General features: G+C 36.2%; 4 protein-coding genes and 1 long non-coding RNA gene across 5 annotated transcripts; 1 reads left to right on the top strand and 4 right to left on the bottom strand.

Annotated features, from left to right (window-relative positions):
• Positions 1–1,010: 1,010 nt before the first annotated feature.
• Jhbp11 (Juvenile hormone binding protein 11) lies at positions 1,011–12,848 on the bottom strand. Its single transcript, XM_067763201.1, has 5 exons — positions 12,662–12,848; positions 2,009–2,101; positions 1,777–1,933; positions 1,581–1,714; positions 1,011–1,524 (listed from the first exon to the last, which is right to left on the bottom strand). The coding sequence occupies exons 1-5, from the start codon at positions 12,762–12,764 to the stop codon at positions 1,178–1,180; spliced, it is 834 nt and encodes a 277-aa protein (XP_067619302.1). The 5' UTR covers positions 12,765–12,848; the 3' UTR covers positions 1,011–1,177.
• Positions 12,849–17,947: 5,099 nt separating this feature from the next.
• Positions 17,948–35,321, top strand: LOC137238336 (uncharacterized). Its single transcript, XR_010949171.1, has 2 exons — positions 17,948–18,252; positions 33,241–35,321. It is a non-coding gene; the product is annotated as an uncharacterized lncRNA (long non-coding RNA).
• LOC137238335 (protein takeout-like) lies at positions 25,426–35,329 on the bottom strand. Its single transcript, XM_067763200.1, has 5 exons — positions 35,116–35,329; positions 33,084–33,182; positions 32,869–33,025; positions 26,213–26,346; positions 25,426–26,148 (listed from the first exon to the last, which is right to left on the bottom strand). The coding sequence occupies exons 1-5, from the start codon at positions 35,228–35,230 to the stop codon at positions 25,799–25,801; spliced, it is 855 nt and encodes a 284-aa protein (XP_067619301.1). The 5' UTR covers positions 35,231–35,329; the 3' UTR covers positions 25,426–25,798.
• A 10,394-nt stretch (positions 35,330–45,723) lies between these two features.
• On the bottom strand, positions 45,724–49,188 carry LOC137245256 (circadian clock-controlled protein daywake-like). Its single transcript, XM_067775616.1, has 5 exons — positions 48,995–49,188; positions 48,739–48,831; positions 46,588–46,741; positions 46,252–46,385; positions 45,724–46,136 (listed from the first exon to the last, which is right to left on the bottom strand). Exons 1-5 carry the CDS (start codon positions 49,080–49,082, stop codon positions 45,805–45,807), a joined length of 801 nt encoding a protein of 266 aa, XP_067631717.1. The 5' UTR covers positions 49,083–49,188; the 3' UTR covers positions 45,724–45,804.
• Positions 49,189–56,128: 6,940 nt separating this feature from the next.
• On the bottom strand, positions 56,129–58,942 carry LOC137245252 (circadian clock-controlled protein daywake-like). Its single transcript, XM_067775600.1, has 5 exons — positions 58,747–58,942; positions 58,530–58,622; positions 56,898–57,051; positions 56,628–56,761; positions 56,129–56,547 (listed from the first exon to the last, which is right to left on the bottom strand). The coding sequence occupies exons 1-5, from the start codon at positions 58,832–58,834 to the stop codon at positions 56,216–56,218; spliced, it is 801 nt and encodes a 266-aa protein (XP_067631701.1). The 5' UTR covers positions 58,835–58,942; the 3' UTR covers positions 56,129–56,215.
• Between the last annotated feature and the right edge of the window lie 2,006 nt (positions 58,943–60,948).

The following is a 60,948-nucleotide window of genomic DNA, read 5'->3' as shown; positions in this document are numbered from 1 at the left end:
AAGATAAAGTGACTTCAGATAAGTACGTGAACTAAGTTTAGTTAAGATATATCGTTTTTTGCGCAAGTTATCGTGCTAACGGCCGAGCGGAAGGACAGACGGTCGACTGTGTATAGAAACTGGGCGTGGCTTCAACCGATTTCGTCCATTTTCAAAGAAAATAGTTATCGTCATAGAATCTATGTCCGTACCAAATTTCACAAGGATTGGTAAGTTTTTGTTCGACTTATGGCATTAAAAGTATTCTAGACGAATTAAATCAAAAAGGACGGAGTTACGCCCATTTTGAAATTTTCTTTTATCTGTATTTTGTTGCACCATATCATTACTGGAGTCGAATGTTGACATAATTTACTTTTATACTGTAAACATATTAAATTTTTTGTTAAAATTTGACTGACGTGTTCGTCATCCGATTTCGCTAATTTTTATTTAGCACACATACAAAAATAGGAGTAACGTGCCTACCAAATTTCATCATGATATCTTCAACGAATGCCAAATTAAAGCTTGCAAAACTTTTAAATTACCTTCTTTTAAAAGTGGGCGGTGCCACGCCCATTGTCCAAAATTTTTTTAATTTTCTATTTTGCGTCATAAGGTCAACGCACCTACCAAGTTTCATCGCTTTAACCGCCTTTGGTTCCACTGGTTGGCACTTTTTCGGTTTTTCGAAATTTTCGATATCGAAAAAGTGGGCGTGGTTGTAGTCCGCTTTCGTTCATTTTAAATAATGATTTGAGATGAGCGCTCAGGAACCTACATACCAAATTTCATCAAGATACCTCAAAATTTACTCAAGTTATCGTGCTTACAGGCATGGCTAAATGAATTTCTTTTTTCACCCAGATCATTTTGATATATAGAAGTCTATATCTATCTCGATTGGTTTATGCCGTTACGGATTACCGTTATGCGAACAAAGTTAATATACTCTGTGAGCTCTGCTCAGCTGAGTATAAAAACTAAACTACTACTAAACAAAATCAGTAAAAATAACGCTGTCCATATTCGTCTCCAACATTCTTACTTCCGGTTTTTATTATCTTTTACTTGCTTTTTTTCTTCATGGTTCTGAGCGAAAAATTTTCGAACATATGGGTACTTTGTTAAAATAATACGTTTTATATTTCTATGTTAATTTCTTACAACCTAAACACTGCAAACGCCACAGACTTTACTGTTCCTTCTTTTTTCCATACAATTGCTCCGATGTTGGTATGTCTTCCACAAAAAAGTTGGCTGGTATCAAATTGAATAACTTTTGCAAAATATCCAGTAGAGTTGTCTCAACAGTTTTTGTGACAAGCGGTCGTAATGCCTCAAAGAAATCACGCCAGTTTTCATTGAAGAAGAGATTTGTGCTGCGTTCCACTTCTTTACTATTGCCATTGAAAATATTCTCAAAATTTGTTTTAACACCACCCGGATTCAGATCGATGCGTATTTTTGTGACGTTATAGAAAGTGAAACCACCTTTTTCGTAGAGACGTGTTTTAGTGCGCATCAAAATATTCAATTTATCTAAGGAATGAAATAATTTAGCAAATTTTGCATTAGATTTCTCATATCTTATTTACCGATTTCAATAAACATACGACCAGCACCATTCAATGGAATTAATAGAATCTTTCCTGCCATTTTGTAATGTCCATCTAAACGCAGCTTAGGTATATAAATTTTCGTTTCCCAACTGTAGTCCTTCTTGCTTACCCTAAATAAAAATTAAAATATATAATAAATATAATAAACGTGTATAATTTTCTTCAAACTCACCTACTTTCTTTTATAACCAATTTCGATAGTCCCGTTGCTATCATATTGGTTAAATTGGCACGCAATTGGACTGCACCTTGATTATCCTGTGCGAACTGTATTTCCTTAGTTTTTAAAGGATCAAAAGGACCAATTACTTCCGTTATCTCGGGAATGCCTTAAAAAATTATATTTTTGTTTTATAATAACTGCGTTATATTAAACAAAATTTTATTTTAAATAAAAAGCTCACCTATGCTCAACTGATCCATTAACTTTTGTATGCTGGCTGTGGAACATTTTACGAATTCTGGATCATTGATTCTACATGTTTGTAAATAAGAAGCTGAAATTAATAAAACACATACAAAGATTATTAAATATTTTTTCAAAAACAATACAAAGAACAACAAGTAAGGAAGGTTAAGTTCGGGTGTAACCGAACATTACATACTCAGTTGAGAGCTATGGTGACAACATAAGGGAAAATAACCATGTAGGAAAATGAACCGAGGGAAACCCTGGAATGCGTTTGTATGACATGTGTATCAAATGAAAGGCATTAAAGAGTATTTTATGAGGGAGTCGGCCATAGTTCTATAGGTGGACGCCATTTAGGGATATAGCCATAAAGGTGGATCAGGGTTGACTCTAGAATGCGTTTGTACGATACGGGTATCAAATGAAAGGTGTTAATGAGTATTTTAAAAGGGAGTAATCCTTAGTTCCATAGGTGGACGACGTTTCGAGATATCGCCATGAAGGTGGACCAGGGGTGACCCTAGAATTTGTTTGTACAATATGGCTATCATAAGAAAGGTGTTAATGAGTATTTTAAAAGGGAGTGATGCTTAGTTCCACAGGTGGACGCTGTTTCGAGATATCGCCATAAAGGGGGACCAGGTGTGACCCTAGAATTTGTTTGTACGATATGGGTATCAAATTAAAGGTATTAATGAGGGTTTTAAAAGGGAGTGGTGGTTGTTGTATAGGTGGTCGCCTTTTCGAGATATCGCCACAAAGGTGGACCAGGGGTGACCCTAGAATTTGTTTGTACAATATGGGCATCAAATGAAAGGTGTTAATGAGTATTTTAAAAGGGAGTGGGCCTTAGTTCTATAGGTGGACGCCGTTTCGAAATATCGCCATAAAGGTGGACCAGGGGTGACTCTAGAATGCGTTTGTATGATATGGGTATCAAATTAAAGGTATTAATTAGGGTTTTAAAAGGGAGTGGTGGTTGTTGTATAGGTGGTCGCATTTTCGAGATATCTCCATAAAGGTGGACCAGGGGTGACCCTAGAATTTGTTTGTACAATATGGGTATCAAAAGAAAGGTGTTAATGAGTATTTTAAAAGGGAGTAATGCTTAATTCCATAGGTGGACGACGTTTCGAGATATCGCCATAAAGGTGGAGCAGGGGTGACCCTAGAATTTGTTTGTACAATATGGGCATCAAATGAAAGGTGTTAATGAGTATTTTAAAAGGGAGTGGGCCTTAGTTCTATAGGTGGACGCCGTTTCGAAATATCGCCATAAAGGTGGACCATGGGTGACTCTAGAATGTGTTTGTATGATATGGGTATCAAATGAAAGGTGTTAATGAGTATTTTAAAAGCGAGTAATCCTTAGTTCCATAGGTGGACGCCTTTTCGAGATATCGCCATAAAGGTGGACCAGGGGTGACCCTAGAATTTGTTTGTACAATATGGGCATCAAATGAAAGGTGTTAATAAGTATTTTAAAAGGGAGTGGGCCTTAGTTCTATAGGTGGACGCCGTTTCGAAATATCGCCATAAAGGTGGACCAGGGGTGACTCTAGAATGTGTTTGTATGATATGGGTATCAAATTAAAGGTATTAATTAGGGTTTTAAAAGGGAGTGGTGGTTGTTGTATAGGTGGTCGCATTTTCGAGATATCTCCATAAAGGTGGACCAGGGGTGACCCTAGAATTTGTTTGTACAATATGGGTATCAAAAGAAAGGTGTTAATGAGTATTTTAAAAGGGAGTAATGCTTAATTCCATAGGTGGACGACGTTTCGAGATATCGCCATAAAGGTGGAGCAGGGGTGACCCTAGAATTTGTTTGTACAATATGGGTATCAAAAGAAAGGTGTTAATGAGTATTTTAAAAGGGAGTAATGCTTAGTTCCATAGGTGGACGCCGTTTCGAGATACCGCCATAAAGGTGGACCAGGGGTGACTCTAGAATTCGTTTGTGCAATATGGGTATCAAACGAATGGTGTTAATGAGTATTTTAAAAGGGAGTGGGCCTTAGTTCTATAGGTGGACGCCGTTTCGAAATATCGCCATAAAGGTGGACCAGGGGTGACTCTAGAATTTGTTTGTACAATATGGGTATCAAAAGAAAGGTGTTAATGAGTATTTTAAAAGGGAGTAATGCTTAGTTCCATAGGTGGACGCCTTTTCGAGGTATCGCAATAAAGGTAGACCAGGGGTGACTCTAGACTTTGTTTGTACGATATGGGTATCAAATGAAAGGTGTTAATGAGAGTTTTAAAAGGGAGTGGTGGTAGTTGTATATGTGAAGGCGTTTTCCAGATATCGACCAAAATGTGGACCAGGGTGACCCAGAACATCATCTGTTGGATACCGCTAATTTATTTATATATTATTTCGCCCTGCAGAACTTTTTCATTTTCTTCTACTTAATAAGGTAGGTGTCACAACCATTTTATAAAGTTTTTTCTAAAGTTATATTTCGCGTCAATAAACCAATCCAATTACCTCACCATGTTTCATCCCTTTTTTCGTATTTGGTATAGATTTATGGCATTTTTTCATTTTTCGTAATTTTCGATATCGAAAAAGTGGGAGTGGCCATTGTCGGATTTCGTTCATTTTTCATACCAAGATAAAGTGAGTTCAAGTAAGTACGTGAACTAAGTTCATTAAAGATATGTCGATTTTTGCTCAAGTTATCGTGTTAACGGCCATGCGGAAGGACAGACGAACGTCTGTGTATAAAAACTGTGCGTGGCATCAACCGATTTCGCCCGTTTGCACAGAAAACAGTTAAAATCATAAAATCTATGCCCCCACCAAATATCAAAAGGATTGGTCAATTTTTGTTCGACTTATGGCGTTAAAAGTATCCTAGACAAATTAAATGAAAAAGGGCGGAGCCACGCCCATTTTGAAATTTTCTTTTATTTTTGTATTTGTTGCACCATATCATTACTGGAGTTGAATGTTGACATAATTTACTTATATACTGTAAAAATATTAAATTTTTTGTTAAAATTTTACTTAAAAATTTTTTTTTTTTAAAAGTGGGCGTGGTCCTTCTCCGATTTTGCTAATTTTTATTAGGCATACATATAGTAATAGGAGTAACGTCCCTGCCAAATTTCATCATGATATCTTCGACGACTGACAAATTACAACTTGCAAAATTTTAAATTACCTTCTTTTAAAAGTGGGCGGTGCCACGCCCATTGTCCAAAATTTTACTAATTTTCTATTCTGCGTCATAAATTCAACTCATCTACCAAGTTTCGTCGCTTTATCTGTCTTTGATAATGAATTATCGCACTTTTTCGGTTTTTCGAAATTTTCGATATCGAAAAAGTGGGCGTGGTTATAGTCCGATATCGTTCATTTTAAATAGCGATCTGAGGTGAAAATTTACTCAAGTTATCGTGTTAACGGACGGACGGACGGACATGGCTCAATCAACTTTCGATCCTGATTATTTTGATATATGGAAGTCTCGATTCCTTTATATATGTACAACCAACCGTTATCCAATCAAACTTAATATACTCTGTGAGTTCTGCTCAACTGAGTATAAAAACTTCAAATGTTAACAATATTTGAGCTTTAATTTGAAGCAATTCAAGGCCAATTTTGATTCTATATATTGGCTGCTGATAATTATCTGCAATTTTGGGATTGATGCCGTTTCAAAACGCCCCATCTTTAGCAATCTTTTGAAAAGTGCTCTACAGCAGTAAACAGAAGAACAACAGTGGCCACCATGTATGGTGGTTGCGTGCCCTGTCTACGCACCGAAGATCCTCGGTTGAATTCCCAGACAAAGCAATATCAAAAATTTAGAAACAAGTGTTTTGAATTAGAGAAAAGATTTTCTTGGCGAGGTCGTCCCTCGGCAGTTATTTGGCAAACACTCGGAGTGTATTTCTGCCATGAAAAGCTTCTGAGTGAAAACTCATCTGCCTTGCAGATGCCGCTAGGAGTAGGCGTAAAACATGTAGCTCCCGTACCATAACTTTGTTGGAAAAATTAAAAAGATAACGGCGTAAATCGGAAAAGAAACTCGGCCAAAAACCTTTTCGGAGGTTATCGCGCCTTGTATTTATTCATTTAGTCACTTTCGATAAATTTCGAAAATTGGGGGAATTTTTACGAGAATTTCTATATTTTTTTATGGAATTCTCTGAATTCATAAATTTTTAATCTGATAAAGTACAAGTCACTCAAAAATCGCATTGATTGACAATCTTTTTGCTGAAGAATGTTTTAGATTTTCCTACATACAAAATGTGAAAGATATTTTTCAAACGGAAGAAGATCTGAAACACCTTTAAACTAAAAAAAATCAGAAAAATCCAAATAAAAAATTCGAAATTTCGTTTTCCAAATTACTTTGCATAGTTTTAGCAACAAAATTCATGGATGTTTTTTCTTGAAATATCAAAAATGAAAAAATGACTTTGATTGAGGGAATTTAAAAAAAAAACGAAATTTTCTGTGCTATTTTTCTGCTCGCTGCTGTATATTATGATTTATTTGCAGACCGATCTATTTCATGAACTTTTTCAAAAATGGGGTACGTACAATACGTGCTCAACTTAGATATGTAAAACTTATAAGGTTGGGATGCTTCCTGAGATAGGTCGTTTTTTGATCTAATTCCGAATTTTTAAAGAGTTTTTCCATACAATAACTAATATATTATAATTCATAAATAAATTTGTTTTTATTAGTATTGAAGGAATTTTTTTAACTTACAGATTGTCTATATACACATATTAAGATACATACATATGAGTCATTCCACAGTAACAGAAGGCAACATTTTAACTAATTTCTGCTTAGTTATTTCAATATGCTTTCAGATTTTTGATTCTCGAAAATAAATTTAGAATTTATTTATTAAGGCCGGTACGAGTTCGCCTAAATTTGAGGTACCTGAACTAATATTCCACTGGAACTTTCCAGTATTGCAGCAATTTAAGAAAAAACTGTCAAATCTCGGCGAGTTGATTTGAAAAACTAAATTGTTTGTTCGCGAGGAAAATTATTTCCAAAATATGCATTTGAGACTTGTATGTGTAGGCATGCCCCAGCAGGACAGGGGTTAATGGAGAGTAAGTAGCATATACTGATTTTTATACACAGACTGTGAGTGGCTAGATACTTTAAAAAATCTAGAAAAGCAAACGAAACAGGAAATAGAAAAGAACATGTATACGCCCTGTCAAACAGATGCCTTATGAAAGCACTGAGGGCACATATTGTCTGTACAATTTTTACTGTATCGACACCGAAATTTGCGATTGTTGCTGTTGTATTAACAGTGCTTCGCCCCATTCAATGGGCACGACCACCCACAAATTATCATCAAAGTCTTCTAACGGGTGTCCAAGGAAACTTGTTGTTTCAACAGGGGCGGACCATAGGGAGAGTAGTATGTAAATACCAGTTCTAACTCAAATGGTGCAAGGAAAAATGTGCAAGGAAAAGTATATATACACCGACACACATATATACGTTTTTTCGGTTTGTGTTCTGGCTGATCTTCCGCTAGGTGGCGCATCCATGTGTGTGTGTGTGTGTGTGTGTGTATGTGAACTTTGTCAACCCAGCAAAAAATCGACCGAATGATACTGATCAGGTACTGATCTGATCAGTATCAATTCAGTATCTGATCAGTATCAGACCAGTATCTGCTCAGTCTGATCAGATACGGATCTGATACTGTTCAGTCGCTCGATTTTTTGCTGGGTTCACAAAGTTCACACACACACACACACACACATGGATGCGCCACCTAGCGGAAGATCAGCCAGAACACAAACCAAAAAACGTATGCGCCACCTAGCGGAATTGTTTTGCTGTATATATGTGTGTCGGTGTGTATATACTTTTCCTTGCACATTTTTCCTTGCACCATTTGAGTTAGAACTGGTATTTACATACTAATAGGGAGATAGGTGTTAGAGGCTTAGGTTCCACATTACAATTGAAATTTTCGATTCGATTTATATGTATATCGTAAACGACGTACTAAAAATTGTTAACTCCGCTTCTCACTCAACGCGACTTTTTGGTATTTACGGCATGAGAAACGAAGGTAAAAGGAGAGTGTGCTCTCAATGTCCAGAATAGCTTGCTTTTTTCTATTAAACAAGCAATGGCCATCAAACTTTGTCCTGTATTATTTTCCTTGAATAATGTAGAGCCGGTGAGTTACGAATTTTCAATAAAAACAGTCTCTGCAAAGCTCGCAAGATTTTTCTTAGGCATGCCAATTCACCACTGACTTTCTAGGTATATTCAAACATTTTTTCGGGACTCTTGAAATGTTCACACACCTTTTGTTGCCTTAATGTTTCATTTTGCCACTGATACAAATAATCTAAAGCACCAAGCCGCGGGGTATTTGGTGATTGCCTGTTTTGGGTGTAATATTGACGCCGTTGTTTCGAACCATGGCTCAATTATATGGTTGGCTCGTCTCATCAGCTCATTTTATTTTTATCATTGCATGGTCGATGGGATTGTCAAAAGGAGATGGCAAACTCAAAATGAAACCAACACATTGACAACATTTTCTTACCACACACAAAAACTGCTATGTTTTGTGTTTTCATTTCATTCCATTCGCCTAATACCAATACACACATTTTGACAATTTGAACAGACATAATTTGTTGCTGTACAGATGAGCCAACCATATAGTTGAACCATGTTTCGAACCATTCTACTTAATAATTTCGGTAATGAAATTTAAAGAGTTCAGTGGAGTAAAACTTAGAAACAGTAAGTGTAGACGTCTTCTTTTACGTATGACTCAATTTTCATAATGCAGCACTAAAATTGTGTCGAACAAATTTGCCTAACTTTCGGTGGAGGATATAAGCTTCACGTTCGTGCTCTGAACTTCTGCCCGTCATATTTTGCACTTTAGTATTTTTTCATTACTACTTGTGTTACCTTAATGAATATGGCTTGAGGAGCGAAAACATTTAGAAGCCATCTTAAATACTCACAAGTTTAAGTTCTTCTTAAATTGAGATGTCGCTTTGATGGTCAGCGCAGTATGGGCTTTGTTTTTTTGTTGAAACTTTTCAAACAATTAGCTAGCATAATTCTTTTTCTTTTTGACAAACATTTTTGAATCAAAACTTTAAATCACCATTTGGTTGCTGCTCGGTTCAGATTACATAAAGATTTTTCCTGTAAATTGTACAGAACTTTTTTGAAGACTCTAGTTCATTTGATTAGTCTTCGTCTCCTAGTTCCTCCGGACCTATCTTCCTTTCCTTTCATCTCCCTTTTTACTTATTTTCTCCTCTTTGTTTCCACTTCAATCGGTGATTACATTGAAACAGTTTTATTGCTGGATGCCCTCATAAACCTATGAAATAGTGTTACTGACGAATTATATCATAATAATTGGTGGAGCTGGCGAGTACGACAACAGCGCCGAGAAAAATGAATTATTCTAGCCTGTTCCACTAACTGGCCTTTAATCAAGGAAATATCTCGATTACGAATGCCCGCGCGCTGAAATACAGAGGGTCATCGGTGGATGTAGACTATATCGAACGTCTTTAACTATTAGTGCCGTATATTCTACTGATCCTTCTTAACGCACTGTTCAGTAAGTGTGAGTTTAGAAATGTACATTTCTCTTTCATACAAATTATATGAAAAAAGTGTGCATATAAAACAGACACTTAATGAATCTACCCTCTGTATTGCGTATTTTATATGAATGACTCAATACGGCAGCATGAACACTAGGGTAAAGTGATACCCTATGGATTTTTTTTTTTGTAATGGCCTAACAATGAAAAGTTGCCTTTATAAGACTTAACCAAAACCGCCAAATATTATTTTCGTAGAATGGCGTTTTGAGGTGCCCCCAGCCCTAAGAAGTTGAGCAAAATAATCGCGATTTTACAAAACTCATAATAGTATGTTTCTAATCAAGTGTATAAGTAAAAGTTTTACTGGCACATACTAGGCCATTAAAATCAGTTGGATTTGAAATCAATGAGCACAATAACAACAAGCGAAAGTAAATCAATCCTAAAAAAAACAACAAAAAAAATTTTTTGTACCTACCGTCTTTTTCAAAGTTTAGTTGCGTTAGGGCACCTCTAAATACACGATGAGTGAAATAAAAAAATTCTACCTTATTTCTGGTCTAGAAAGGTAACTTTTTGGAGGTCAGCCAAAAGCGATTTCGAAAAAAAATAAATTCACTCCACCCTAATGAACACACCTCGGGTTAGTTCGAGTGGTGCCAGGGCAAATCATCCTGTGAGAGGAACATACTACATAAAACACTAAAATTAAAGATATTTGCTATATCATTCAAGTGGAATATTTTTTAGAAAGCGACTATGTGTCCGTAATTTTTAATTCTTTTTGTTAAATGAAGTAAAACAGCAGAAAAAAATAGAAATTTACGTACTGATTTTCTGGCAAAAGCGGATAGCACTTTTTATATTCAGTTGAGCAGAGCTCCCAGAGTGTATTAACTTTGTTCGCATAACGGTACTCCGTAATGGCATAAACTAATCGAGATAGATATAGACTTCTATATATAAAAATGATCTGGGCGAAAAAAGAAATTTATTTAGCCATGTCCGTCCGTCCGTCCGTAAACACGATAACTTGAGAAAATTTTGAGGTATCTTGATGAAATTTGGTACGCAGGTTTCTGGGTACTCATCTCAGACTATTTAAAATGAATGAAATCGGACTATAACCACGCCCACTTTTTCGATGTGGAAAATTTTGAAAAATACAAAAAGTGCGATAATTCATACCAAAGACGGATAAAGCGATGAAACATGGTATGTGGGTTGACCTCGTTACGTAGAATAGAAAAATAGTAAAATTTTGGACATTGAGCGTGGCACCGCCCACTTTTGAAAGAAGGTAATTTGAAAGTTTTGCAAGCCGTAATTTGGCAATTGTTGGAGATATCATGATGAAATTTGGCAAGAGCCGTTACTCTTATTCCTGTATGTATGCTAAATAAAAATTAGCAAAATCGGAGAACGAACACGCCCACTTAAAAAAAAAATTTTTAAGTCAAATTATAACAAAAAATTGAATATCTTTACAGTATATAAGTAAATTATGTCAACATTCAACTCCAGTAATGATAAGGAGCAACAAAATACAAAAATAAAAGATAATCTCAAAATGGGCGCGGCTCCGCCCTTTTTCATTTAATTTGTCTAGAATACTTTTATTGCCATAAGTCGAACAAAAATTAACCAATAGTTGTGAAATTTGGTAGGAGCATAGATTCTATGACGGTAACTGTTTTCTGTGAAAATGGGCTAAATTGGTTGAAGCCACGCCCAGTTTTGATACACAGTCGACCGTATGTCCTTCCGCTCGGCCCTTGACATAATAACTTGAGCAAAAATCGATATATCTTTACTAAACTTAGTTCACGTACTTATCTGAACTCACTTTATCTTGGTATAAAATATGGCCGAAATCCGGCTGTGACTACGCCCACTTTTTCGATATCGAAAATTACGAAAAATGAAAAAAAAAATGCCATAATTCTATACCAAATATGAAAAAAGGAATGAAACATGGTAATTGGATTGGGTTATTGACGCAAAATATAACTTTAGAAGAAACTTTGTAAAATGGGTGTGATACCTTCCATATTAAGTAGAATAAAATGAAAAAGTTCTGCAGGGCGAAATCAAAAGCCTTTGGAATCTTGGCAGGAACACTGTTCGTTGTATTACATATATAAATAAATTAGCGGTACCCGACAAATGATGTTTTGGGTCACCCTGGTCCACATTTTAGTCGATATCTCGAAAACGCCTTCACATATAAAACTAAGGGCCACTCCCTTTTAAAACCCTCATTAATACCTTTAATTTGATACCCATATCGTACAAACACATTCTAGAATCACCCCTGGTCCACCTTTATGGCGATATCTCGAAAAGGCGTCCCCCTACAGAACTAAGGCACACTTCCATTTAAAATACTCATCAACACCTTTCGTTTGATACCCGTATCGTACAAACACATTCTAGAGTCACCCCCGGTCCACCTTTACGGCGATATCTCGAAAAGGCTCTACCTATAGAACTAAGGCCCACTCCCTTTAAAAATACTCATTAACACCTTTCATTTAACACCCTTATCGTACAAACACCCCTGGTCCACCTTTATGGCGATATCTCGAAATGGCGTCCACCTATAAAACTATGGCCTACTCCCTTTTAAAATACTCTTTAATACCTTCCATTTGATACCCATGTCATACAAACACATTCCAGGGTTACCCTATGTTCATTTTCCTACATGGTGACTTTCCCTTATTTAGTCTCCAAAGCTCTCAGCTGAGTATGTAATGTTCGGTTACACCCGAACTTAGCCTTCCTTACTTGTTTAATTTTAAGAAATTTATTTTGATATTTATATTTAATTTTCTATTTTATCTTTTCTTGTTTTGGTTTCTTAATTATTTTCGGAACTTTCGCTTTTACTTAAATTTTTTTTCTAATTGTTTATTTATTTTTGCATTATTTTGCAAGTTAACGCCACACAATACAACAACCACAAACTACTTCGCAGTTTCCAATTTGCTTCCCATATTAATTAATGGGCTACTCCTTTTCATACACTTCCACTTACGTTTTTCTGCATAATAATCCAAGCTGCATACACCCGTCACACATGCAAGCACAACTATCAAAAGTCCTTTAAGCACAGGCGATCTGCCCGCAAAGACAGACATTGTTATTATTTTTCCAAGTAGAAAATAAATCGAAAATTAAATCAGCGTTTTAGTAACGAGAAGATAAACGCGACTGTGGTCAACCTTAAAACGGTAGAGCAGTTTTATAAATTCGATATTAATAAAAATGCATTACTTGACTCACTTTCAGGGATCGTAAGAGTTAAAAGTTGTATATATTGCATGTATATATATGTACATACGCTAAACAATAATGTTATCGATATTCATATAAAATCCGCTACCACAAAAATATTTGCATATAGAAATAAATTTATCTGAACAAATACAAAAAAAAAAATAAATTTTCTTTTAAATATATACATATAAATTTTCGATGGAATTGTAAACTCAACAAACATTAAAAAGTTAAAATATTTATCGTTAAAAAAATATAAATCAATTCATTTGTCGATAATCTGTGTAATAACTAACGTATTGATGTATTTCTTTTGTAGGTGGCATTAACCCCTCAGTATGATTTTTTTTAAATATAAATTTTTATTAGCAACTGTTATTTGCAATCCCTGCATACATCGCTGTTTTTATTGGTACTTACATGCCTGCTAATATAAAATAGATACCTTGTTATAGAGCTGGATTTCGTTTCGATTCTTAATCGATTTAATCGATCTTTTTTTAGAAATGTAGAATCGATTTTTTTTTTAAATCGTTCGATTCTTTAGGCATCGAAGTTTGCATCACTATCTACTTTACGAATGCTTCAGGAAATACATATTCTGTAATTTTTGTTTTTATAAATTTAGCTTTATTGTATTGGTGGCTTCAAGGGAAAGGAGAAAGTTGAAGAAATTTCTTCGCACTTCTGCTAAGGAATATATCGAACATGTGTTTATCTATTTTGCGGAATGATATTGTGTTCAGTACGAAATTAATACCACAGTTTTAGATTCTAGTAAGCCAATTGAAAGTGACTGAATAGGAATTCGATCTTATAAGTAATCCAAAGATTCGTAGATCTGTTGTCTGGAAGTATTTTAGTCAAGTGCAGGGCGATTCTGCGAAATGCAAATCGTACGAAAAAAAAAATGCAAAATAGGTGGAAATACAACCAATTTGTTGTGAAGGTTTCACATCCAACGTTGATGGAAATGTCTTCATCAACAGCTGTTATAGAATCCTTATATAGAATCGTACGAAAAAAAAAATGCAAAATAGGTGGAAATACAACCAATTTGTTGTGAAGGTTTCACATCCAACGTTGATGGAAATGTCTTCATCAACAGCTGTTATAGAATCCTTTTTTGAACCTAATAACAACAACATAAGGAAGTATCAGTCTGTAGATGAGCGAAAAAAACAACTGGATTGTGCTTTGATTAGAATGATTGCTACAGATATGCAACCCTTTAAGATTTTCGAAGATAACGGATTCAGATCTTTTACACAATGCTTGGATCGTCGGTACGTTTTGCCTTAACGAGTAACATTAAGAAACACACTTTTAACAAATATATAAAATCAATACTTTTTATGATATAGACAGCAGCAAACACGAAAACAGAAGTGGCAATTTTTATGAAATTTCGTCAATTAAATTCCTTATTTTTGTTTTTATCGGCCTATTGATAAATCATTCAAGGTTCGAATCGAGCTCAAGGCCAGAACAATAATTTTTTTCAAATGATAATTATTGTTATTTTTTAATTTTTCTAAATTTTCAAATTTTCAAATTTAGAAAAATTAAAAAATAACAATAATTATCATTTGAAAAAAATTATTGTTCTGGCCTTGAGCTCGATTCGAACCTTGAATGATTTATCAATAGGCCGATAAAAACAAAAACAATTGTTAATAAACCATGAGCACTTGGGAATGTCAAACAAAGTAATTGACAATAAACAAAAATCCAGCATTATCAGTGCTTTGCACCAGATGGCGCAACACTGAATAAATATAGTTGGTAAAAAGGAATAGAAGTAGCAAATTTGCCAGTCAAACAAACCACCGCTGTATAGCTAAATGGTTAGCGCAGCATGCCTAAAGCGTACTGATGATGAAGGCTTAGCACCCTTCGAAATGGATCTATCTGCGCAGCTATGGCAGGTTGTCTGAAAAATTTTCTACTTACTATTCCAAAAACAAAATTCAATTTTTCAAATTTAGAAAAATTAAAAAATAACAATAATTATCATTTGAAAAAAATTATTGTTCTGGCCTTGAGCTCGATTCGAACCTTGAATAAATTCCTTATTCTTTTTTATTTTTTCCAATAAGCTAAGAAAATACTTCCATAAAATTTTTAACAGAAACTACGCAAACCATGACACAAATTGCTGTATGTTGTCAAGTGAAAGTTCCGTATACCTCATTGGTTAAAAAGCTGCAAACGTATACTGAGAACATGTTACCTTACGTATGTAAGCCTTTAAGAAATATAAAAGGAGCAGGAGTGAATCTGATCGTCTCACCTTTGTCAGGCTTAAATCGAATTTTAACTGTCTCAATAAGTTCTTGTTTAGACAATATATGAATAATCTGGAATCAAAACTGAAGACGAATCCATCTAGTTTCTGGTCGGTGATTAATTCCAAGAGGCAGACTAACGGATTTCCGACGTGCATGGAGTATGACGGTGTATCGTCCAGTAATACGGTAGATATTTGTAACTTATTTGCCAAATTATTTCAGAAGGTATACTCAGATCCTACCTCTTCACCTAGTCCGACATTCTACTCTGGTTCTCTGCGTCAAATTTCTTCTTTTGATATTACAGCCGAAGATGTATTTCTGTCAATTTCAAACTTGAATAATAGTCCGAAATCAGATAGCGAGGGATTTTCTCCGTTATTCTTCAAACTATGTTCAAATACAATTTCTGAACCCCTGGCAATTCTTTTCCAAGGATGCTTGAACCATGGGATATTTTTAGACTCTTGGAAGTTATGCTCCATAAATCCGGTATTTAAGTCTGGTGACCGCAATGATATTCGCAACTACAGACCTATTGTTAAGCAGAGTACTCTGGCAAAACTATTCGATAGTATCCTTCATAGCAAATTGTTTCACTACATAGTCAAGGCTACTGTTGAGTGTCAGCATGGGTTTTTTCCTGGCAGGTCTACTTCTACCAATCTGGCTTTAGTCACTAGCCAAATTGTAGATGCCTTTGAGAACCATGCGCAACTAGAGGTCATCTATACTGACTTCTCGAAAGCATTTGACAAGGTCGACCACTCTATACTCTTGCAAAAACTGGGGATGTACGGAGTGACCGGAAGTTTGCTGAAGTTCTTCTCAAGTTTCTTATCGAATAGAAAGCTTTTTGTGTCAATCGGAGCCAACCAGTCTACTGCGCTTATTAACGCTTGGTCTGGAATCCCACAGGGAACCCACTGTGGCCCTCTGTTGTTCCTAATTTTTATTAATGATCTACCTCAAAAATTCAAATTTGCTAAATGTTTAATGTTTGCAGATGACGTCAAACTCTTTCTAACCGTACGGGATACTTCTGACTGCATTAACTTGCAAAATGATCTCGATTCTTTTAATGAATGGTGTTCAAGTAATAACCTACTTTTAAATACTAACAAATGCTGCGTGGTTTCCTATTCTAAAAGGGTCACGACCACCTTTTTCAACTACAAATTAAATGTTGGATCTTTATACCGTTGTCGAGAGATAAAAGATCTGGGTGTAATGTTTGACAACCAACTTTCTTTTTCTGGTCACATCGACTTTATTATTTCCAAATCTTTTGCAATGGTTGGGTTTATTAGACGTAATTCCAGGGACTTCAAGGATCCGATGACTTTGAAGGCACTTTTTACGGCATTGGTAAGAAGTCGTCTGGAATATTGCTCGATTATATGGAGTCCATTCTATGAAAGTAGCTCACATAAAATTGAGAGAGTTCAAAGAATTTTCACCAAAATTGCTTTGCGTATGCTTCACTGGCCCGATGGCCTCCCATCATATATCAGCAGGCGTAAATTGCTCGGACTCCAGGCTTTGTATGACCGTAGAACTTGTATCTCACTCATGCTTGCCTATAACGTTATCAACGGTAATATAAACTGCCCTGATTTATCTAATTTATTCGTTTCATATATTCCACCACGTGATCTAAGGCACACCAGACTATTTGTTGAAGTAACTCATCGAACGAATTACGCGTTGAATGAACCCATATCCAAGGCTTTACACCTAGCAAATCGATATAGTGGTCTTCTTAACTTTAATAATAGCATTTATAAATTTAAGCTTGAACTTTTCTCTATTTTTAACTAGTCTGTAAGGAAGTTTGTACTTTTTAGACCGAAATATAAGTATAAATATAAATATAAATAAATACTGCTTTTTTATATAACGCTGAACATAGATCGATTCTAATGTCGTAAACGAAACGAGAACATTATACATATTGCAATAAAAGGTTTTAAAAAAGAACGTGTATTAGTTAATGTTCCCAAGGTTGGTTTCTCTACATTTTGAAAAAGTATGACATTTCGGTAAAGACTATACGAATTATCTCACTCCGATGAAAGGATCAAGTAAAGCCCCATGCGGCATTCCTTGATGCTTCCAATTTTGTCGGCAGACAACGAAACGAGAGAGAGGCTGTCCAGCTTTATTTGTCGGGAAAAATCGTGTAAATGGTTAAGTACGTAAGCAAGTACACTGTTACAAAGAATAAGCAAAATTTAAATAAACTTTGTTCGGTTCGATTTAATCGATTAAATCGATTTTTTTCTAGAATCGAATCGAAAAAATCGATTCTTAAAAAAATCGAATCGAATTCAGCTCTACCTTGTTACAGCTTAATGCATATCTACTATTTGACAAGTCACTCACACTGAACTTACTAACAAAGAGAGTTAGCCGGCCGGCTGTGCGGGAATTCAAACGTGCAAAGGTTAAAAGTAGTATTTTGTTAGTATTTATGTACATTTTTTTCATCGTACACTTGTACCTGTACTACTTAGTACAATACAACATAGTACACATATAAATAATTGCATCGCGTATATAAATAAATAATTAAATAATCTGGTTTTTTGTTTTTATTTTTATGCTCAATCAATTGGAATAAATTTAGTTTATTGCCTGTTTCACTTGAGGAAAAATCTGAGAAATACCTACGATTAGTGTGTCTACCTTAACGTATTCACTAAGCTGAAAACAAATTGACATGTATGCATGCATTTTGTAGCGGAAATTTTTAAAAGGTTAATTATGTAAGTTGTAGGCAGCTTCTGTTAACTGTTTTATTCTAACTTCTTTATGTGTAATGCCACTTCAAGCAGTGAGGCTGTTAAGGTTGTTATACTCAACGCATTTTATACATCATATAGTAAACGTAACGGGAAAAGCCCCATAGTAGAATATCGCAACTTCGCAAAATATAATTTTTTAACATTGCTATTAGAATAAATTTATTCAATTGTTGGAAAAAGTTTCAAGTTGGCATGGTGTCGACCTTGTTTGAAGTAGATTCTCACTTGAGCTTTGTGTTTATTGTTTTGTGGTTTGTATTCTGTGTTTTATGTTTTATATTTTGTGTTGTATGTTATTTTTTTTGTGGTTTCAGTTTTGTGTTTTGTGATGATGAGTTTGGGTGTTTTGTGATTTGTATTTTAAGTGTGGTCTTTAGTGCTTTTTGTTTTGTATTTGTGGTTTGTGTTTTGGTTTGATTTTGGTTTTGGTTGTGATTCTGGTATTGGTTTTTGTTTTGTTTTGGTTTTCACTTTGGTTCGGCTATGATTTTGGTTATGGTTTTGGCCTTGGTTTGGGAATATGCTGTTGTTATTGACTTTGGATTAGTATTGGTTTTGGTTTTCGTTTTGGTCTCGGTTTTGGTTTTGTTTTTATTTTTGACTTTGGATTAGTTTTGTTTTTCTTTTTGTTTTTGTTTCGTTTTTGTTTTATTTATGGTTATGATTTTGACTTTTGGTTTTTGTTTTGGTTTTAGTTTTCGTTTAGGTTTTGTTTTCAAGTTTGGTTCTGGTTATAGATTTACATCAAAGATAGTATCAGATCGCATGCTCTACTTCTAAAACATTCACTGGGTATATTTATACATATGTAAATATTAGGGTGTGCTAAATAAAATGTTTGTTCCTTTTGGTTTAGTGAAAATATTGTTTAGATGTTTTGGTGACCTTAAAAATTTCAGCTTTTTGTTTTTATGTCGAAAGGTGCATAATCGCTTCTTTAGTTTTTTAGTACAAATCGTATGGCGAATCTCATACTATTTGAGGTTAACCTTTAACCTCGAATGACTACTAAATGAGTTGTTTAAGAAAAAATCGGTAGGGATTTGGCAACTACTCCGAGTGTATTTCTGCCATGAAAAGCTTATCAGTGAAAATTCATCTGCCTTGGAGATGCCGGTCGGAGTCGTCATAAAAGATGTAGGTCCCGTCCAGCCAATTTCTAGGGAAAATTAAATGGAAGAAGACGCAAATTGGAAGAGAAGCTCGGCCTAGAATCTTTTCTTTTTATTTATTTTATTTTATATGAAAAGCAAGTGATTTGAATATAACGGCTCTGGTATAAAAGCTTGAAAATTCTTCACACGATTTGTATTGAAAAACTAAAGACGCGGTGGGGCACCTTTAAACATTAAAATAAAAAGCTGAAACTTTACAGTATATCATTTTGGATGTCCTGAACAATATACCAAAAGAAACAGAAACTTCTTTTGGTTTACCCCAATAAACACTGACTTGGCTCATATTTTAAAACTTTACTCATCTCATAATCACCACTTATGCGCGTTAAGTGGTAATTGTCTATACAACTATGTATGTATAAATTCAGATTCCTAAGTAGCATATAAGGCAATTTCATTTAATAATAACACGTGCAATTATACTATTTACATAAGTATATATACATATATATATGGGTATTCCATCCCATTTCGACCAATTTTGAACCCGACCCCTTTAGAATTGGCTGAAAGTTTTTCTTCTTTTTCTAGCTTACGAAAGACGTTTTTCAGATGTTCTTCAAATTTTTTCATCCAACTCAAAAAAAGTTATGAGTTTTTAAAAAAACACCGTTTTTGTTTTCAAAATGCTATAACTTATTCAAAAATTTACCGTTTGGGATTTTTTTTTTTTTTAATTTGTTTTCAAATGTACTTTTCGGAAAAAATTCAAAAAAATTTTTAAAGTTTTTTTTTGTAATTTTTCAGTTTTTCGAAATTTTTCGAATTTCGCCCTTTTTTTCTCATAAATAACTTCAATCACTTCTGCAATCATTCACACTAATCCCGGAGTGGGCCGAGAATTTTTTTTTTATTTAATTGAAAAAAAAAAACTTTAAATTTTTTTTGTATTTTTTCCGAAAAGTACATTTAAAAACATATTTAAAAAAAAAAAATGATCCCGAAAGGTCAATATTTGAAAAAGTTATAGCATTTTGAAAAAAACACCGTTTTCCAACTCAAAATAAGTTTTAAATATTTTGAAAATGCTATAACTTTTTCAAAAATGGACCATTTGGGATAATTTTTTTTTAAATATGTTTTTAAATGTACTTTTCGGAAAAAATAAAAAAAAAGTTTTAAAGTTTTTTTTTTCAATTAAATAAAAAAAAACTTCTCGGCCCACTCCGGGATTAGTGGGGATGATTGCAGAATTGATTGAAGTTTTTGTGAGAAAAAAGGGCGAAATTCGAAAAATCTCGAAAAACTGAAAAAATACAAAAAAAAACTTTAAAATTTTTTTGAATTTTTTCCGAAAAGTACATTTAAAAACAAATTTAAAAAAAAGATCCCAAACGGTCATTTTTTGAAAAAGTTATAGCATTTTGAAAACAAAAACGGTGTTTTTTTAAAAATTCATAACTTTTTTTGAGTTGGATGAAAAAATTTGAAAAACTTCTGAAAAACGTCTTTCGTAAGCTAGAAAAAGAAGAAAAACTTTCAGTCAATTCTAAAGTGGTCGGGTTCAAAATTGGTCGAAATGGGATGGAATACCCCATATATACTTATGTAAATAGTATAATTTTACTTATGTAAATAGTATAATTGCATTGATATAAGTATATATATATATTTGAGTCCCTTAATACAGTAGGGTAATCCAAAAGTGAGGTTACTGATGTAAACTTTTGGTATCGTTCTTTATCAGACGTACACAAGCCCAATGTCAATCGGAAGGGCACGGACTTTCTACAAAGAGCCAAAAGGCAGTATCTAATTGAAATTTGGAAATAATCATTACAAATAGGTGATCCCTGTGGTTAACAAACTTATTTAGAAAAATTCACGTCGCTGGCTAAGCAGAATGTTATGATATCTCAGCTGCCAATTCGTTAACGCCCTATCAGAGAATATTTTTCAAAAGTACTATATTGTTTCAAAGGTGCCCTGTCTCAGTATTCGGTTGAAGAATTCCCTAGACCTTGCGATTTCTAAATAGCTCGCTACTCATAAGTGTTCTGATATAGGCCGCCGAAGCGGCAGCCGAATATTCCCTCAGCTGGCGATATACAAGCGACACGATTTTAATCATAGGATTAGTTCGAGGAATAGGAATAGAGTCTGAAATGAAAACTAAATATCAGAAAAATAAGGCGAGGAATAAATAGGGAGAGGGATATAGATTGTGAATATCAAGAGAAATGAACGGAGAAGATGAGGTAGGCACAAAGAAGCAGATGTGAAGAAAAATAGGCAAAAAAAAAAAAAGAAGGGGATACGAAGGGAGAGGGAGATATAAAGAAGAATATAGTGACGGAGTCACAAGGAGAATAAGAAAAAAATAGAGTATAAGCAAGAAAAGAAGCAAACGTACTGTAGTATATGAATAGCCAACTTGATGATATCTCTGCTGGCCATAGAGGCCGATGGTTTGCTTAGTATCTTCACAAACTTTCACCCACTGGTTCTCCAAGCATTACGATGAAGAAGTTTGAGTTAGTTAGTACCTGCTCTTATTAAATACTTATTATTCAATACAACTTTGTAAGAATTGCTGATACAAACCAATTAACACTTACAACAATTTCTATGAACATAAAAGTACTAATACTACCATGATTATGTTAGAAACCACATAATAAACTTGTAATTGAACTGCTGCCGCGAATGTTACTACAGTCACTGTCACTACCGCGATTACCGCAATTTCGATGGTTAATGTCAATGTCAAGAGAGCACTTAGCTTATATGTTAGACTGGTTTAAATACATGTTTATAAACACCTAAGTACATATCCAAAACCGGTATGAATAGTAGCCCAAAGAAATACTAAAATATTTAACGATTCACTAAAAAAAAGTATACTCAATTGAAAACTGATTAATTTTCTTTATATATTGTTAAAGGAAGATTCGTGCATATATACCGTCAGGTATTTATCGTCTCTCTGGTATGATGAAGAATGCCACGTTGCAACCGAAAGAAAAGACGCTGCCTACAGGGCTACGTTAAAAGCGAGCGCAACAAGAGGAGTGTGTGAACGTTATCGTGAGTTGAAAAGGGAAGCGAGACGCCTTTTCAGGAAAAAAAAGCAAAAGCAGAAAGGCGTGAGTGCGAGGAGCTTGAGCTGCTAGCCACCAGGAATAAGGCCCGAAAATTTTACAAAAAAATACGGCGACAGACGGAAGGTTTTAAGACCGTGGCAAACTCCTGTAGGAACGAAAACGGCGACCTTGTAACTGATGTCCAGAGAGTGCTTAGATTATGGAGGCAAACTTCTCTGCTCTCCTAAATGGAGGCAGCGATTCACAGAGATGATGAACCCGATCTCGCAATCGATGATGATGGAATATATGACCCTCCCGTCCGATTATGACGAAGTTAGACTAGCAATAACCAGATTGAAAAACAACAAGGCCGTGGGCGCTGATGGATTGCCTGCAGAGCTATTCAAGTACGGCGGCGAGGAGTTGATAAGGCGCATGCAGCAGCTTCTTCGCAAAATATGGGGGGACGAGTGCATGCCCGATGATTGGAATCTAAGTGTTCTTTGCTCAGTCCACAAGAAGGGGGATAGTGGAAAATGAACCAACTATCGTGGAATCAGCCTTCTTAATATCGCATATAAGGTCCTTTCAAGTGTACTGTGCGAAAGATTGAAGCCCACCGTGAACCGGCTGATTGGACCTTATCAGTGTGGCTTCAGACCTGGTAAATCTACCATCGACCAGATTTTCACAATGTGCGAAATCTTGGAAAAAACCCGTGAAAAGAGAGTCGACACACATCATCTCTTCGTCGATTTTAAAGCCGCCTTCGACAGCGCGAAAAGGAGCTGCCTATATGCCGCTATGTCTGAATTTGGTTTTCCCGCAAAACTTATACGGCTGTGCAAAATGACGTTAAGCAACACCATCAGCTCAGTCAGAATTGGGAAGGACCTCTCCGAGCCGTTCGAAACTAAACGAGGTTTCAGACAGGGTGACCCCCTATCGCGCGATTTCTTTAATTTGATGCTGGAGAAAATTATACTAGCTGCAGAACTTAATCGCACTGGAACAATATACTATAAAAGCGTGCAATTACTGGCATATGCTGATGACATTGATATCATCGGCCTAAACACCCGCGCTGTTAGTTCTGCTTACTCCAATCTGGAAAAAGAAGCGGTAAAGATGGGTTTGATGGTGAATGAGGACAAAACGAAGTACCTGCTGTCATCGAGCAAAGAGTCAGCGCATATGCGCCTTGGCAACCACGCTACTGTTGGCAGCCATAATTTCGAAATAGTAAAAGACTTCGTTTATTTGGGAACCAGCATCAACATTAGCAACAACATCAGCACTGAAATCCAGCGAAGAATCAATCTTGCCAATAAATGCTACTTTGGACTAGGTAGGCAATTAAAAAGTAAAGTCCTCTCTCGGCAAACGAAAGTCATACTCTACAAGTCACTTATCGTACCCGTCCTGCTATATGGGGCAGACGCATGGACCATGACAACAGCAGATGAAGCGGCTTTGGGAGTGTTCGAGAGAAAAGTTCTTCGAAAGATTTATGGACCTCTATGCGTTGGCGATGGCGAGTACCGAAGAAGATTTAATGATGAGCTGTACGAGCTATACGCAGACATCCACATAGTCCAGCGAATTAAAACGCAGCGGCTGCGCTGGCTAGGCCATGTTATGCGAATGAAAGATGACGCTCCGGCCAAGAAAGTGTTTCTATCGGAACCCGCCTATGGAAGTAGAGGGAGAGAGCGGCCCCCACTCCGTTGGAAGTACCAGGTGGAAAACGATTTAAACTCTATTGGTGTGACCAATTGGCGCCGGTTGGCGGAGCGAAGGAGCGACTGGCGCGCCTTGTTGGATGGCCATAACCGTTTAGACGGTTAAGCGCCAATTAAGTAAGTAAGTACGTAATTTATCGTCTCTCGGGTTCTCGTTGGAAATTGATTTTTTCTTATAACGAGGTTTTCAGTTGGTCCTCTGTTAAATACGGCGGGTTGTAATTGTTGACATATTTGACATACTTTCTTTTATGTTCATGATGCTGCACTAGCTCCGGTGGAACGGATGCGGCTCTTTCAGCGCAAGAAGGGCAGCCATGTGGTGTGCATTATTGAGGCGGGAATATGGTTGTTGGTTCGGTGGGTTACCCAACGACGTTTACAAGTTGACTTTATCCGAAGATACCCATAATGTCGGTGCTGATATCATTTGTGGAAAGAGGGTGAGGTTTGGTAATATGTGGTGTTTTTATAAATGTTGAGCTATTTCACGTATTAAAGCATAAGTCGGCATTGGATGCGATTGGAAAGAGAAAAGCTGTTTCCCAAGGGCTTGAGAAAGTTTACGGTCTTCGGGCGTGGACGTCTGTTACTAAGAAATTACTGTCAAGACCATGATATGCATTTTATATGCATCTGAGCCTTTGTTCTGTGGATCGTCGCTTAAACAGTCGAATTCCTCAACAGCTTGGTGAATTTGGCGTGTTTCCCACCCATATTGTTTACGGAAGGTAAAAAGTGTTGCCCTTGAAAGAACCCAGCTAAATCGGCTCTGAACTTGGTTGACCATTGCAAGAGCACAGTTGGGTTCGTAAGTTAAGAGTATCCGATGAGTATTAAGTTAAACTCTTTCATATGAGTTTCGTGAATTCCAGTGCTCATTTTGAAAGACATTTTTAGAAATCTTGACTAGAAGTTATGAATTTTTGAGTTTGTTCTAAGAAAAGTTTCTCGCGGCTCTCGGCTTCTCACCAGATACTCAAATCTAGAAACAATCGTAAAGCTGGCAAGCATCTCGACAATCTGGCTGATTATGTATTGTTAAATGTTAGAGGGGATAAATTGACAATCTATATCTTGGTTTGCTTATCGAGCGACTATTTTGTGGATATATCTTTCAAAAATCCCACGAACTTGCCTACCATAGCTGTTCTAGTTTCGACAAGAGTTCCATCATTGCCACTCACGACTAAGAGAAAAATCCTTGCCGACCGATGAAAAGAGCAAATCCTGCGCGAAAAGCCTGTCATGTTAGATAAGCACATAACTCGAGGTGCGCAGTCAATACCGAACAAAGTCAATTCCAGTTATGGTAAAGAACCAAGCAAAGTTTGAGTTTTCTGAGCTGTCATGATCATCTTTTATTTGTGCATATACGGCGGCCGCCTTGGTGTGGTGTTAGCATGCTCATCAACAACACTGAAGGCATTGTAGGTCCCGTTCCGCCAAAAAAAAAAATTAAAATAAGTCGCAAAAGATTCTGAGACTGTCATATTTAATTTTAAATGTGGTTTATTTATAAAGAAAACAAAAGAGCTGCTAAAACTAGTCTCCTTTCTTTCTTAAGTACTTCGCTTTCTAAAAGCTCATTCCATTTCAAGACACCCGGTTCGCGCAGGACATGAATTTTGATTTCGATGAAATTTCAATATGTTGTTCTTTGGTCAAAATAATGAAACACGTGACAGTTATCGACAGTTGGAAAAATAGGTGAATAAAATATCGATTGCATTTTATCGAATTCAAAACATATTAAAATTTCATCGAATTCAAAAATGAAGTCCTGCACGGACCGGGTGTCTTAAAATGGAATGATCCTAAATACAAGTTTACATATTCATTTATTTATTATTAAGTTGCCATGGTCTTTGTACCATAAAACTCCTCCGAGGTGGTTATATCTTCAATAAAAAATTTCACTGGTATCAAAATGAATACTTTATGCATTATCTTGAATAAAACAGAAGCCACGGTTTCGCTAACGACGGGTTTAAGTGCTTCAAAAAATTCACGCCAATTTTCATTGAAGAATTCATTTGTACTTCGTTCGATTTCTTTACTTTGTCCATTGAAAATATTCTCAAAATTAGTGCGCACGCGTGTCATGTTTAAGCCCACACGAAGACTTGTGACATTAGCAAAAGTGAAACCAGCTTTTTCGAAGAGTCGCGTCTTTGTGTAGAATGTGATTTCAAGATTCTCTGTAGGGACGTAGATGTTAAGATTACAGCAGTTTGAAAAGGAAGTTAAGGGAAATTTACATACCTATTTCTATAAACATTTTTCCAGAGCCTCTCAACGGTATTAACAATAGGCGTCCTTCCATTTTATAATTGCCTTCTAAACGCATTTTAGGTATAAACATTTTTGTAATCCAGCTGAAATCTTTTCTGTTAACCCTGGAAATTAAAATTTTTATTTTTAATATTTATTTATAATTTCAATTGTTTTTGTTTTTATCGGCCTATTTATAAATGATTCAAGGTTCGATTCGAGCTCAAGGCCAGAACAATAATTTTTTTCCTAATGATAATTATTGTTATTTTTAAATTTTTCTAAATTTGAAAAATTGTATTTTGTTTTTGGAATAGTAAGAAGAAAATTTTTCAGACAACCTGCCATAGCTGCGCAGATAGATCCATTTCGAAGGGTGCTAAGCTTTCATCATCAGTACGCTTTAGGCACAAAATTATTGTTCTGCCCTTGAGCTCGAATCGAACCTTGAATTATTTATAATTTCATCACTTTATCTTAGGCTTGTCTTATCACTTCTTAAGATATCTACGTTGCTAATCAACACACTATCTTTGAAAACAATAACTCTAATAGTCCTTGCTTGTAAATATGTAGTAAAGCGACTTCGATCGAGTTTAAAATTACCCATAAGGAAGGTTCGCCGAGGATGGCGTTGATCCAGGCTCTTATCAGGTAAGATTCCAGCTCACCTAAATTTGTCAAGGGGGAGAGGTTTGGTGGAATGAGAGCTCTATATTTAAATTAATCTTAAGGAAAGCTCGACTATAGTGGCGTTGATTCAGGAATTATGGCTCTCATAAAAAAAGTTTATGGGTTCAGAGCCCCTAAATTTGTGAGGAGGAAAAACTTTAGAAACTTAGTGGTATCTAACTGAGCTAAATTATTATACATTTGCAGATATTGAAGTTGAGAGGTCCTCAAAATGTAAGAGCTGACATAACGTTAAAACCTGGCATCTTAATAGGTCCAAAGCAAAGCAAATCCGCCATAGCGGTGCAACGAGCCTCGGGCATTTTGGAGTAGGTGAGAAATATTTTTATTTAGCAAAAGTCGTGCATTGTGCGAGTGTTGGGACGCATATAGGGTTATATCGAGGATCTATGAAAGGAAAATAAATGGGGCAAAGGGAGTGCCATAGAAGAACTTTGTTGCTCCTATATTGAAGAGTTCCTTAATGCTATCATTGACTCACAGGTCTTCCCGAAGAGCAGTACTTAAAACTAATCACGGAGTGAGAACTTCGACCTATTCCATGCCAATAACCGAGATCCTTCTTGCGAAAGCCTGAAACTCCCTATTCCCAACGGCACTTATTTAGGTGGGATATAAATTGAAATATTAAAGAATTTCTTCGTAGATGGTTGCTGCCACCATAAATCTACGAAACGGCCAAAAAATTACCAAGAAAACGCATTTCGAATCAAATTTTCAAATTCACTTAGAGCTTACGATTTCTCGAACTTTTTCGAGAAGAGATTTCTCGCGAGTTTCGCCTTCTCGCGAGATTCTCGAATCTCGAATAATTCGTAAGGCTCGTAAAGCTCGCGAGCTTCTCGTCATTCAATTTAATCGATTCATCGGCTTTTTATACTCAGTTGAGCAGAGCTCACAGAGTATATTAAGTTTGATTGGATAACGGTTGGTTGTACATATATAAAGGAATCGAGATAGATATAGACTTCCATATATCAAAATAATCAGGATCGAAAAAAAATTTGATTGAGCCATGTCCGTCCCGTCCGTCCGTCCGTCCGTTAACACGATAACTTGAGTAAATTTTGAGGTATCTTGATGAAATTTGGTATGTAGGTTCCTGAGCACTCATCTCAGATCGCTATTTAAAATGAACGATATCGGACGATAACCACGCCCACTTTTTCGATATCGAAAATTTCGAAAAACCGAAAAAGTGTGATAACTCATTACAAAAGACAGATAAAGCGACGAAACTTGGTAGATGGGTTGAACTTATGACGTAGAATAGAAAATTAGTAAGATTTTGGACAATGGGCGTGGCACCGCCCACTTTTACAAGAAGGTAATTTAAAAGTTTTGCAAGCTGTAATTTGGCAGTCGTTGAAGATATCATGATGAAATTTGGCAGGAACGTTACCACTATTACTCTATATGTGCTAAATAAAAATTAGCAAAATTGGATGAAGAACACGCCCACTTTTTAAAAAAAAATTTTTTTAAATTCAAATTTTAACAAAAAATTTAATATCTTTACTGTATATAAGTAAATTAAGTCAAAATTCAACTCCAGTAATGATATGATGCAACAAAATACAAAAATAAAAGAAAATTTCAAAATGGGCGTGGCTCCGCCCATTTTCATTTAGTTTGTCTAGAATACTTTTATTGCCATAAGTCGAACAAAAATTTACCAATCCTGCTCAAATTTGGCAGGAGCATAGATTCTATGACGGTAACTGTTCTTTGTGAAAATGAGCGAAATCGGTGGAAGCCACGCCCAGTTTTTATACACAGTCCACCGTCTGTCCTTCCGCTCGGCCATTAACACAATAACTTGAGCAAAATCCGATATATCTTTACTAAACTTATCCCACGTACTTACCTGAGCTCACTTTTTCTTGGTATAAAAAATGGGCGAAATCTGACCATAACCACGCCCACTTTATCGATATCGAAAATTACGAAAAATGAAAAAAATGCCATAATTCTATACCAAACACGAAAAAAGGGATGAAACATGGTAACTGGATTGGTTTATTGACGCAAAATATAACTTTGGAAAAACCTTTGTAAAATGGGTGTGACACCTACCATATTAAGTAGAAGAAAATGAAAAAGTTCTACAAGGCAAAATCAACAGCCCTTGGAATCTTGGCAGGAATACTGTTAGTGGTATTGCATATATAAATAAATTAGCAGTACCCGACAGATGATTTTCTGGATCACCTGGTCCACATTTTGGTCGATATCGCGAGAACGCCTTCACATATACATCTAAGGGCCACTCGCTTTTAAAACCCTCATTAATACCTTTAATTTGATATCCATATCGTACAAAAACATACCAGAGTCACCCCTGTCCCACCCTAATGGCGATATCTCGAAAAGGCGTCCACCTGTAGACCTAATGCCCCCTCCCTCTTAAAATGCTCAGTAACACCTTTCGTTTGATACCCATATCGTACAAACATTCTAGAGTCACCCCTGGCCCACCCTAATGGCGATATCTCGAAAAGGCGTCCACCTATAGACCTAGTGTCCACTCCCTCTTAAAATGCTCAGTAACACCTTTCGTTTGATACCCATATCGTACAAACATTCTAGAGTCACCCCTGGCCCACCCTAATGGCGATATCTCGAAAAGGCGTCCACCTATAGACCTAATGCCCACTCCCTCTTAAAATGCTCAGTAACACCTTTCGTTTGATACCCATATCGTACAAACATTCTAGAGTCACCCCTGTCCCACCCTAATGGCGATATCTCGAAAAGGCGTCCACCTATAGACCTAATGCCCACTCCCTCTTAAAATGCTCAGTAACACCTTTCGTTTGATACCCATACCGTACAAACATTCTAGAGTCACCCTTGGTCCAGCTTTATGGCGATATCTCGAAAAGGCGTCCACCTATAGAACTAAGGATTACTCCCTTTTAAAATACTCATTACCACCTTTCATTTGATACCCATATCGTACAAACACATTCTAGAGTCACCCCTGGCCCACCCTAATGGCGATATCTCGAAAAGGCGTCCACCTATAGACCTAATGCCCACTCCCTCTTAAAATGCTCAGTAACACCTTTCGTTTGATACCCATATCGTACAAACATTCTAGAGTCACCCCTGGCCCACCCTAATGGCGATATCTCGAAAAGGCGTCCACCTATAGACCTAGTGTCCACTCCCTCTTAAAATGCTCAGTAACACCTTTCGTTTGATACCCATATCGTACAAACATTCTAGAGTCACCCCTGGCCCACCCTAATGGCGATATCTCGAAAAGGCGTCCACCTATAGACCTAATGTCCACTCCCTCTTAAAATGCTCAGTAACACCTTTCGTTTGATACCCATATCGTACAAACATTCTAGAGTCACCCCTGTCCCACCCTAATGGCGATATCTCGAAAAGGCGTCCACCTATAGACCTAATGCCCACTCCCTCTTAAAATGCTCAGTAACACCTTTCGTTTGATACCCATACCGTACAAACATTCTAGAGTCACCCTTGGTCCAGCTTTATGGCGATATCTCGAAAAGGCGTCCACCTATAGAACTAAGGATTACTCCCTTTTAAAATACTCATTACCACCTTTCATTTGATACCCATGTCGTACAAACACATTCTAGAGTCACCCCTGGCCCACCCTAATGGCGATATCTCGAAAAGGCGTCCACCTATAGACCTAATGTCCACTCCCTCTTAAAATGCTCAGTAACACCTTTCGTTTGATACCCATATCGTACAAACATTCTAGAGTCACCCCTGTCCCACCCTAATGGCGATATCTCGAAAAGGCGTCCACCTATAGACCTAATGCCCACTCCCTCTTAAAATGTTCAGTAACACCTTTCGTTTGATACCCATACCGTACAAACATTCTAGAGTCACCCTTGGTCCAGCTTTATGACGATATCTCGAAAAGGCGTCCACCTATAGAACTAAGGATTACTCCCTTTTAAAATACTCATTACCACCTTTCATTTGATACCCATATCGTACAAACACATTCTAGAGTCACCCCTGGCCCACCCTAATGGCGATATCTCGAAAAGGCGTCCACCTATAGACCTAATGCCCACTCCCTCTTAAAATGCTCAGTAACACCTTTCGTTTGATACCCATACCGTACAAACATTCTAGAGTCACCCTTGGTCCAGCTTTATGGCGATATCTCGAAAAGGCGTCCACCTATAGAACTAAGGATTACTCCCTTTTAAAATACTCATTACCACCTTTCATTTGATACCCATATCGTACAAACATTCTAGAGTCACCCCTGGCCCACCCTAATGGCGATATCTCGAAAAGGCGTCCACCTATAGACCTAATGTCCACTCCCTCTTAAAATGCTCAGTAACACCTTTCGTTGGATACCCATATCGTACAAACATTCTAGAGTCACCCCTGTCCCACCCTAATGGCGATATCTCGAAAAGGCGTCCACCTATAGACCTAATGCCCACTCCCTCTTAAAATGCTCAGTAACACCTTTCGTTTGATACCCATACCGTACAAACATTCTAGAGTCACCCTTGGTCCAGCTTTATGGCGATATCTCGAAAAGGCGTCCACCTATAGAACTAAGGATTACTCCCTTTTAAAATACTCATTACCACCTTTCATTTGATACCCATATCGTACAAACACATTCTAGAGTCACCCCTGGCCCACCCTAATGGCGATATCTCGAAAAGGCGTCCACCTATAGACCTAATGCCCACTCCCTCTTAAAATGCTCAGTAACACCTTTCGTTTGATACCCATATCGTACAAACATTCTAGAGTCACCCCTGGCCCACCCTAATGGCGATATCTCGAAAGGGCGTCCACCTATAGACCTAATGCCCACTCCCTCTTAAAATGCTCAGTAACACCTTTCGTTTGATGCACATATCGTACAGACACCCCTGGTGGAACACCCCCTATGGAACTAAGGATCACTCCTTTTCAAAATACTCATTAACAGCTTTCATTTGATACCCATATCGTACAAACACATTATAGAATCACCCCTGGTCCACCTTAATGGGGACATCTCGAAAAGGCGTCCACCGATAGACCTAAGGCCCACTCCCTCTTAAAATGCTCAGTAACACCTTTCATTTGATACCCATATCGTACAAACAAATTCTAGAGTCAGCCCTGGTCTACCTTTATGGCGATATCCCTAAATGGCGTTCATCCATAGAACTATGGCCTACTCTCTCTTAAAATACTCTTTAATACCTTTCATTTGATACACATGTTATACAACCACATTCCAGGGTTACCCCAGATTGATTTTCCTTATTTTGTCTCCATAGCTCTCAACTGAGTATGTTATGTTCGGTTACACCCGAACTTAGCCTTCCTTACTTGTTTATATAGAGCTTATGATTTCTTCTGGAGCACAAGCGAAAATTTCCACAAGACCACAACTAAAAACACCGAAATGTATTGAATACTGCCAATGCAGCGACTGAATTGAAAGTCGAGTAACTCGCGAGTATTACGAGTATGTCGAGGTTCGCGAATCGCGCTTGAATTGAAAGTCGAGAAGCTCGCGAGTATTACGAGCATTTCGAGAATCTCACGAGAAGCCTTGTTCTCGATGTCTCGATAAAAAAATAAAATAATGTGAACAAAATTGTATGTATAATGAATATGTTTTGAGTTAAATGTCATTGGAAAGGAATATAATCAACAAAAAATTCACAAGTAAAGAAAGCCAATTGTATAAATACTGTGCATACAGCCATTAAGTTTATGTCGAGAAGCTCGCGAGATTTACGAGTACTTCGAGACCCGAGAATCTCGCGAGAAGTTGAGTTCTCCATTTCTCGGGCCTCGAAAATCTCGCTTGTGTTCGAAAAGAAATCGTAAGCTCTAATAGCAATAAAATTTCGAAAACCATTGAACTCTATTTTTCCTTACAGCAGTAGCATCTTCTGAAATAAGCTAAATTATAAATGAATTTCACAAACTTGTTATCCTTAATGACGGCTGTTGCAAAACCTTTTACAGTTAGTTGAGTTAAATTCGCGCGTACTGTAGCAATCTCGTTGCTGTCCTGTTTATAATATACGTCCTTCACAATCATCGGATCCATAGGACCGAATTCCTCAGTTACTTCAGGAATACCTATAAAAAAGTACGACTTTCATAAAAATGTATGTACGTTTCTATGCTAGGCACATACCAATTATAAGTTGATCCATTAATTTTTGTAAGGTATGTTTCGAACACTTTATGAAATCTGATTGACTTAGTTTGCATGATGGTGATGGTAGAAAGTGAGCTGTAAAAATTGCAAATATGTATTACTTATGATAAATGATAATTTTTTTTACTGATAGGTAATATTCCAGCTGGCCAAAGAATGCTCCAAAAGGGTTCACAATAAAACGTATCCCAGGAACAGAAGTGACTTATGGAAGGCAAGAAAACAGTGATTGTTTCTTAAGGCAACAAAAGGCAAACAGCATTTCGTATACTTTCATATAAATTACAAGTCGTAAGCGAGCGTTCAGCTATTATCGAAAGATCCTGCAATCTACAATTATCTTCTAGCTTTTTTGAGCTTGAAGCAAAGTTGAAGATTTTTGAAAGTTTAACAACGGAAAACAGTAGATGTCATAACTTGTGGATATCTGAGAGTCCGACGCCTGTGTACATTTACACAGCAACAACAAGAGCGGCCAGCTTAAAACGACAGTAGAGAAACTAGAATGACACACATCTATACAGCAACAGCGAAATGAGATAACATAAGAACGAGAAGTAAACAAGAAATTATTCGAAAAGGCTTTTCAATAGAAGTCTAGACCCTGGGGAAAAGAATGACGAGGCAGTTGAGTGCCATATAAGCTACGCAATCCAAGCGATGAGTAATAAGCTTGATTTTAACTCTAAAGTGAATAGCGGGAACACATTAAATTGCATTGATCTACTACCATAGCACTGTTCTAAATAAGGGGCTTTTTAATTTACGGAGTATTGGATTATTTATTACTTCTGTGCTTTGAAGCGAAAACAGAAGGCAAAGAATAATCGATAATTTTTGAAATTCGCCACAAATATTGAAGGGAGCATTTCACTGCTCGTATTAATTAGGGTAATAACGGAGTCTCTAGGAAAGACGTTGTACCTTGCCCCATAATCGGAGACGAAGAAATTTGCGTTCCTTCGACCAATGATGACTAAATAGGTCCGAATAATAAAATACAGATTAAAAAGTAATTAAGCTGATGGCCCTTGGATGTGTGAGATATTTAGATGTCTGTACAAAAAAATTTAATATTCATGCAGATTGTCTTTTCGCTTGTCTTCTACTTCTACTCTTTCTGTTTCACATTTTTCATCTAAAATCCACATTTATTACTCGAAAATGTAAATGTTTTCTTTCAGAACACTTTTTTTTTGGCAGGCACCCTTTGAGACTTGAGTTATTGTCCTAAAATGATCTTGGAATTCTTCCAAATTGGTTCCAAAAAAGTCTAGAAATTATTCCGAAAATAGCCCCGAAGTGATCGTGTACCCATTTCAAAAAAGTTTAAAATAGTCTCGAGATGATCCCTTAAACAATTTTAAAGTGAAATGATACTCAAATAATTCTGAAGTGATCCTGAAATTGTTCCATATTGGTCTAGACACAGTCTCGAAACGATTCCAAAACTATTCCAGAAGTAATCCTGGAATTGCACAAAAATTTCATCGGAATTATTTGAAATGATGTTTATAATAATTCAGAAGTGTTCCGAAAGTCATCTCGAAATGTTAACTAAACAATTCCGAAGTAAATACATTTCAAAATTTGATCGAACTCCGTCAATTTGTTGCGCTTGGACAAATGTGGCAATAAGCCCCATGTTTGTTGAATAACATGATGTGTCCATATTTAATTGAATGATTTGGTATGTCCTCTCCCTATGGAAAAAGCGAAGAGTCCAGCTTTAATTCCCTTTTTAAATAGTCCTGTTTTTACTGCCAACCCTTCATAGATCAATAAATCAAAAGAAAATATCGGGACAAATCAAACGGCGTTTGTAAGCAAAATAATTCAATTGATGTAAAAGAATTTTTCATGAAAATTAGTTTTCGTGGCAAAATGACGTAAGAATATCTCGAAAACCAGAACCATACACAATTGAATTTGAAAACATTCGCATAATTTTATGTATGAATGTGTGCACATGTAATAATTTTTCTCATTACATAATATTTAAACTTACGTTTTTCAGTATAAAACTCAACACTTATGACCTCGTTTATGCAGCTCACCATAAATAAACCACAAATCAAAATGGTTTTGTGAAAACTAAAATTTCGTTTTATGATTTGCCACATTTTGCAAAATTAGTTGGATGTACGCAGTTTAACCGACTTTTACAAATGTCGACCGCGTTTTATGGCTGTACGTTAACAAATGAAACAGAAATTTAATTTTATGTTTCTTTATACATTTAATAAAACTAGTATCTAAAATAATTGTAAGATAATTAAAAACATAAATTGAATAAAGTAATTTATTCGTCGATGCAGTGCAAATATAATATAAATATAACCAGATGTGGGCTGCTGAGGCAAGGAAATAATATAACCCAATTTGTTTTGTTGATTCGACAGGGTGGATAATTGATGTATATCGGAACGATTGTCTGTCATCCCTTGTTTGGTTTTGGTTTCGAGACAATCCGGTTTCGGCATTGTGCCATCATCAGTGTCAATTTTCGAGAGCCGAAACCGGTTTGTTTCGAAATCAAATTTGACAAGGGATGACGGAAAGTCGTTTAAATATACATCTAATAAATTCAAGTATCTCTCCAAGTTTATGTTAAAATTTGTCCAGTCTGATGCCACTAGTTCGTTTTGGCCCACCAACCATGCGTCTATAAGATCTAGTGGCTTGTAATGCTGGTTTCAGCAGCATTAAAAGTATTGACACGCCTAGACACGGGACTGTTTTGACACCAGGGGTTTACGAGTTTTAGAATATTCCCAAGATGGGCATGCCTGTCGTAAAAGGCGACTAAAATACACAGACCAGAACGTATGATATGTAAAAAAAAAACGGTTCCGAGGCAGTCAGGTTGGCACTAGAGCGTACCGGAACAAAGGCAAAGAACTGCACACATCTAAAACACTTCCATGAACCTTCGAGGAGTGTTTTGCGACTGCAAAAAAACAAAAGTAGCAACATTAAGAGTCCCACCTCTTATTACCACTACTTATTCTCCACTGTAGAAGCGATCGGTAAAAGAATGAAGACAAAAACAAAATGCGAATGAACAATTGAAGGCATTTCATTCGTGGCATGACGCAAGAGCGTTAACTTTTACATCAGTTTATCACGACTTTAATTTAAGTACAACAAGTAAGGAAGGGACTGTCTTCGCCTGTGCCGAAGACTTCATACCTTTCATGAATGGGGCTGAACAATAATCTTATCCCGTTCGTAATCTCCAAATAATCGGATATATAAGATAAGAAATATATAGTGAACAGATGTACATACCTAAACGATTTTAAGATAAATAAGATAAAAAAATGGCAAAAAAACCCCTTATCTGACCGATCGGTTGTATGTGATATATTATATATAGCTCCGATCGAAATGATTTTTACAGGAAATCTTCTATGATTTATTAGAATATATATCACCAAGTTTCACGTTTTTATAATAGAAACTAAGGGAGAAATGCCCAAAAATCTTTCTATCTGAACGATCGGCTGTATGGGATAGGTATATACTATATACATGTAGCTCCGATCAAAGTGATTTTTTCAAGAAATCTTCTATGATATATTAGAATAAATATCACCAAATTTAACGTTTTTATATAGGAAATTAAGGGAGAAATTGCCAAAAATCTTTCTATCTGAACGATCGGTTGTATGGGATATATACTATATATAGCTCCGACCAAAGTGATTTTTTCCGAAAATCTTCTATGATAAATTAAAATATATATCTTCGAGTTTCACGTTTATACTTTCTAAATTAAAGGAGAAATGGCCAAAATTCTTTCTATCTGAACGATCGGTTGTTTAGGATATAACTATATATAGCTCCGATCGAAATGAATTTGTCATGAAATCTTCTATGATATATTAGAATAAATATCACCAAGTTTAACGTTTTTATATTGGAAATTAAGGGAGAAATTGGCAAAAATCTTTCTACCTGAACGATCGGTTGTATGGGATATATACTATATATAGCTCCGATCGAAATTATTTAATTTTCATGAAATCTTCTATGATATATTAGACTAAATATCACCAAGTTTAACGTTTTTATATAGGAAATTAAGGGAGAAATGGCTAAAAACCTTTCTATCTGAACCATCGGTTGTATGGGATATATATTATATATAGCTCCGATCGAAATTATTTTTTTATGAAATCTTCTATGATATATTAGACTAAATATTACCAAGTTTAACGTTTATATATAGGAAATTAAGGGAGAAATGGTTAAAAACCTTTCTATCTGAACCATAGGTTGTATGGGATATATATTATATATAGCTCCGATCGAAGTGAATTTTTCATGAAATCTTCTATGATATATTAGAATAAATATCACCAAGTTTAACGTTTTTATATAGGAAATTAAGGGAGAAATTGCCAAAAACCTTTCTATCTGATCGATGGGTTGTATGGGATATATACTATATATAGCTCCGATCAAAGTGAATTTTTCAGAAAATCTTCTACGATATATTAAAAAGTTTATATCTCCGAGTTCCACGTTTATACTTTCTAAATTAAGGGAGAAATGGCCAAAATTCTTTCTATCTGAACGATCGGTTGTTTGGGATATAACTATATATAGCTCCGATCAAAGTGATTTTTTCGGGATATCTTCTATGATATATTAGAATATATATCACCGAGTTTCACGTTTATACTTTTTAAATTGCGGCAGGAATGACCAAAATCGTCTTATATGCACGATCGCATGCATGGGAGATATATGATATAGTGGTCCGATCCTACCCGATCCAACAAATGTCTAATATAATGCAAAAATACATCCTTGTGCCAAATTTCATTGAGATATCTCAAAATTTGAGGGACTACTTTGCGTTCAATCAGACAGATGGACGGACGGACAAACGGAAATGGCTATATCAACTCAGTTCGTCGCCCTGATCAATTCGGTATACCTAATGGTGAGTCTATCTTCTATATTTCTCAACATTACAAACATCGAACCAAAGTTAATATACCATTTCCTGTTCATAAAAGGTATAAAAAGCGTCAATCCCGTTAAAGCAAGCTGCTCCACAAAACATTTTTCTGAATAGCTTAGTTATATTTCTCACATTCTCATTTTCGAGCCATCTGTTGTTTTGAGTATCAGCTCATCGCCTGCATATTGAGCAATTGTAGTGCATTGGGAAATCTACTTTATCTCATCGCAACTTCTACGCAAACGTTATGTTCTTAGCAACAAATATTGCAATTGGGTGTAAACATGTCAGAAACGTTTTATTCTAGAACTTGATTAATATACAAATACAGACCGAGGTGTATTTACTGCAACATGCACACATGAAGACTGTCACTGTATAATTGTTAAGATCAAGTGTGTATTTTTGCTGCTTGACTTCTCGGCCGCCTTAGTCTTAATACGCAATTGTAGCTAGTTTAACTAGTGTGCGATTACTGAGGGTCTTACTAACTTACTTAATTGGCGCTTAACCGTCTAAATGGTTATGAGCGTCAGCGGATGTAATATCTTTAATTACAAAATTTTTTTTTTGTATTTATTACCTTTTTCATTACTAATATTAGATGAAAGCGCAAGTATAAATAAAGATGTGTATGATTTTTTACAAAAAGTGGGGGAGGAGGAACAGTTTGTTTAAAATACCACAGCTAAGCCTATTTTTAGGTTGTTGTAGCAGTGCTTTACACCATCCAATAGGTGCGATTACCCATAAATTGTCACCAATATCTTCTAATGGAAATCCAAGGTAATTTGCAGTATCAACAGGGGTGAAGTAGAGAGTAGGAGGTGAATAGGTAATTGGTATCATGTGTGGACGCATTACAAGCAGGACATACATTATGTATGTCTGGGTTGATTCTGATAGTGTATTACCTATTACAGTATCCAGATTAAAGAGGTTGCTTTGCTCTACTGGAGTTCAGGGTATTTGACTTTAAGAACGGGGTTCCGACGCTTTTTTGTTGATATCACTGAGGACTTATTTTTGCTTGTTTTCTCTATATATAACTGAGAGCTCATGTGCCTCAAGCATGCGCTCGTCCGCCCATGTTTTCAACAGTACACACCCACCTTTTGCCTCTGCGTCATCAGTCATATTCGTTTATTTAGTTTATTTTTTCTAAGTCAGACGTAGCTGGTTCATTATTTTACGCAGTATTTGATAATAGAGGCGCTTCCTTCATTACTTCAGCACACTCTGAATTTCGGTTAACAGGTCGTCATAATCATTGCTGCAGTTTTGAAACCTTCCGTCATTCGTCAGATTTTCTGGCATCATTTGAGATATTTGAGATATGCCCACTAACTATCATGACTCAATTTATTTTCACATTCTTTAATCGCGAGACAGATAAGTTGCTGCGGCTATCTATTTATGTTAAAATCTGGCACTTAAAATGACCAAAATTAAAGCAGTAGCGAAAGCAATAAACCACAACTTGTTAAGAGATGTTACATCGTGGTCGCTGAATTTTACACATTTTTCCCTACTGTCAGACCATAGACGCATTTCTGACAGTTACCATAAAATTTTGTATGGGATCTTGTATTCTTGAAAACTTAAATTGAGGTGGATATCCTTACACCAATTTCACACAAAAAGTTAATGAAATAATTTGTCATATTTGCTACATTCAAGAACTTATTGATCTGAATCTCTCATATTGTCGTTACAATAAATACACTTGTGTTGGACGAAGCTTAAACCAAAGAGGTTTGCTAAATAACAGGCACCCTAATGCGTATACACATTTATTTACGTAATTAATTGAGCCAAGTAAATTAAATGTTGCTCATACGACACGGCACTCTGAAATGAACGTATGTGCATAGTAAGTTGTCAATGCTTTTATAAATTGGCAGCGATTGCATCTACACTTATTTATATGTCCACGTCAAGTTAAAATATAAATTGCGCATTGCAAGTATCACTTTTTGTTAAAGTTTGAATGATCTAAATTTGCATGTTCCGCCTCAGCCACGCTTCTAAATAAACGTATGAATTAAGTTATTAATGAGAGACCATTTTTTTCACTTAAAAGTTTACACATATTAAAGTTTGTTAACGAGCTCTGCTTTTCAGATCTCTTATTTAAATAATTGTTGATAAGATAACTAAGGCATGCTTTTTGGCGTAGAATTTTTTTATTTTGAAGCACTTGTAGGCACACTCCACACAGGGTGGTCAAAAGACTGGGTCACAAAAAAGTGGCAAAAGTCCGAAGGTGCAGGAAAAAAACTAGTTTGATTGCGTTCATTCTCGAAACCACAGATGAAGTGTTTTTTTTTTTTTTTATCGTAACTTGGTTATTTGTATTCCGATTGTCATACTATTTATACCATTATTTTATTATATTCCCTCCTGAAATCCTTTTGAGCTGAGCATATATGTGTTAGCTCATCAGGACTTTTATTAAAATCGATTTCTGTGTGGCCTGGAACCTAGATTAGGTTAACCTGCAGACTCTCGCTGGGTTAAAAGTTTGAGTCTATATCTGAAAATCTGTTTGATAAATATCGTTAGCTTAATGTGAAAATGTGCTAAGTCACTTTTTACGAATTTTACAGGAGACGAAAAAAACTGAATAATTTTGAAATAACATTTTTTTCAAAACTGTGAATTAGGATACCTTAGTTGCAATACTTTTGAGTGTAGAAGCTTTGAAAAAGGTAAATAAAAATCATGTATGCTAACCCAGCAGCTATTTTATGACTTAGCACAATTTCCTTACTCAAAACAAATTTTTTCTCCCGACTTAGCACTTTTTACTCAATATGTTTCCCCATCACTCCTCCCCTTTAATGATTGAAATATAACATTAAAACTATATATCTCACAAAAAATACTAGTTATTTGTCAAACTATTTCTAACTATTGGCGGCCACCGTGGTGTGATGGTAGCGTGCTCCGCCTACCACACCGAATGCCCTGGGTTCACACCCCTGGAAAGGAACAACAAAATTTTAGAAATAAGGTTTTTCAATTAGAAGACAATTTTTCTAACCGTGATCGCCCCTCGGCAGTGTTTGGCAAGCACTCCGCGTGTATTTCTGCCATGAAAAGCTCTCAGTGAAAACTCAACTGCCTCGCAAATGCCCTTCGGAGTCGGCATAAAGCAAGTAGGTCCCGTCCCGCCAATTTGTAGGAAAAATTAAAAAGGAGCACGACGCAAATTGGAAGAGAAGCTCGGCCTAAAATCTCTTCGGAGGTAATCGCACCTTTCATTTATTTATTTATTTTATTTCTGTACTCTTTTGCCGGATGGTGCGCAGACAATAACTTATTTTTAAATTCAAATACATGCTGTGTTGTGTCTTATTTCATAAAGACAACTGCCACATACTTTATCTACAAACTAAATGCTAAATCTCTTAATTGTTGTCAAGAGCGTAAAGACTTGGGTGTAATTTTTGACTCCAAACTCTCATTCTAGTCACATTGATTTCGTTGTTTCAAAATTTGTTGCAATGGTTGGGTTCAGTAGACATAACACCAGTGACTTTAAGGACCCTATGACGTTGAAGGCACTTTATATGTCCTTGGTCAGAAGTGGTGTGGAATATTGCTCAGTAATATGGAATCCTTTCTATGAATCTAACTCCTATACAATTTTACAAAATTGCTTTACATATAATTCACTGGCCTCCCATCATATACAAGCAGTCACAAAGGCTTTGGGGAGTGTAATGTCGATGTAATGGTCCTTTGCCGGATACAGATCCGGTACGCTCCGGTACCGCAGCACCCTTAAGGTGCTAGCCCGACCATCTCGGGAGCGATTTATGTGTCCACATTAAGCCTTCAGGCCATTCCCTTCCTTCCCACCCCGAAGTTCCATGAGGAGCTTGGGGTTGCCAGAGCCTCGTCTGTTAGTGAAACAGGATTCGCCGCGGATAGGAGAGGTTGACAATTGGGTTTGGAGAAGCTATATATGTACATATTGTGCTAGAAACCCCTTGCGAGGGTTGCGAACACAACCCCTTGTATATGGAAAAAAATCCCAAGTATATGGAAAATATCTAAAGTGGTATTTATTCCTAAGGCAGGTATGGCATGCGACGCGAAGCCTAAGGATTTCAGACCTATTAGTCTATCTTCCTTTCAACTAAAGGTGATGGAGAGGCTGATGGAAACATATATCAGGGAGGCAGTGAATGACCAACCCTCTGAAGCACAACACGCCTATATGAAGGGTAAATCAACGAAAACGGCATTGCACGAAATTACATCGTGCATAGAGAGATCGTTCTCCTTCAATGAATACTGCCTGGCAGCCTTCCTAGACATAGAAGGAGCGTGCAATAACATTAAACCCGACTCAATCATTAAGGTACTGACTGATCTGGGCATCGAATCTCAGCTGGTGGGTCTTGTGCACCAATTGCTGCTATGCAGGGTAGTACAGGCAGAACTTACAGGGATATCGGTGAGCAGGTTCGTCAGTAGGGGTCTCCCCAAGGTGGAGTCCTATCCCTTCTGCTGTGGGTCTTGGCGGTGAATCAGCTGCTAAGGGACATGGCGGAGGGGAGGGGCTGTAAAGCTATAGCATATGCTGACGACCTTGCCTTGGTGATAAGTGGGAAGTTTCCACAAACTCTTTGCGATACGATCCAGGTAGAATTAAGAAGGGGCGAAGCATGGGCCGTTGATAATGGTCATGGGCGTGAACCCACATAAAACGGAGCTGGTGCTCTTTACGAAGGGGCATAAGATACCACGTCACTCAACTCCAGTGCTGGCAAACACAGTGCTTAAGTTAAGTGAGTCCGCCAAGTATCTAGGGCTCACACTTGATAAGAAATTGAACTGGACACAAAACACCACGGAACGTGTCCGTAAGGCCACGGTTGCCCTCTACACATGTAAAGGGGCAATTGGACGGGAATGGGGAATGTCCCCTATGATAGTACATTGGATATACACGGCCATAGTTAGGCCAATATTGCTATACGGGGTGGCGGTATGGTGGCCCGCCCTGAATAAATCCTCGACGGTTCTTGCTCTTCAAAAGGTGCCAAGATCTGCACTACTATGCATAAGGGGAGCCATCCGCACAATTCCAACGGAGGCTAAGAATGTAATACTGAACCTACTACCCATAGACATAGTAGGCATTAAATATGCAGCATATGCAGCTATCGGGCTGAGGAAACTGACCACATGGGCGCACTGCAAATATACTGAAATTCTAGACAGATTCTGCATACCAGAATGGACAGATTTCTGCAAACCACATACCAACTTTAACAAGGGATACGAGATATTAATACCCGAGAGGGAACAGTGGGTGAATGACCCTGATTGGCCCACTAACAGCATTCATATCTACACAGATGGATCTAAACTGGATAACAGGGTCGGAGGGGGTGTGTATTCGGAACGATTGGAGACACAAAGATCGCTTCGCCTTCCGTATCACTGTAGCGTATTTCAGGCCGAGCTTGCGGCCATACAAGACGCTGTGGACTGCCTTAGGGAGAAGGCAGTCTCTCATAAGCACATTTACATTTTCTCAGACAATCAAGCAGCACTGAAAGCCCTTGACTCTGTCACAGCTAATTCTGAAACTGTAGTAGGCTGTCGCAGATCACTTAACCTGATGGCTGAACAGTTTACTTTGCATCTGGTATGGGTTCCGGGACATAAGGGTATACCAGGTAATGAGAGGGCAGATGAGCTTGCAAGAAAAGGTACCTCCCTTCCACTCTCGCCATCCTGGAAGAGGTTGGGCATGTCGCTCTCCACCTGCAAGCTCAAGATAAAGGAGGCTATACTGATGGAAGCAGGAGCCAGGTGGAAGCATCATGATAGATGCCACACGGCAAAACTCACATGGCCGGAATGGAATGAGAAGAGATCGCGAGAGCTTCTCACCCTCCGCAAGAGGGATGTTTCCTTAGTTGTGGGTCTTCTTACGGGTCATGTTTGTATTGGACCGCATGCGGAAAGGATTTGCGCTCCATTTAATGATTATTGTAGAAGCTGCGGCAACGAAGAAGAACCTGAAACTGTTTGGCATCTACTCTGTGAATGTCCAGCGCTCGGTAGAAGAAGGCAACGTCTTATGGGCAAGATGTTTCTCGTAGATCTGACTGATATAGCTGAGGTCAATACACGACGTTTAGTTAGCTTCATAAACTCAACGAAGTGGTTTGATTAGGAGAGTGGGAACAAATCCGTGTGGTTTCACAATGGGCCTATAAAGGCCTAAGTGTGCCGCTCCAATGTGGACGGCAGCCACTTGAACCTAACCTAACCTACTGCCCAGTTTAGAAGTTTTGCAATTTAGGTTAAACAAGTTTGATTAAAAGCTTAAGGCAATGAGTGATTTAAAATTCAGGCCCATACTTTCAACAGTGCTGTCAAAGGCAAAAGTTGTGCACATATATATTTTAACTTTGTTATAATATCTAGAATAGCTAGCACTTTCATCGCTACATGTCTGTCAGAAAATATACTATTTAAGACTGAAGTTTGAATGATTTAGACATTTCCCGAGGTCATTAGGAAACAAATTCTGGTATCGCTTAGATACTAGCGCGGCCATCTCGGAAACGGGTTGATAAGTCCACGTCGAGCTCTAGTTCTGTGAATTTCGTTACCTCTTCCGACAGGCGTGCCTAAAGCGGGAATAATCCAAGTCCTTGTGGGGTTGAACAGTATTCTACATGGCCCTACTAGGTATTCATATTTCCTTCGATTGTGTATGGTTTGCCCCGATCGACAAACCATAGGCCATACCTGATCAAAAAATTGCTCTTGGATACATTTGTTGTATACTATAACTCGATCCTTAGGGCCAACGCAGCAACACTTTGCATAAGAGGTTACACACATTCACAGCTATATGATCATAAAAGTGAGTGAATTTTGGTTCACACAAGCAGAAGTCGCATAAGGTTTTAGTTTGCCTCCTAGCCTCAGATAATTGGCACTAGGTGCTATGTTACTTGTTGGCTTGGCAGGTTTGGCAGTTTGGTTTCGTGTCCAGTGCTCCACAGATTAATAGTACAAATACTAGGAGCGACAGAGATATCAGATCCCGAAGCTGAAAAATGTAGGTCCCAGTATGTAGATCGGTTATATATCCATGATAAGGGTAGATGTTCTGCTTATCTGAATCCAACCTAAGGCCCACGCAATCATAATAAAGGCATTTCCATGATTTCACTCATCACGGAATCGAATAGACATGAGAAAAGTATTGGCAAGATTTTCAGAGTACGCCAGAACCTTAACGCACATGGCTTAAGTTTTTCTAGATTGTTAATTACCGTGAAGAATAATAGCAGAGGTTAGAGCATACCCGCTTGAAGTGTGCCTCTACATATTTATCAACAACGGAAACCCCCGTTTAGTAGATATCCTGCAGTAAAGAATTGGTGACGAAGTTCTGTTTCCTATTTATTGCTCTACACTCACTTTACCAAGCACAAGTTATGACGAGTCAACTATCATAATTTTGAAAGCGTCTTACGAGATAAAAGGAGAATGTGAATATCCTTTCTCGGAATACTTCAAATATCAGGCTTTCTGTGGTATGTATGCCCACGTATGTATGCTGCTCCGTTGAAAGGGGATCTCATAATGAAATATCCATTTGTGTAAGTCTAATAACATTTTTTTTATTAACATACCAAAGAGTAAAATTTTTCATATCCAAACATTACAACAACAACGCTAAACATAAAATTCACTGGCTTTAGGAAAATTGGCAAAGAAATAATTTGCAGGTACGTAAGCAAAGATTTTTGTAAAATGATTTTTGAAGACCAATTCGATTGCTTGCTCCAATGCCGGTCGAAGAAGACCTGTCAGTTCACGCCAATTTTGATTGAATACATCATTCGTGGTGGTCTCGAGATCAGTTTGCCCGCCGAATAAATTTTTTACATCGACATGAAAATCGCCAATTTTAACGATTTTCGATTTAAAGCCTATAATGTCCACAAATGTAAAATCATCTGTGTCACGAATTTTTGCGGAAATATGAAACTGCAAAAGAACATTGGCTGAAAGAAAAACATGTTCAAGATATATTAAAAAATTAATAATAGATTCAAAATTAAAAGTAGGTTATCTAAGCGAACACTTGTTAACAGAACTTCAACTTTTTTCTTGACTTACTTGCATCTATTGTGCCCGGTCCTTGACCATCAATGTTAAAGCCCAACACTGTGCCCTTAGCCTTGTAGTTGCCATCTGCATGCAATTTTTTTATTTCAACTGTGACATCCAGATTTAATTTTTTTTTATCCACACTATTTTAATATTGAAATGAATGAAAATATAACAAATAAAAATAATTAATTAATTTAAAAGAAAATTTATAAAAAACGCTAGTGGCTTTTTGGAATTTTTCTGCAATGAAAATTTCCGGACAGCCATAAAAATAAATACTAAACTTACATTATTAATCAATAAAAATTAATTGTAGTAAACAACAATAACAATACTACTTACACAGCATTTTTGATAACCACTTCACTACCACCGTGTAAAATTAAGTTTTCTAGTTCCGCGAAAAGATTGAATGTAGCTCCATTATTTTGATGAATTTTAATCCGTTTGATAGTTAAAGGCTCCAGGGGACTTAAGCCCTTTAAGCCCGGAACGCCTAGATAAGAAGTTGATATTTTATACTTCTTAGAATTATTTTGATTGTCTAATTTTTGAAGTTATACTTCTGTGGGCGCGTTATAAGAAAACTACGAAAGTGAAACTTCAAAAAAATGTAACACAAAAAAACAAAAAAAACAAAAATTTTGAGATTGTCCCGAAATCTCCAAAAATTACCTTGAAATAACCTAGAGAAGAAAACTATAGCGAGCACATCTTTGAAATTATACCGAGAATTCTCTTAACATGATACTGAAAGAGTCACAAAATAATCCCGAATTATTTCCAAAATAGTTTGGAAATAACGGAAGGATCTTTTCAAAACTATCCCGAAAATAGTCCCGAAAAAAAGGAAAACGTTTTCAAAAAGATAACCATAATGATTCGGAGATATTCCCAAATAGATTTAAAAGTAGTCTCGGGGAAAGGAAGTGCGGTTACGAAAACCAGAAATAATGTCACACCCATGAAATGATAAAAGTGTTAGGATAACAATCCCGAAAATATTCAGAAACCATCCCCAAATTTTCAGTAAAAATATCCACAACGAACCTGACAATAGATCTGCAATGGTACCCGTTATGATCCAAAAATATTTTCGCAACAATCCCTAAAAAAACCAAAAACAATTTCTATATAAATATTAGAAAAATTCTGAAATTATTTAAAAAATTTCAGAAAACTTACCTAAAATGACCAGAAAATAAACCCGAAGCTACACTGAACACAAATCAGAAATTATACTGCAAACAATCCGAAATAGTAACGAAATAATAACAAATTTGTGTTAAAATGGTCATGAGATTATTCCGAAATATTTATTTCCAAAATATTTTTGAAATGATACCAAAAATGGTCAAAATTATTCCGAAAATTATAACGGAGATATTTCCAATGAGATTCCTATAATGATTGACAGATAGTCCTAATATGATTAAAAAGTTTTCTCGAATTGATTGGTAAGAAATTCCAAAACGATGAACAATTTTTTTTTAAATGATACGCAGATAGCCCCGCAAACATTTTGATTTTATATCCAAATTACCAAAAATTATTCCCAAAAACATCCCAATCCCATCTTCTTCTAAAAATTATCCCAAATATGTCCAGAAATAATCCATAATCGATTTCAATATAATGCCGGAATAATGTGAATAAGTGGCGGTAGTTCAGAAATAATCCCGAACACAAACCCAAAGTCCTCAATTATATTGTAATAATACGGAACAAAGTCTCAGAATGATTTCAAACCAGAAATCCCAAAAGCCTGTAAAACCCACTGATAATCCCGAAAACAATTGCGATGTCAGAGTTCCGAAATGTTTCCGAAAATCATATCGAAATAGTACTTAAATGGTCCCGAATTAATCCAAAAACAGTCCCGAAACGATATTTGAAAATAATAATGGATGGCATAAAATTTAACGCGAATTCGTCTAAAAGCGATTCCGAATTGATACGGAGATAGTTCCTAATCGATCCCGAAAATAATACTGAATTTTGTGAATAAGCCGTAGATAGTACCGAAATAAAAACGAAATTAATTTCTGAAATCGTCCCTAAATGATCCCAAAAGTGTGCCATACTGTGGACACAGCCACGAAGTGATCCCCAAAAGAGCATGGAAATTGTCCCTGCAAGCCATGGTCGCAACACTACACGATCTGAAACTGAAATAAAACTTGACAGTGCTTCAGTCGGAGTGTTCCAATTTTCTTGGAGGTCAGGATAGGATAGGATGCTCACATTTCCTCTCTTTCTGACTATATGCGTGTCAGGAACTTATGACAACACAATAAGTTGTAATTCATGGGAGACTCGATTAACAACAATAATAAGAATTCCGAATGGAATTTGGAATGGTTTTTGTTATTGCAGTTCACAATGGGAGTTGAGTTTACATATCAACAAAAAAAAAAAAACACATATAAGGCGTTCACTTCTTACGAAACTAATTATCATAACCGTGTTTAAATAAATGTGTTTAAATCTTACCATCTTTCCACTCGTTGAAAAGCACTTTCAGACTATCCGCAAAGCAGCTGTTTAAATCAGCAGCATTGAAATCGCAAGTTTTTAAATAAGAAGCTATAAAGAGAAAAACAAGTTTTAATATTTTTCCACAACTAATGATGATTTGCAAAAAAGTTTCCGAAAGATGTGTAGAATGCTTCCGCAGTGACAGGCCTTGTCTTCGATCATTCACGCATGTGAGGGAAGCAATTAAATTGTCTGTGGAGTGATCGCTTACGTTTTTCAGTTAAATATTTAGATGACGTATTGTTTATTTGTAGCACAAACGCTAATAAAACTGTGAAACTAGAAAATTCGAAACGCATTTCTAAAATTAGTAAAATTGAACTATTTATAAAACAATAAACCACAATTTTGTTCTTTTCTATTTCAAATACGTATTTAACTGTCCTGCTCAATGTTCACTTTTGTTCTGCGTTGCTTTATTAGTAAACCTTTAATTTTATATTTGATTATAAATCTTGATGTTATTTTGTCTTGTTAGTTTTTATGTATATGTTTAAAAAATATTATACCTAGCTGTACGCACTACCCCTATCCTACTGTTAGCGATTGTGGCGATATAAACGAATGAAAAGTTATAGAACTCCCTATGGAAGAAGTTTGGCATAAACAAAATAAGCTATTGTTAGTTTTTGAGATATGTTGATACATTTTTGGGATACGACTGTAATTGTATATACTATTACTTACTTAATTTGCGCATAACCGTTTAAACGGTTATGACGGTCCAACAAGGCGTGCCAGTCGCTTATTCTCTCTGCCAACTTGCGCCAGTTGGTCATCTATCGTTTTCCACGTGGTCCTTCCAGCGGAGTGGGGGCCGCCCTCTTTCTCTGCTTCCATAGGCAGGTTCCGATAGAAACACTTTCTTAGCCGGAGCGTCATCTTTCATTCGTATAACACGACCTAGCCAGCGCAGCCGCTGCGTTTTAGTTCGCTGGACTATGTTGATGTCTGCGTAAAGGTCGTACAGCTCATCATTAAATCGTCTTCGGTACTCGCCATCGCCAACGCGTAGAGGTCCATAAATCTTTCGAAGAACTTTTCTCTCGAACACTCCCAGATCTGCTTCATTGGATGTTGTCGTGGTACATGGTCCAAAAAAGCGTGCGACTAATCCCTAATAAGAGGGATCTGGGATTGATCTGTATTGCCTTCATTGGGGTATAATTGGTCCCCTCTAGAGCCTTTTGAATACAAGTGGTATAAGTCAGTTTGAAATTTGAATGAGGAAAACTTTTGCGAAATTTGAAAAAATTGTTCTATTATCGTGGAACTTGTTTTTGTTTTTTTTTTTCTATAATGCCAATACGAATTATAATATTGAGTTTAAAAAAATTATCAAATCGGTAAGAGTTCCCGTGCGGGTAGAAAGGGAATTTGTTCGACAGTACCCGTAGGAGAAAAAAGAGGATCTGTCAGACAATACCCTAAGGGATACAAAGAGGACCTGCCGAACAGTGCCCGTAAGGGCATTAAGGAGAGTAGAAAGAGAACATGTCCGAAAATAAACGTTGGGGTAAAAAGGAGGACCAATCCGACAATAGCCGTTTGGAGTAGAAAGAGGACCAGTCCTAAATCAATCGTTTAGGCATAAGCAGGTACAATTGGTCTCTTACTACAACCCATATAAAGAGCTCAAAACTGTCTTTAGTCGCATAATCCTTTACGATTCTTCCCCAACATATCCTCGGCTATTCGCATTTATTGCACGGTAAACATTTGTTGGAACGTTTGCACCAGGCATGCTTAACGAACGAAACGATATCATTTCGTTACGATAATCAACGCTAATAAACGGAACGAAGTCACTTTTTAACGTTAATTTGACGTTCTTAACGTTAATAAACGAAACGAAGTGACTTCGTTTCGTTTATTAGCGTTGATTATCGTAACGAAATGATATCGTTTCGTTCGTTAAGCATGCCTGGTTTGCACCATCACATACATATATCACTTTACTGATTGTTCAGATAAGAGGATTTTCGTGAAATTTTCTGTGATCTCTGTGTTATATATCGACTATATTATCAAATTAAAATAAGTGCCATTCTTTATTCCTCTTACATCTAAAAAATTCAATCAGATTATAAAAAAAAAAATAAATGTAAGGCGCGATAACCTCCGAAGAGATCTAAGGCCGAGCTTCTCTTCCAATTTGCGTCGTGCTCCTCTTGATTTTCCCTACAAATTGGCCGGACGGGACCTACATGTTTTATGCCGACTCCGAACGGCATCTGCAAGGTAGATGAGTTTTCACTGAGAACTTTTCATGGCAGAAATACACCCGGAGCGCTTGCCAAACACTGCCGAGGGGCGACCCCGCTTAGAAAAATTTTCTTCTAATTTAAAAACCTTATTTCTAAAATTTTGATGTTGCTTTGCCCGGGGTGTGAACCCAGGGCATACGGTGTGGTAGGCGGAGCACGCCTCCGATCAGATTATAGATCAGCTAAATTATCAAAAGGTATAAGGCTTTCGGTACAGCCGAAAACATTGCTCTCCTTACTTGTACGATGTTAATGATTAACCAAAATAATCGGCTAATGAGTTTGTGCTCAGAGATATAAAATGCTCAATAAGCCGTGAAAGGTGGAAATACAAAGTAACCAGAATATCTTCAGACATAATGTTTACAAAAAATATCTTAATATTAGCGCACTCATCTAGTTTTCGATTTCTGTTTTGACTTATGGATGACGCAGTATCCAAAAATCGCTTACGTTATACGTATGTACTGCTTCGCTTAATTATCGTAAACAAAACTTGAAAACGACTTAAAGTGATTTGCAATATTCTGCAAGCAAAAAATATTTGCGACCGCTTTAGGACTTTTGAGCAGGCGAATACTAAAGAAAATATAACAGATCAGATAGATATAAGACCAAAAATATGCAAACCTAGATCACGAGAAATACTGAGCACAGTTTTATATACAGCCTTGGTAGCATATACTGCCACGGTGAGTCAAATAGTTTGATGAAAATCTCTGGTTCAGCTTGTGAAATATGTTTATTTAATATTTTAAAATTGTTCCGGCAAGTCGAGAGGCCGCGATTGTAAAAGCCTCATACAAAGTTTAAGACTGGTTTAATCGGGCGTTTTGGTTGCACTAGCTAACTGAAATCATCAAAACTAGAGATTAGATCCAGAAAAAGCTTCCTTCAACATATTGGTGGTAGTTCGATCAGTGAGTGCATGCCGTTGCACCTTTCTATTGGATCCCCATGTTCTCTAGTCCGAATTCATTCACTTTTGTAGCGCGAAAAAAGTAAACTTGCCCACTGAGTTCTCTAGAGTATACCACGGACTAACCTTTCGTGGGTCATACGTATTTTCGGTGACCCAGAAACGATAATATTGCTGTTTCACGTAATAATTATGTTGGAAATGAGTCTCATAATAATTGTCGAAGTTTCGTTGAGATTCTGGATTACATCCTTCAGACGTAACCCGACTCATGGCTTAATAAGCTGTTTTATTTATAAAAATCAACGGTTATAGCGGTTTCCACAAGGGTAATAATGTTTGGCGAGGTGATATAAGGTCAACGGGCATAACGTCAATTGACCTTATGACCACTGCAAAAGGTCTCAAAGTCAATTGAAGTTATGACCATATGAAATGGTACAACGTAATTTTTCAAATGGGTACAATGTCAACGATATTGACATTATGACCATCCTGCCTTTCCGAAATTCTCATAAAGTGAACTCGTTTTTTCTTAAGTGGTCATAAGTCAATTATTTTGTTTCACCTCCACGCATTAAAATGTTAACAACTGTTGAAATATAGTTACATACGCTTTTTTGTTCTCGCTATGTTTTTGTTGTATTGCATTTTTTAAATAAAAAAAAGTTCTGATACGCTCTTTTTTCCTCTCCCTATTTTCGGTCCAATTTGAGTGAAAAATCAATGAGATCGATCCTCTCTAAGATAAGAACTCATTCAAGTAAAAGTTTACCAAATTCTATATTCTGGTCTCATTTTAGTGAAATATCGCATATAACATTGGTAAAAATCACAGTATTCGGGCTCATTTCCGTTTTATTTTGAAATAACTTCTAGATCATTTTGGTTTTGTGTTATTGATGAATTCTGGACTTTTTCGGGATTATTTCGAGAGAGTTTTTTACTTTATCGGGTTCTTTACGAGATCATGCGGTATAATTTTAAGTGTGTGTTGGGGATCAATTCGAGACTAATTTGGTATGATTTTAGGACCATTTGATATCATTTCGAAATTGGCTTCGGGATCGATTTGGGGTTGTTTTAGAATCATTTCAGGATTATTTTTGCTCTATTTCTAATTTATTTTGGGATAATAGTGGCACTATTTCGGGGTTACTGTTTTTACTGAATATTTTGTGGAATCTTAAAACCATCTTGGTATTACTTCGGTACCTTTCCGGGATTATTTTGGAGTAATTTCGAAACTATTTCGGGATCATAGCGGCACTATTTCGGGGTTATTAATGGATTGTTCTCCGGGTTTTACTTCCTTTTCGGAACTATTTTGGACTCATTACGAACACATTTCCCTATTGCTTTCGGTATTATTTCGGAACCATATTACGTACCTTGATTCAGCCAAATAAATTAAATATTGCGCATACGACACGGTACCAATTTATGAGAGAGCTATTCTTCTCCTACTTATAAGCGTCGTTCTTTACTATACCGAGAGGGGAGAGGGCTTTTAAGCATTTCAATCGTAAAATAAGAGCCAAATTTAAATAAGTTTAAGCTCTCGTACAATTTTTTATACTTAGCTGAGCAGAGCTCACAGATTATATTAATTTTCTTCGCACAACGGTACCCGTATCGGCATAAACTAATCGAGATAGATACAGACTTTTATATATCAAAATGATCTGGGCGAAAAAAGCAATTCATTTAGCCATGTCTGTCCGTAAACACGGCAACTTGAGTAAATTTTTAGGTATCTTAATGAAATTTGGTATGTAAGTTCCTGGGCACTCATCTCAGAGCGCTATTTAAAATGAACAAAATCGGACTATAACAACGCCTACTTTTTCGATATCGGAAATTCCGAAAAACCGAAAAAGTGCGATAATTCATTACCAAAGAAGCATAAAGCGATGAAACTTGGTAGGTGGGTTGACCTTATGACGCAGAACAGAAAACTAGTAAAATTTTGGACAATGGGCGTGGCACCGCCCACTTTTAAAAGAAGGTAATTTAAAAGTTTTGCAAGCTGCAATTTGGCAGCTGAGTATATAATGTTCGGTTACATCCGAACCTAGCCTTCCTTACTTGTTTATAATGAAATTTGCCTCCCTGTTCGAGAGAATATAACAGCTAGATGTTTGCCTTAATTAACCAAGTTCTACATTCCTAACCTTTTCAAGATCTGAAATTGGAATTCGATTATTTAATAAATTAGTATCAATTTGTGTTTTACTCCATTTTTATTTTTTCTACAAATTGGTGGTACTGGTTGTAGGTCCCATACATGTTTCATGCCGACAGTGAACGGCAGCTACAAGGCAGAAGAATTTGAGAAAATGAGAAGCATTTTATAGCAGAAATACAATCGGAGTATTTGCGCAAAATGTGATGATATGACTACTCTTGCATAAATTGATGAATTTATTTATTAAAAGAAGAAAAGTTTTTTTTTACTTATGTAAATGAGCAAATACATATACAATCAAGCGCGACAACAATACTTCTCTTGAATTTTAGTTCTCCCATTAAAATACCAACCTGATACGTTATTAAATGAGGTATACTTTTTGGCATTGTTTGCGTCCAATACTCTTATTCCAGTTGCTACCGCTAACATTGTGACCAAGAAATTTTGTAACTGAAAAAATTTAATATACACAATTTACAACTCTTACACCCTTTTCGTATCACGCCTGAAAAAAATTCTTTATAATTGTCAAATATGTAGGCGAAAATTCTTATTACCGCGAAAAATTGTACTGTATTAATGAATACCCATTGAAACATATACTAGTTTCACACCGGCAGCTAATAAAGTAATTAGTTTTCTACTTTTAATCGCTTATTGAGCTGAGTTCTTCATTTATTCGTATGTATATATAATAAAATGTCTGCACATCGAAAATATTTCAAAAAAACTGATAGGAGGCGTCCTTGTTGGACCTACTGAACCCATTTTTCAATTTTTTTAGCAGTATTTAAATTTTTTATCTGTCTGTATGTTTGCACTCGCATCACTCTGACACTACTGCATAAAATTGAGTGCACCTTTCACTGTTGCATCAGTGAAGGTCTAACTTAAATTTCAAGATACATCTCAAGCCCCTAGATCTCTAGTGTCTTGAAACCTAAAACATGGACCCGGGAGTTTTCCTAAAGTATTTGCACAAAATGGATATCCAAAAATGCTCCTGATGAGGGTTTTAACATATTTTTTAGCTTTTTACATATCTCAACCCGTTTCCGAGATATAGGCCAAAATGTGGTTAGGGGTATTATCTATCTTGCATATAAAATTCTCGTGTCGTGTGGTTGAACTCCTTCAAACTGCTTGACCGAAATTTTATAAGTATTTTTAGTAGGTCTGAGAATCGGATCTTATATATTTTTCTTACCCCGTAAATTTTTTTAAGGTTAAATTTTTTATTCTAATTCTTTTTTGAAACAGCTTTCAAAAATAACCCGCTGGATCTAGGACTGGGACTGGGATTAGGATTAAGGGATGGGGAAGAATACAAGGAACTGGAGAGGAGAAAAACGAGAGAAAGAGAATGAGAATGAGATATAATTAGACGAAAATAGAGTGATAGGAATAGAGCACGGGGGAGGGGCGGGGGCGAGAAGGAGAGGGTTGTGAGAAGGGGAGGGGTGAAAAGAGAAGTGAATAAGAATGTTATGGTTTCATTAAGCTTATATTTGAAATTTATAAAAAATCCATATCTCTGTAGAAGAATTTGTTGACAATATAAGCAGTCAGGGGCTCGAATCGCACTGACAAAGGGTTATAACTTTCGCAAGCGAAATAAAAAAAAAAAATTTGTATTTAAAAATGTTTGGTAAAACAAAATTGCTTTTATGTCACAACCGGTGGTATTTTTGTTAAGCATTCCAAGTGATATGTGTAAACCCACACGGTTTTAACACAAAACTTCTATTCTTTTGACTAACAAACGAGTGTAGAAGTTATTCATGACTAGGAGACTTTTTGTAACCGTTAATTCAATTGCTTTTACCAGACCCAGGCATGGTATGTTTTACAGGGGTTTCGACATCAAAACCGTTGCATAGTTACTAAAATGTAGTAAGCAGCTTAATATTTTCAGAGAGTAAGCTACTAATTTCACAAGGCTTTGAGATCCTCAAATTCAAAAACTCTTTTTTCAATTTGTTTTTTATTTAAATACAAAATAGTAACATAACAACAATTGCCCAACAAAGTGTGGAGTCTCCAAATTTCTATGATTTACCCATAAAATTCACTTGCTTTAGGTAGATTGGTAAGGAAATAATTTGCAGGTACATAGCCAAAGATTTTTTTGAAACGATCTTTAAACACCAATTCGATTGCTTGCTCCAATGCCGGTTGCAGAAGACCAATTAATTCGCGCCAATTTTGATTGAATAACTCATTCGTGGTATTCTCAAGTTCCGTTTGACCATTAAATAAATTTTTTACATCCACACGAAAATCGCCAATGTTTACGATTTTCGACTTAAAGGTTATAATGTCACCAAATGTAAAATCAGCTTGATCTCGAAGTTTTACTACAATGTGGAGTTGAATACGAACATTCGCTAATAAGGCAAAAAGAAAAAATGTAAAATGAAATGAATGTAGCAAGGAAAGTTTCTATTCTCATTTCACAAAAACTTACTTGCATCTAATGTGCCTGGCCCATGTCCATTGATATTAAAGCCCAAAACTGATCCCTTTGCTTTATAGTTGCCATCTGCATGCAATTTGGGTAAATTAATTGTGGCATCCACTTCTAAGGCCTTTCTATCGACACTAATAATGTAAAAATAATATTGAAAACACGCACACATATTAATTATTAAGTTTAATTAAAAATTAAAGCATGATTTGGTGTAAAATAAAAACAAATAACAATCCTTAAAAAATGTTTATTTACATTAGGACTCACACAGCTTTGTTTATGATCACATTACTAGCACCGTGTAAAATAAAGTTGTCTAGTTCAGCATTAAGATTGAACGTTGCTCCATTGTCCTGTTGAATGCGAATACGTTTGATAGTTAGTGGGTCGAGAGGACTCAAGCTTTTCAAGCCCGGAACACCTTAAAAATGTATATTTGTACATGTAATATTGACATTGAAAACAGGGATCGAAAGAAGTCAAGATTGATATTTTTTCTTATAAAGATAGACAATTTTTTTTCGTAGCTTCCGCCGACTTTTTTGTATATATAATATCTTTTGAGAATACATATGTCAGAAAAAAAAATGTTCGAGTCACATTGACAATGCACAGGCCCTGAATGATCCCGAAATAATTCTCAATAGTACCGAAAAGATATCCGCAATGATACTGAAAACAATATCGATGATATCTTAATAACTCTCCATGATCTCAAACTGGGCTTAGAATGACCAAGACATAATTCCAAAATAGTCCTAAATAATGCCGATATAGCCCAAAATATGTGCCGATTTATCTTAAAATTGTTTCGAAAATAGTTCCGAATTAGCCTCGAGACGATTCCTAGCCTCGAAATTGTCCCAAAATATTTTAAAACAATTCCGAAGTGGTCATGAAAAATGTCGCGCAATAAGCCAGAAAACAATTTTTATGATCTCTAAGTGGTCCTGGAAGGATCAGAAAATAAACTCAAATCAGTTTCTAATGATCCTCAAATAGCCCTAAGAATAGTTCAGAAATGATTCGAGAATTATTTGTAAAACAATCCAAAAATTTTGCGATAACTGTGCCGATTTATTATAGAATTGTTCCAAAAATATTTCCAAAATAACTCCAAAACGATTTCGAGTCTCGAAGTAGACCCGAAAGTAATCACGACATAGTTCCCAAAATGATCCCGATATGACTTCGAATTGTTACGGGAATGAAGTCGAAATAATTCCAAAATAATCTTGAGACGGTTACGAAAAAAGTCGCGCATTCATACAAAAAAGAGTTGTTGTTGTTGTTGCTGTTGTTGTAGCGATAAGGACTCTCCCCGATATACGGCACAAAACCATCCAGTAAACGGTCTCTATGATCTCTAACTAGTTCTGGATTGAGCAAGAATTTATTGGAAAATAGTTTCAAATGATCGCGAATTAGCCACGAAAAGATTCTATTATTATTTGTAAAAAAATCCGGAAATTTATTCCAACTGATTTTAAAATCGTAACAAAAATAATCCCAAAATGATTCCTACAGCAAAACATCTCGAAGAAATGGTCTAGAAAATAGCCACGAAATTATCTCTAATTAGCTCAATAATGGTCCGGAATATATTCAAAATAGTCTAAAAAAGGTCCCGAAATCGGCCCTAAAATCATTCCGAAATAAACTCACATTAATGAAGAAATAACCCCAAAATTATTCTAAATAATCTTAAAATAGAAACGAAATCTATGATATCCAATCCCGAAATATTTAATAAGTAGTTCCTGACTCATCACGCAAAAGCGAATTGTTTTTGCGGTTTACCGTTAAATGCAATCCTCACAAAACACTAATACTAGTGCAATCTTATCACATTCAAATCATAATCATTACGGTTCCTGAAAAAATGTCTTAAATTCTCACCATCTTTCCATTCGTTGAATATTACTTTGAGACTATTTGCAAAACAGGTATTCAAATCTGCACCATTGAAATCACAGGTTTTTAGATAAGCAGCTGTAAAAAATTAAAATCATAATGAACTTTCAAAAAAATGTATTCTTGTTGTTGTTGTCCTTGCAAATGTGGCAAATGCCGCCAGAGCGGCCTATCGTCGTGATTCTATTTGATCATCGCTTACGTTTTTCAGCTAAATATTTTGATGACGTTTTTGTTATTTGTAGCACAAACGCAAATAAAACTATTAAACTAGATAACTGTAAATGCATTTTAAAAATTACTTTTTAATTATTATTACTAAATTAAAATTTTCTTCTTTTATATTTTCCACACTTCTGTAACTGTCGCGCTCGCTGTTCAAATTTGTTCTAAATTCGATTTTGAGTAAACATTTAATTTTATATTTGATACTTAATTACATAAGTATATACCTAATATGAATAACATATAATGATAACTTTTTTTGGTATATGTATGTATGTGTAGGCATGAGCTACATTGAAAAAAAAAAAAAGTTTATTCTATTCTTAACACTTAACAGAGCGTAAAAAAAATTAAAAATAAAGAACTCAATTAAAAAGTTCGTCAACAAGAAAGCAGTTTTTCTTGCATTGTTTATATTATAGGTAAATATTTTTTTCTTATATTGCAAAACATGTTTGCCATTAATTTGCTGTGTGCCTTTAATATTTTAATATTTTGGTAACTAACCCGTTGAAAAAATATATAAAAACTTTGCTTGCTCTTAATTCCACTTTTGTTATAAACACACCTAAATATAAGATAAAAGCAACAACCCTCCGCAGGTTAGGTACTTAGAATATAAACGTGACAGGTATGCTTGTCGTAAGAGGCGACTAAAACACCCCAATTTTCAACAGCACCTTCCCGTGGCGAATCCTATTTCCTTGGCAGCCGAGGCTCTGGCGACCCAAAGTTCCTCATGAAACTAGAGGATTAGGGGTATGATGACCTAGAAGGTTGAAAGTGGTCATATTAATTCGATCCTAAGATGGTCGAACCAGTGCTAATATTGTGCTTATTACCGGAATGTACTGGATCTATAACCGGAAAAGAACCACCAACGTCGATAACATTCCCCAAACCCTTCGGGGAATGTCTTTATCGCTACAACCACAACAGCAGATATTATCATCAAGCTCTTAACCCTTTTGAAAAGTTTTGTGGTCTGTTGACTACTCCATGTATTACTATAAGCTAAAACAAAAGAGCAGCATTATTCTCTTTTTTCAAACCTGCGCTAAGTATTATATTTCCCTTCGTTTTGTAACTTGATCTCTTAGAAGGCTCTACTGGGTCTGATAAAAGCGCTCATTCCCAAGTCGGCCTGGTACCAGAAATTCAAGTAGTTAGTAGGCAGGTTTTAGTATCTGAGTATGTTAGAATCTTATCCGCAAAGCAACACATTGGCGCATGTCTCTAAATTTTTGCGGACAGTTTTTGGCCTTTCAAAAACAAGCTGAAATGAGTTACAGAACTTATCTTATTCTAAAACTTTTAAAAGAAAAGTTTGTGTGGACCCTGGATATTAAAGTTAATGTGCTCTTTCGCTCTTCCATGATACAATTTGCTTTCTGATTATTCAAAGCCGCAATGAAAGTGGCATCACAAGATACAAGTTTTTCCATATCTGAACTTAAATATATATCTGTATTAGCGGTTACAGTTTGTTCAAAGTGAAACTTTTTTTTTTAATGTGATAGGCGTCGCACTGATCTAGATATTAAGGAAATTCGTACTGATTGGATGGAATCTTGCGATAGATGGTGCGCGAGTTTAGATATTTAGAAATTTCAAAATATTTTCAGATACCTCCCTTTGAGCTATAAGCTTGCAACTGCACTGGTGCAAAGAAGCAAAACAATGCTACAAAAGAACTCCGGTAGTTATCCCACGGATAAGCATAATTAGAAAATTAATACAATACTTCGAATATTTGAATCTATTTTTATGTATGATTGCGTTTACATATGCGCTAATTTACAATAAATCCGCAATACATTGCCTACGCCTTCAAAAATGTTCCATCCCTAGGAGCTAGATTCTTAGTTGTCACGTTCTTGCGATACATTTTCAAGGGACTTGCTATTGAGTTATGCCAATTTCACACAGAGGCTTAATGAAATAATTAGTGAAGTTTTCTACATTAAAGCCCTAATTGAACTCAATCTTCTATACAAAATACAAATTCTTAATTATCTCATTATTGCTTTATTGAATGCCTAATCAAGTGAAAAATTCAGTCGGGTGTGCTGCGTGCTTCGAATTTTATTGTCAATGTAACAAATGACAATCAAAAATAAATCATTTTCAATAATTTACGAAAAATAGAAAAAACACGAAAAAATTCAAAATTTAATTT

Source organism: Eurosta solidaginis, chromosome 1 (assembly GCF_040869045.1).
Source record: "Eurosta solidaginis isolate ZX-2024a chromosome 1, ASM4086904v1, whole genome shotgun sequence".
Lineage (NCBI taxonomy): Eukaryota > Metazoa > Arthropoda > Insecta > Diptera > Tephritidae > Eurosta > Eurosta solidaginis.
The sequence above is the reverse complement of the archived record's forward strand: the minus strand, read 5'-3'. Positions and strand labels throughout refer to the sequence as shown.

Bases quoted from the DNA above. Each gene is read 5' to 3' on its own strand.
- Jhbp11 (XM_067763201.1), bottom strand. From the start codon at position 12,764: ATGTCTGTCTTTGCGGGCAGATCGCCTGTGCTTAAAGGACTTTTGATA. The intron at 1,934-2,008 runs GTGAGCTTTTTA...TAATTTTTTAAG, and splicing joins AATGGATCAGTTGAGCATAG to GCATTCCCGAGATAACGGAA. The intron at 1,715-1,776 runs GTGAGTTTGAAG...ATTTTTATTTAG, and splicing joins TTGGTTATAAAAGAAAGTAG to GGTAAGCAAGAAGGACTACA.
- LOC137238335 (XM_067763200.1), bottom strand. From the start codon at position 35,230: ATGTGGCAAATCATAAAACGAAATTTTAGTTTTCACAAAACCATTTTG. The intron at 26,347-32,868 runs GTTTGTGAAATT...TTTAATTTCCAG, and splicing joins GCCGTCATTAAGGATAACAA to GGTTAACAGAAAAGATTTCA. The intron at 26,149-26,212 runs GTATGTAAATTT...ACGTCCCTACAG, and splicing joins AAAAATGTTTATAGAAATAG to AGAATCTTGAAATCACATTC.
- LOC137245256 (XM_067775616.1), bottom strand. From the start codon at position 49,082: ATGCGTTTCGAATTTTCTAGTTTCACAGTTTTATTAGCGTTTGTGCTA. The intron at 48,832-48,994 runs GTAAGCGATCAC...TTCTCTTTATAG, and splicing joins TAAATATTTAACTGAAAAAC to CTTCTTATTTAAAAACTTGC. The intron at 46,742-48,738 runs GTAAGATTTAAA...CTTCTTATCTAG, and splicing joins TTTCAACGAGTGGAAAGATG to GCGTTCCGGGCTTAAAGGGC.
- LOC137245252 (XM_067775600.1), bottom strand. From the start codon at position 58,834: ATGCATTTACAGTTATCTAGTTTAATAGTTTTATTTGCGTTTGTGCTA. The intron at 58,623-58,746 runs GTAAGCGATGAT...AATTTTTTACAG, and splicing joins AAAATATTTAGCTGAAAAAC to CTGCTTATCTAAAAACCTGT. The intron at 56,762-56,897 runs GTGAGTCCTAAT...TTACATTATTAG, and splicing joins GTGATCATAAACAAAGCTGT to TGTCGATAGAAAGGCCTTAG.